The 61,398-nt window shown below is 33.2% G+C and overlaps 6 protein-coding genes across 10 annotated transcripts; 3 read left to right on the top strand and 3 right to left on the bottom strand.

Moving 5' to 3' along the window:
- The first annotated feature begins 5,578 nt into the window (after positions 1–5,578).
- On the top strand, positions 5,579–6,602 carry LOC118064598 (uncharacterized). Of its 2 annotated transcripts, XM_035079298.1 has the most exons (3): positions 5,579–5,721; positions 5,794–5,893; positions 5,960–6,602. In XM_035079298.1, exon 3 carries the CDS (start codon positions 5,974–5,976, stop codon positions 6,532–6,534), a length of 561 nt encoding a protein of 186 aa, XP_034935189.1. In that variant the 5' UTR covers positions 5,579–5,721; positions 5,794–5,893; positions 5,960–5,973; the 3' UTR covers positions 6,535–6,602. The 2 variants fall into 2 exon arrangements, with proteins under 2 accessions (XP_034935189.1, XP_034935188.1); XM_035079297.1 differs by having other exon boundaries at positions 5,794–6,602.
- A 1,248-nt stretch (positions 6,603–7,850) lies between these two features.
- LOC118064527 (uncharacterized) lies at positions 7,851–8,874 on the bottom strand. 2 transcript variants are annotated; one of them, XM_035079199.1, is made up of 3 exons: positions 8,732–8,874; positions 8,560–8,659; positions 7,851–8,493 (listed from the first exon to the last, which is right to left on the bottom strand). In XM_035079199.1, the coding sequence occupies exon 3, from the start codon at positions 8,477–8,479 to the stop codon at positions 7,919–7,921; it is 561 nt and encodes a 186-aa protein (XP_034935090.1). In that variant the 5' UTR covers positions 8,480–8,493; positions 8,560–8,659; positions 8,732–8,874; the 3' UTR covers positions 7,851–7,918. The 2 variants fall into 2 exon arrangements, with proteins under 2 accessions (XP_034935090.1, XP_034935089.1); XM_035079198.1 differs by having other exon boundaries at positions 7,851–8,659.
- Positions 8,875–12,895: 4,021 nt separating this feature from the next.
- Positions 12,896–14,950, top strand: LOC118064526 (leucine-rich repeat protein 1-like). Of its 3 annotated transcripts, none has more exons than XM_035079195.1 (4): positions 12,896–13,347; positions 13,471–14,016; positions 14,082–14,392; positions 14,642–14,950. In XM_035079195.1, exons 2-4 carry the CDS (start codon positions 13,546–13,548, stop codon positions 14,877–14,879), a joined length of 1,020 nt encoding a protein of 339 aa, XP_034935086.1. In that variant the 5' UTR covers positions 12,896–13,347; positions 13,471–13,545; the 3' UTR covers positions 14,880–14,950. The 3 variants fall into 3 exon arrangements, with proteins under 3 accessions (XP_034935086.1, XP_034935085.1, XP_034935087.1); XM_035079194.1 differs by having other exon boundaries at positions 12,896–13,352; XM_035079196.1 differs by lacking the exon at positions 14,642–14,950 and having other exon boundaries at positions 12,896–13,352; positions 14,082–14,211; positions 14,289–14,392.
- A 94-nt stretch (positions 14,951–15,044) lies between these two features.
- LOC118064523 (ribonucleoside-diphosphate reductase large subunit-like) lies at positions 15,045–17,785 on the bottom strand. Its single transcript, XM_035079192.1, has 2 exons — positions 17,737–17,785; positions 15,045–17,601 (listed from the first exon to the last, which is right to left on the bottom strand). Exons 1-2 carry the CDS (start codon positions 17,777–17,779, stop codon positions 15,182–15,184), a joined length of 2,463 nt encoding a protein of 820 aa, XP_034935083.1. The 5' UTR covers positions 17,780–17,785; the 3' UTR covers positions 15,045–15,181.
- Positions 17,786–18,468: 683 nt separating this feature from the next.
- On the bottom strand, positions 18,469–21,589 carry fidipidine (coiled-coil domain-containing protein 93). Its single transcript, XM_035079193.1, has 10 exons — positions 21,340–21,589; positions 21,169–21,282; positions 21,007–21,101; positions 20,815–20,926; positions 20,288–20,749; positions 20,020–20,228; positions 19,614–19,927; positions 19,401–19,521; positions 18,829–18,913; positions 18,469–18,768 (listed from the first exon to the last, which is right to left on the bottom strand). The coding sequence occupies exons 1-10, from the start codon at positions 21,388–21,390 to the stop codon at positions 18,601–18,603; spliced, it is 1,731 nt and encodes a 576-aa protein (XP_034935084.1). The 5' UTR covers positions 21,391–21,589; the 3' UTR covers positions 18,469–18,600.
- An 18,595-nt stretch (positions 21,590–40,184) lies between these two features.
- Positions 40,185–41,190, top strand: LOC118064553 (uncharacterized). The gene is made up of 2 exons (XM_035079239.1): positions 40,185–40,541; positions 40,939–41,190. The coding sequence occupies exons 1-2, from the start codon at positions 40,185–40,187 to the stop codon at positions 41,188–41,190; spliced, it is 609 nt and encodes a 202-aa protein (XP_034935130.1).
- The last annotated feature ends 20,208 nt before the right edge of the window (positions 41,191–61,398 follow it).

Genomic DNA, 61,398 nt, shown 5'->3' with positions numbered 1-61,398 from the left:
AGCTACGAGTGGTGTTCAACGGGTCTAAAAATTGTCTAAAAAAAAACATTGGTCTAAAAATCCAACTATATCTATCAGATGTGTTACTTTGGGTAAGAAGATAACGAGTTGTATTAGTAACAGACATCACAAAGATGTTCCACCAGATAAAGGTTCAGCCTGAGGACCGTGATCTCCAACGAATTATGTGGATAGATAATGAGAATAGAATAGTTTAAGGGATTTAATGAAACCTAACTCATTGATAATTAATATTAAGAAAACTATATTTATGTTAATCTGTGATAGTAGAAAAATAAGTTCTGAAGAAAAATGTCAAATAATGTTTAATAATTGTCAAGTCGAAAAAGTCAGTAAAACCAAATATCTTGGTGTAATTATTGATAATGTTGTGTTATTATTGTTAATAACATCATACATACATACATACATACATACATACATACATACATACATACATACATACATGCATACTGTGACGATACTTTTCCACTGGGGTAGGTGTACTCAGTATTCACCTTCCTCCAGGACACTAATTTATCAGCTAACATCCCTGGTTCGCTTATAAACATTATAAACGACGGGCGCCAAGTTATTTTTATCGCCAGAATAACTAAACTGGCAAAACTTACATCTAAATCCAAAAAAAAACTTAAACCTAGACCAAAGCTTACAACTAATCTTAGATCAAAATCCAACCAAACTCTCACAATTCTCAAAAATCTTAAAACTAATTACGAAATCTTAAACTAAACTTAATTAAGATGCTGCTGGTAAAGAGGTCCTGACAGGGGATCTCCTGGAGCTCAGTTATGTGGGTTGTAGAGAGAGGGTCAGGGCCGGCAATAATTCTCGGTTGAACCCCACAAAAGTATTCAAAATTGTTAAATAAACAAACTGGAGTTGAAGGCTCTTCTTTACTAATTATTTAAATACCAATTATCAATTAATGCTTAATTTATTAAAACAAAATCAATTTTCTTATTCATTATTCAATTAACAAAAATCATAAATCATTCTGTAACGATTCTGCATCATCAATAAAGAAAAATATTTTACAAACAAATAATTCTAACTCGAATTCTGGAACAAGTTTTAAATAATTACCTATCGTTTCTAAAATTTAAACATTAATTAACCTTAATCTAACGGCTCTAATCTCAAATACACTGATTTTTATCTTATAAATGACTCGAAAACCCGAAGCAAAATCATCAATATCTCTTATAATTTAAACTATAACACTCTAAACTGAATTTATTAACTAACTAAATCACGAAAGCAAGCCAAGGGTGGAAGATTCCCTACATTTCATTATTCTACTTCTAAACTGTAACAAAACTACCAAAAATTACCAAATATCAGACTCAATACGACTTACAGGAGCTGCAGAGGATACTTAGGTGTCGTAAACTGGGCTCGACACGTTCCTGGATATTCTGGAACCTCCTCTATGCATCAGGGACCTCCCTGTAGTCTGCCATAACTCTACTTGATTGTTTCTTCCTCCTGGGCCTGTTCTCGTCTTCAACCTCCAATAACCCTCGCCATCTTCAATCTTCGAACTCCAATTTCTAACTGCTTCCTTCGATTACCAGAATCGAACTGCTCTCGTCAATCTCCAAAAACGAACTCCTCTCTTCAAGCTCCAAACTACTTCTCTCTTTATCAAACTCCAAAATTGTACGCTCTGCATTCTTTATCCCCACTCCAATCTCACAATCAATCTTCTTATTTGCAGAACCACTTCTCCATTAGTAGCTTCATCACGCGATCTCTCCTAGATTTCATTGTGGAAGGGCGACTTAACCTAGGTGCTTCCTTGGAGGTGAGGTTGATCAGGCTTCCCCCACAAGGCCTGCAAACTTATATCTAATTCTTCAACTTAAAACTAATTGCTTCACAACATCTCCACAATGCCCATTCCACACCTCCATCTCTTCCATTGGAGTGCCATATTACTGGGCCTGATCAAGTGATGATCACTCACAGGGCTAGAACGTCTTCTAGCATGGATCCTCTAACGGGTGGCACGTTTCATTTGGCCCTCATCTCCACGTTAGCGACCCACTTCTCCTCAAATATTTCTTACTTCTCCTCTACTAGCTCCTCCTTATCCTATTGAGTCTTTTTCTACTACCAAAATTAAATACATAATCTTCCAACCTTGCTACCTCTCTTTACATTAATATTTCAAAATAAGTAATAATAAAAATAACTACAATTCATTAGATTAAAATAGTTTATAAACCAAAACGTGAACCATCACTGTAACCATCGGTTAAATAGCCCCTGAGGACTCAAAATAATGAAATATGACGTGGACAATAGCTAGAGCAACCCACATGGGCTACGATTAGCTTCCAATATTCATTAAATTATTCTTTAAGGTGTCAATGGGACGTTATCCCAAAAATAACGTCACAATACATACATACATACATACATACATACATACATACATACGTACAACAACAACTTAATTTTTAAGACTAACTCGCCTTGAAATTAAGCTCTCCTTACTTGGTTCCAATAGTTACATTCCCAATATGAGGCTAATCTGCTTATTACACTAAGTTGTTCAAATATCTAATTTTTTATGATATCATATTGTTGAAATACTTAATTATTAATTGTACTCAAATTGAATTTCTGCAACAAATCATATACTGAAATTTGTTACTTAAGAGATTCCAACCTACGATCGCTAGCATGTTCGAATCTTGGACCAGTGCCTTTTTTCGCTCGGCTATCTATTCGATTACAAAATTATTACCGATATGAACGTAGATCAATATATACAATTGTTTGAAAGATTAATGTTAATAATAACATAATAACAAGAATGACAGAGATTGTTCTTGTTATAAACAACCCAGAATTAGAAGAAACATTCAAATTTTTTCATGTTTATACGATGAATAATACAAGTGATGCCTTGTAAATATTTATTAAAGAATAGGAAGGAATATTTTAGGTATTTTCAACAGTTAATAAACAATCCGGTTCATAATTTTATATTTTTTATACTATATTTATATGCTTGACGACAAATCGTATTTAAAAGACAAATAAGTTATTGATAAGTGTATTAATAACATTTTTTGATATACGTACGAAGTCATAGATTTTGTATTAATGTTCACCTACACCATCATATTAATTTATAGTAAATAATCGAAACAATGTTACAATTATACTTACAAAATGAGTCACTGAAAGTTTTATAATTATCTCATTGAAATTATTCTTTGCTGTTGCATACATTAAATTGAAACGATTGAAGTTTTCGATTTATTCTTGTCCGTGTTAATATTTATTAATGGCTTGCTCTCATTATTAGTTTCACTATTTTTTAGCATTTTTGATACTGACATTCCTTCATCAATTTCTATTCCAGCATCAACATCTGTAGGTGTTCTATACATACTCTTGTTTCTTCCTAAATGCAACAATGAATTGGTTACAGAAAAATATGTAACAAAAACTATGTCGAGGATATATAACTACAATATAACAGTGTTTACTGGGATAATATCCCATACTTAAATTTTGTTGAAATTTGTAGAAAAAAATAATTCAATGTTCTCTTCGTATACAAATGTATTTTTTTTCATGAACGAACAAAATTTGTAATAATCGAACATGCATTCATTGTTAACGACGAAATTCTTTTTTCAGTGAGAATCTAACGTAACATCTACCACAAAAGACTGTTGGATCATCGCTTTGCTGTCTTCTGTATCGACATTATCGGCTATTTTCCAACGTCGTCCGAGTCTGCTCCGATATTTTTATCTCTTCTGAACAGATCTTCACGTGCACTTCATTATTGTACTTAAAGATTACGTGATTATGTATAATTTTATTACGGAAACTCTCAGCATTAAGTCGGTTTTTAATTTTTTTTTTTCATATTTATATCTTGTCTGTTGGATGCAACAGTCTTATTACTCATGATTGTAGTGTTCCCGTAGTGAATTCAATAAGTCTGTGAAAATAAAATATAAAATATTGCAATATTTCTATTATTAAACTTGAAATAACTATTACGAAGATTGAATTATTACAAACGACAGATTTTAAATAAGTAAAATTTATGCAATGTAAAATAGAAATTAAGCGATCAATTTATTTTTGTGAGATGCATTCTCATGTATCTTTAGTATCATAAAGTCATATGAAATATGTCGAAGATATTTCTTACAGGTGATGCATAATATCACAAGAATATGATAAATTTTTGGTACAAATACAAACTAATAGTACCACTAAAATATATGCAAAGTTGGCAGGTTTCACTAGCGATACAAGTTTATGCGAAGGTTCCAGTTATTCAGATTATTATAGATCTTGGAACTCCGTAGTGGTTTAAGTTCGAATTATATTCTTATTACAAGACTAACCTAGAAACTACAAATACGGATTTGTTTACGTATATAAATTCGAAATCGGTTTACTCAGAGTGATATTTACGCACTCAATTGATGAATTTATATAATGACATTGTCAGAAAAAAATGTGAATTGCAGCCCCAATGTGTAATATAAATAAAGCATGGTATTAATTTTTACCTCAATTAGCTCCTGACAAAAAACTTTTGACAAAGTATCGACAAAAACGAATGCAAGTTAGACGAATAAATTTAAACAATTTTTATGAAAGAACTTATTACAAAATAAGTATTATTAAGTATTATCATTATCTCTTTTCGGTTCGTCAAAGGTGTCTGGCCAGGGATCCCAGGGCTCCGACCCACCTGGGGCCTGACCAAGATTAATGTAATAAGATTAAAAAAAAACTTATAGGAAAATAATATTTCTATTTTCTGGTTGAGTTTAGGAAGATTGTATTGGAGCAAACGCTGTCAGAGTCAAACAAATGTATCTAATTAAATTTTTTATTGCTTGTAATTTAAGGCAATTACGTCGCTCCCAGTGATTAAACAACAAATGAGATTCATTTAGAATCTGATTCAGAAAAATTGAAAAATAACATGATGTTTCCTTTGGAAAAATCAGCTACGCTAAACATCATAGCCAGAGGGGCTTCTGGAATATATTATATAGATCGAGGTATTTCAATAAATAGGTTGAAGAAATGAAAATAAAATAAGATTAACATTAGAAAAAACCTGGGGTAAATGTATAACTTTTTTAACACGATAAGAACTTTCAGTGTAACGTTGTTCGGTATCTGAGTAACCTTTGAAGCTGTAAAATTTATGATCGATGCCACTTTTAATGGTTTACATCACATACAATTTACGGTTGGAGTTTGTGTCTCATAGGTGCAATTTAGGACTCTGTAACCAATTCATTGTTGCATTTAGGAAGAAACAAGAGTATGTATAGAACACCTACAGATGTTGATGCTGGAATAGAAATTGATGAAGGAATGTCAGTATCAAAAATGCTAAAAAATAGTGAAACTAATAATGAGAGCAAGCCATTAATAAATATTAACACGGACAAGAATAAATCGAAAACTTCAATCGTTTCAATTTAATGTATGCAACAGCAAAGAATAATTTCAATTATTCGAGATGTGAATCGGTAATTGACGGGTAAATTTACCGTAAATTACCGGTAAAAAACGCGTCAATGACCAAGCCTGTTTTACCATACCGGTCAGAAAAATGCTGATCTCTGATTGGTTAATACATGTCCAATCACAGTTTAGAATTCCCAACGGCATACAACTGTTTATTTGTTCTATCAGGTATATATTTTCATTTTTATTTGTTTATTAAAAATACTGATAATATTTAATATAAGAAAATTCAATTTGTAGATAAGGATTTTCATTGAGAACTTGGTGCAATGGGGGAGAACAAATCAATATATAAACATTTCTCTGCATTACCTCTGCAACCTAACCTAACCTAAATAAAGTACCTGAATGTTTTTATGATTTATATAATCATTTTAATAATGCATTTAATAATATACTTGTTTAGAAAATCGTAAAACTATGGCTCTACGGCCCATACATTATGCAGCTAACTTACTTGATCCTCAATTAAAAGGAAAAAATTTAAATAGGTCAGAAATGGTTGAAGCTCATCAATTAATTATACATCTTGGTGATAAATTAAATCTAAATAGTGATAAGGTATTAAAAGATTTAACAGATTATGTGTCAGAATCAAGTATGTGGAGTTACGACTACGTTAAGCGAGCAAGTATAATCACTTCAGCATGTCAATGGTGGCAAAGTATTTGCCAAAAATCTTCGTTGAGCAAAATAGCTGTGGCTATATTGACTTTACCTGCAACATCAGCTGCAACCGAGCGTTCCTTTAGTACACAAGGATGGATTCATTCATCTAAAAGAAATAAGTTAAGTATCGATAGAGCTGGAAAAATAACATACATTGCAAGAAATTTAAAATTACTTAATCCTTCACCAAAAAATACAGAAGAAGAATGGGAAGAAGATGAGGAAAGTAATAAAGGAGAGGATGAAATAAGTGAAATTTGTGCTGAGCATGAAGAAGTTGAATTTTTAGAAGAAGAATTTACTCAAGACTAATTAGTGATGTTGATGGAATTGAATCAGTATTAGACTTGTTATTTCCTAATGAAATATGTCAATTATTATGTGATATTACTAGTTGATAGAAACTATAGATTATATGGTTTTATTTTTTCATAAATAATTTACATAAAAGTTAAAAAAGTCAAATTCTTTATAATATGTAATAACGAAGGATTATCTATTTTATAAAAAAAAATGTACCAAAAACTTAACTAAATAAACGTTTATAATAATTTTCAATATATTTATTATTTCTGTCCTAACAGTCAAAAATGTAAAATATTTTTTTTATTACAAATTACAAAATTTTTTTTTCATCTTATAATAATTAATTAGTTTTAAATTAACAAGTGCAAAAAGCAAAATTAACTTAAGCAAATTGGCAAGCAAGTTCGAAAGCAAGCCATTTCCTCGGTAAAAAGCTCATCATATTCATCTATATAGATGCGAATGACCGGTAATTACGCTGACCGACGGCTTGACGGTAAATTTTACATTCAGAATTTTTTGACGTCAGAATACCGTCAGATACCGGTAATTTTACGTGGTAATTACCGAATTTTCTATTACCGGTAAATTCACATCTCTACTCCCTCCCTATACCGACTAGCAATATAGGAGTATTACATATATGTATACACGTAACTAGAGATGTGAATCTCTATTTGTGATTTACATCCGATTGTAAAATCGGCAAAAAATCACAAATAGAGATTCACATCTCTAGTTACGTGTATACATATATGTAATACTCCTATATTGCTAGTCGGTATAGGGAGGGAGTAGAGATGTGAATTTACCGGTAATAGAAAATTCGGTAATTACCACGTAAAATTACCGGTATCTGACGGTATTCTGACGTCAAAAAATTCTGAATGTAAAATTTACCGTCAAGCCGTCGGTCAGCGTAATTACCGGTCATTCGCATCTATATAGATGAATATGATGAGCTTTTTACCGAGGAAATGGCTTGCTTTCGAACTTGCTTGCCAATTTGCTTAAGTTAATTTTGCTTTTTGCACTTGTTAATTTAAAACTAATTAATTATTATAAGATGAAAAAAAAATTTTGTAATTTGTAATAAAAAAAATATTTTACATTTTTGACTGTTAGGACAGAAATAATAAATATATTGAAAATTATTATAAACGTTTATTTAGTTAAGTTTTTGGTACATTTTTTTTTATAAAATAGATAATCCTTCGTTATTACATATTATAAAGAATTTGACTTTTTTAACTTTTATGTAAATTATTTATGAAAAAATAAAACCATATAATCTATAGTTTCTATCAACTAGTAATATCACATAATAATTGACATATTTCATTAGGAAATAACAAGTCTAATACTGATTCAATTCCATCAACATCACTAATTAGTCTTGAGTAAATTCTTCTTCTAAAAATTCAACTTCTTCATGCTCAGCACAAATTTCACTTATTTCATCCTCTCCTTTATTACTTTCCTCATCTTCTTCCCATTCTTCTTCTGTATTTTTTGGTGAAGGATTAAGTAATTTTAAATTTCTTGCAATGTATGTTATTTTTCCAGCTCTATCGATACTTAACTTATTTCTTTTAGATGAATGAATCCATCCTTGTGTACTAAAGGAACGCTCGGTTGCAGCTGATGTTGCAGGTAAAGTCAATATAGCCACAGCTATTTTGCTCAACGAAGATTTTTGGCAAATACTTTGCCACCATTGACATGCTGAAGTGATTATACTTGCTCGCTTAACGTAGTCGTAACTCCACATACTTGATTCTGACACATAATCTGTTAAATCTTTTAATACCTTATCACTATTTAGATTTAATTTATCACCAAGATGTATAATTAATTGATGAGCTTCAACCATTTCTGACCTATTTAAATTTTTTCCTTTTAATTGAGGATCAAGTAAGTTAGCTGCATAATGTATGGGCCGTAGAGCCATAGTTTTACGATTTTCTAAACAAGTATATTATTAAATGCATTATTAAAATGATTATATAAATCATAAAAACATTCAGGTACTTTATTTAGGTTAGGTTAGGTTGCAGAGGTAATGCAGAGAAATGTTTATATATTGATTTGTTCTCCCCCATTGCACCAAGTTCTCAATGAAAATCCTTATCTACAAATTGAATTTTCTTATATTAAATATTATCAGTATTTTTAATAAACAAATAAAAATGAAAATATATACCTGATAGAACAAATAAACAGTTGTATGCCGTTGGGAATTCTAAACTGTGATTGGACATGTATTAACCAATCAGAGATCAGCATTTTTCTGACCGGTATGGTAAAACAGGCTTGGTCATTGACGCGTTTTTTACCGGTAATTTACGGTAAATTTACCCGTCAATTACCGATTCACATCTCTAGGAGGGAGACTTAAGCATTACGGTGCAGACATATATGCGTGTGTCTCACTTATTATACGCTGCGACTTGTGCGCATGATCGTGAATGGAGCGTGCGCATTAGATAGCATTTTAATTTGTACAAGGAATGAGATAGCATCCTTTGCAAATAGAATAGCATCATTTTGCACATACAATAGCGTCTGTTTTACATGCTACATCCAACTTTTTATATATTTTAATTGACTTCATTAATAATTATACTATTTAAATATTGAAATTTTTTATTTATATTTAATTTCAAAGCCATTTCAGAATCAATTCAATGTTAATAATAATTATTATATTTATAAATATTTACGTGTACAAATAAACTCACGTGTAGCCCACGTGTTCGTGAAGTGTGTTCACTAAGAGATTCTTTATATTTTTTTTTTACCACCAAGTGATTTTAATTATTTGTTTATACAAATAATTAATATATTATTTAAATAATAAGTACCTGTGAGTGTAGTTTTGTGCATAACATTTAAAAAAATGGGCCTGACGTGCTATATATGCCGACGCCAAAAAAACTCGTATTATTCAAACACCAATAAGTTTAATAATGTATAATTTGTTATACTGGTATGTGTAAATAATAAATTATTTATTGTTAAATATTATTTTTTCTGAAATGCCTGTTTCAAATATGTTGTTCATTTGAATGAAGCTGCTTATAAGAAGTAGAATATGCAAACTTCATTTTAAAGAAAATGAAATAAAATCTTTTTTCATTAACAAAGAAAAAAAACATTTCTATTTGTAAATTCTTTGAAATTAATTTCAGAGCTCATGAATGCTACATTTTTTATACAGTAAACTTTAAAATTATTGAATAAAGATATTTAAAATCCAATAGCTTGTATACTATTTATAAATATAAAAATTAATTTGTTCTTACAACTTTAGATTATTTTATTTATTATAAATTTATTTACAAAGAAATAATATATAGAAATACCTTTGAAAGTAGATATTAAATTATCATATATAAATGATTTAATTATTATACATGTTTAAACAATTATTAATTGAAGTTATTCTACTAATAATAATAATAATAGAGAAAAGAATAGAATGAAGAAAAAAAAAGAAGATTTGAATACCCGAGATTCACTGCTGGAGTCGGGAGCTTTACCGCTGAGCTACGAAGCATACAAGAACTTATTGACTATAACTCAATTTTAAGGCTGGGCTGAAGTCAGAAAGGCGACTGATTCCCCCTATCCAAATACATGGGATCGGGATATTTCTAATTTCTTCGCCAATTTACTATTATTTCTATAAAATTAGGTACCAAATTACAGAGGAAGCAATGCCGGACTGACGTAAACAACAATTTTTTGTATATAGTGAATATTTTTATTAAAAAAATTAGAAAGAATAATGAAAAAATTATGAATTGACTTGCCGCGCTTAAATTTCAAGATGGCGGCCACATCATTCAGATGAAAAATCACTAATTATTTCATTTTTATACGTTTTTCGCCCAAAATTCGTGTTTGCGTCAGTCCTTGCCACCTGTCTGAATGTTAAAAAAATCAATTCATAGTATAAAATTGAATAATTTAGAAATAATTAGAAATCTTGTATTCCAGATGATATTCTCCGGAAAATTAGTTTGAAAAAATTCTGATAGGTGACAGCATTATGCTCGCAGATGACCTCAGTCATCCATATTGAAAAAATGCTCAATCCGTATCCAGAACTGATGGTGCCCTGCATTTTGGCGAGTAAATTCTGTATGTGTGTACGGGTAATATATGTATGCGATGTAAACATAGTGTATCACTTTACAATGCCCTACACTTTGATGACTATTGCAGTTAGGATAAATAAAAATGATGATACTCATTCAACATTAATTAATATAATACCTGCAAATAACTTCAAATACATATATTCATCCATTATTATCATTTTTATTAGGTATAAATGTTAATAAGGAAGCTCAATTCCAAGTCGGCGTATCCAAGCATGTAGTGTAAAAACAAATATACATTAACTCAATATCGAGATTATGCTGGCCATGTGGTTAGGGCGTCAGAGTTCTATTTTGCCGGGCAGGGTTCGATCCCAGTCATAACCAATTTTTTTTTTCTCTTTATTCATTGAATTTATTGACGCTAAGTCGAAAAATATTTGAACAGAGCCATAAACTTTCTTTTTGTATAAATACATTGATAATAGCCTGTGTTTAACAACTTATACATCTTTACATGTATTAACAATGTTATGTTATTAACAAGTTAATCATATTATTATCAACATTGAAAAGTAGTTTAAACAATCCGTGGCGAGTTCCGGCACTTCGCTGGCAAGCTCTACCCCCACTCTCTATGCCCAAGCCTGCAGCTTATAATTTTTGAGCATATATAAATGTTTTGTAATCATAATAGCTCGGTGGTTAGCGCATCGGTCTTTCATTTTGATGGGCAGGGTTCGATTCCAGTCATGGTAAAGTTTTTTTTTTCTTTTTTATTTGTTAGATTTGCATGTAATTATAATATTAACATGCTAAAATGAATTCGTACTAACGATTTGATTTTTTTTTCTCAATTATTTATGTAATTTATCGACGCCGAGTCAGAAAACATATGAACAGGGTTACAAACACTTTTTTTACTATAGCTATATGAACGTAGCTTTTTTTTAAGCAATTTAGAAATATTCAGAAGTATGTAGTTGGAACAGTCCGCGGGGAGTTCCGGCACTTCGCTGGTAAGCTCTATCCCTACCCTTCATACTCAAGCCTGCATTATACAACTTATAAACATAAACATAATATCAGAGATGATATGTTAGCTCTGTGAGTAGAACACCAAGCTTTCATTTTACCGATTAGGGTTCGATCCCAGTTATAGCCAATTTTTTTTTTCATCAAAATTTTATATAAATACAATAATTGGTTGTTTATATTAGTTCAAAATTAATTCCTATAGTCTTTTGGAGACAACATTTTCTAAAAAAGAGAATTCATAGTAATTCGTTCCTCACCCTCAGCTTATTTTCAGAAAAACAAGTTTTTTTTCGTAATTAATTGGAAGAATAATTTAATCAAATATATGAATTGATTTATAAGTATATAAAGTCACTTGAACAAGAAACAGAAAAAAAAATTGCCTATGACTGGGATCGAACCCTGCCCAGCAAAATAAAAGATTGATGCTCTAACCACTGAGCTATTATGGTTTCAATAATAGGGAAGATGCTTGAAAATTATAAGCTGCAGGCTTGGGCACAGAGAGTGGGGGTAGAGCTTGCCGGTGAAGTGTCGGAACTTGCCGCGGATTGTTTAAACTATTTTTTATTGTTAATAAGTTGTTAAAAAAGGCTATTATCAATGTATTTGTACAAAAAAAGGTTAATGACCCTGTTCAAATATTGTCTCATTTGTCATCGATTGATTGAAAAATAATTTTACATAAAAATTGAAATTTAAAACTCATTTTCGGCATGATAAAATTGCAATTACATGCAATTTGAATTAAAAAACAAAAATTTTCCGCAATTGGAATCGAACACCGTTCGGTAAAATAAATGTCGAATCTTCTGACTACAGAGCCAACATATGTTCATTTGCTTTGTTTACGTTTAGATATCATAAGCTTCAGGCTTGGTAACAGAGGGTGGGGGATGTGCTTGCTCGTCAACTGTTCGAACTCGCAGTCTTCTCTGAAAAATAAGACGGAGATAAATAGATATATTCTGTGCTCTGTCTTGCTCGAAACAGATTATTCTGAAATTTGTAAATTTCTTGGTGCCCTAAGGCTCCCTTTTTGTAGTGCATCCCTGAAAATTATCATTTTTCGAACGATTTCCCTGTTACCTACTCAATTTCAGTTGATGTCAAGCTTCGGCCTTTTGCCGGACAACACGAGGGCGTAAAGTCAACTCCGGGAAACTTTCTGACTTCAGCCCAGCCTTAAATGGAAAACGCCCGATAACTACTATAGTCGGACTGAGAAGAGAGTTCCTCAGATGCTCTTCATATGTTCTTGTACGCTTGCGCAGTAGTAAAAAACACGGTAGAAGGGGTAGAAAATCAGTGGTGGGGAGCCCAAAAGCATTGAAGCAACTGAGGAACTCTTTTCTCAGTTCGAATATATAGTTTCACTCTATGTATACTTACACTTTAGTGGTTGAGAATTCCTTTTCGTCAGTTTTACGATAATTTTCCGTTTGTAAACAATTGTAATTGTAAATTTAAATGTAATAGTTGTAAATACAATTAATTTATTTGAAAATGAAACTAATTTGTATGACAGAAATCAATAAAAATTCATCTAATGGTTTAGAATTCGGATCAAAAAAAAAATTACACAATTCTTGTCTAACAATTGGTAAAAAATCAGAAAAAAATAACGATCTCTATTTATTTCTCTCTACACGCCAAAATAACTGTGAAATGAAATGTAAGGTACTGTAATATTGACATTATTTAATGAAATATTGAACTCTTATTTTAAATTCATATTAAAATAGAGAAATAATTTATTAATGATAGTTAATTTTACAATAATTTTTTTTTTTCATAGATTGATCAAATTCAGAATGTTTTCACGAAATTCATTAATCAAGGTAAAACAACTATACGCTTAAAAGAGCCAGCAATGGATTTGCATCTTAAATGTAGCAATGTTATTGAATTAAAAAGTTTTCTTCACGTATTGAAATTGGGTCTGGACAAAAAACTACCATCACACATAACGCCTTTGCCAAGTGCTGTTGGGTTTAAAGGAAGTACTTCAATACCAAAAAAAAAAATAACCATCAAAAAGAAAACTGACTATCCAACACTAGAAGGTTTTCCTCGAACAACAGAAGAATTAAATATTTCTGGACTCGATCGAAAGTCATTTGACCGACAAATTTTACGACTACAAAGTCTACGAATTTTAAATTTGTCAAATAATTTCATCGAAAGACTGCCAACAGAATTAGGAGTATTATTACCTCATTTAGTAGAGCTAAATTTATCACAAAATAGGCTAGGTCAATGTAATAATCGTACTAAATGGCTGTGGCTTAATGGTGTTAATATAACCAAATCATTACGACTACTAGACTTAAGTTCAAATCAGGTAAAATTTATTTTTACATAATATATTTAATAATTCATTGAATAAAAATTATTCCTTTATTGTAGATACAATTATTACCAAATCAAATTGGAAAATTAAAAAAATTATGTACCCTTAATATATCTAACAATCAACTGAAACAATTACCTTCAAGTATTGGAAATCTTACACAGTTAAAGTTCTTCGATTTTTCTAGTAATAATATCAATATTTTACCTGCCACAATACGAAATCTTCATTTGGATCATTTAAATGTTTATGGAAATTTTAAGGTTGATTACCAAGACGATAATATTGTTAGGGATTTCACCATTATGGAATCAAATTCTATATCAACGCTAAGAGAATTTGCTGCTCGTGTTGTTATTAATAATCGGTAAGTATTTCACAAATATAATACAGAGTATTATAAAAAAATTAAAAGATTTTTGATAATTATTTTTAATATTAATAATTATAAGCCATGCAATTTTCTGTTCATTTTAAGTAATTTCAATTCATTAAAATGACAAGAAATTTAATGGTTTTTGGTAATTACTATTTAAAGTTATTATCAATTATATTAAAGTTTATAGGAATGAATCAATAAATTATGATAATTTATTTAATAAATTAATTTTTTCAGCTTTTTTTACGATGCCAGTATTATTCCATATACTTTAATTGAATATCTTGACAATGCTCAGTTTTGTATATGTGGAAATGCTTGCCTGAATACATGTATTTATAAAATCATACTAGCTGATTTGAGGTGCAATGCATGCAATATCACTTCAACTCCAATAATAACTTCAACAGTTCCTTTCTTTTGTACATGTTGTTCAATAAGTTGTTTCAATAGAGTCAGCAAAACAAGTATTTAATACAATGTCAAATGTGACAAACCTGAGTGAGAAGTGTAATGAAAACAATATATATTTTGATTTAAAAATAACAATTTTTATTAATTCCACTTGTACGTAATTATCAAAATTATTTATTCTTTTATTTAAGTATTTATACAAACTTTTTATTAAGTAAAAAATTCTTTTTTTTTCTTACTTATTTTATTATAACTTGTAAATATAAAACCTGATCCTATCAATTATTCATAATTAGATCATTTTAAATTTCAAACAACAGAATCTGTTCAATTTTAAATATTATGGATTTGATATTGATAATTTTATAACAAAGTAGATTTATTGAGATCATTCGCTAAATTATCAATCAAGATATCAGCATTTTCTCGTTTTGGAGAATCTGATGTAAAACAAGTATTAATATTATCACCATTTACTTTATCAGTATACTGTTTATTATCTGAATATTCTTCTTCTCTCCATGTAGGCAACTTTCTTTTATCAACGGTAAATTGTATAGCATTAGCAGCAGGTTTAGTACGTAAATAATACATGCCTGTTTTCAGACCAAGATCCCAACCATAAAAGTGCATTGATGTCAATATTCCAGTTGTAGGTTGAGCAATATGAACATTTAACGATTGAGATTGATCAATGAAAGGACCTCTCTCTGCAGCCATTTCTAAAATAGTCTTTTGTGATATTTCCCAAACTGTTTTATACAAAGGTTTCAATTCTGCTGGAAAATTAGCTATATTTTGAACTGAACCATTATTAGCAATTATTTCATTTTTCATATCTTCATCCCACAAATCCCGTTCACTTAAATCTTTCAAAAGGTGTGGATTTACAATTTGAAATTCACCAGATAATACTCTTCTTGCATAGACATTAGTGGTGTAAGGCTCTGTAGATTCATTGTTGCCCAAAATTTGTGCTGTTGAAGCAGTTGGCATTGGAGCTATTAAAAGAGAATTCCTTACGCCATATTTAGCTATTTTTTGTTTTAACTTAGTCCAATCCCAAAGATTAGTTGGTGTTACACCCCACATGTCATATTGGAGAATTCCTTTGCTCACTGGAGAACCATCATAGGATTCGTAGATTCCTTTTTCTTGAGCTAATTCACAGCTAGCTTCTAGTGCACTGTAGTAAAGGGTTTCAAAAATTTGAATGTTAAGTTTTCGAGCTTCTGGACTTTCAAATGGATAACGTAATAATAAAAATGCATCAGCAAGACCTTGAACACCAATACCCATTGGTCTATGGCGAAGATTAGATCGTTGTGCTTCAGGAGTTGGATAATAATTGACATCAATGATTTTATCTAAATTTCTAGTAACTATTTTTGTTACAAGTTTTAATTCTTCAAAATTGTAAGTTTTTTTTTCAACATTGACAAACATGTTAACAGCAACTGAAGCTAAATTACATACAGCTACTTCATCAGGACTAGTATACTGTATAATTTCAGTACAAAGATTACTGCTTTTTATTGTCCCTAAATTTTTTTGATTTGATTTACGATTACAGTGATCTTTATAAAGCATATATGGAGTACCTGTCTCCACTTGTGATTTAAGAATTGCAGTCCAAAGTTCACGTGCAGGAACTTGTCGTACATAACGACCTGTTTCTTCGTACTTAGTGTAAAGAGATTCAAATTCTTCTCCCCAACAATCATCCAGTCCTGGTGACAAATGAGGGCACATTAAACTCCATATTCCATCAGCTTTAGCACGTTTCATGAATAAATCTGGAATCCATAATGCATAAAATAAATCACGTGCACGATGTTCATCTTTACCAGTGTTCTTTTTCAAATCTAAGAATTCAAATATATCAGCATGCCACGGTTCTAGATACACAGCAAAAGCTCCAGGACGTTTATTTCCTCCTTGATCAACATATCTTGCTGTATTATTAAACACTCGAAGCATAGGAACTAATCCGCTGGCTACTCCATGAGTACTTTTGATCCGTGTACCACTGGCACGAATGCAATGAACACTCAGACCAATTCCACCAGCAGTTTTACTTATTAATGCACATCTTTTCATTGTATCATAGATACCATTAATACTGTCTTCAGTCATTGTTAATAAAAAACAGCTAGACATTTGCTGACGATTGGTACAAGCAGAAAAAAGTGTTGGTGATGCATGAGTGAAATACTTTTCAGATAAATAATTGTAAGTTTCTATTACCCTATTCAAATCTTCTTCATGAATTCCCACAGCCACTCGCATCAACATATGTTGAGGTCTTTCCACTACTTTACCATTTATTTTCAACAAGTAACTTCTTTCCAAAGTTTTGAATCCAAAATAATTGTAATCATAATCTCGATCGTATACTATTGATGAATCTAGTATTTGAGAATACTTTTTGATGATATTATAATGATATTCGCTGATTAGAGGAGTATGTTTTTTTGTAATTGGATGAGTAACATGATACAAATCGCTCATTACTTCAGTAAAATTTTTCTTTGTTTCCTTATGAAGATTAGAAACAGCTATTCTTGCTGCTAAAATAGCATAATCAGCATGTTGAGTAGTCATAGTTGCTGCTGTTTCAGCTGCTAGATTATCCAACTCTACCGTAGTAACACCAGGATAAACTCCTTGCATTACTTTGTAAGTAATTGCTGGTGGGTCGATGTAATCCATGTCTAAACCGTAACAAAGTTTTTTCACCCGGGCTGAAATCTTATCATAATGAACCTTTTCTTCTCGCCCATCTGAAATTAATTTATATGTAGATCTATCATAATTCATGGCTTAAAATTGTATCAAAAAAAAACACACTAGCATGCTGGTAATCACAAAAGTGAAATAAAAATTGTTTTAGAAAATATTTTCATTTAGCAACGTACCTCGTTTGATGATATATAATTTTCCCGTTCCTTTTAAACTCATTTTGCAAATATTTCTCGAAGTTTTTTATGATAAACAGATTATTTTCTCACAGTCGTTGATTAACCTAGGAGAGTTTGCAAAACATATAGGTTCTGGCGGGAAATCAACTCTTTATTTTATTAGGTATAGTCGGATTTATTAGCTGGTATGACGTAAATGCATATGTACAGTTAGATACTTTGAAAATGAGAATATTTCCAATTTTACAATGGATAAAAAAACACACTGCACTCGAAACTTTGTCGTGTTACGCTAATAATATTTATGAACTAGAACAGAAATAAAATTAGACAGAATTCGGCATCTTCAAGAATGGTAAAAGTTTTTTGGAAACTTAATTTTAAAAAAAATGAATCAAATTAGAATGATAATTTAATACAAAAAAATATAAATTTTTTTAATGATGTTATTATAGTAAGTAGATACCTATTAAATTTTTCCCTGTAGTTTTAAAAATTCTATTTATTGCTTTCTGTGTGAATTCCAAGAAATAACTTTAGTTTAAAGGGGAAAAATTGATACTTACAATTTTGTCAAATCGTTAATAATAAAATATAACGAATTAATTATCTTCGTGTAAAACTTTATTTTAATTTCAGATCTTCTAATTTAAAATTATAGATAGGATTTCATATAAAACTACAATTTGAACGGAATATTTTTAATGTTTTTAAAAAATTTTTTGGTGTGATTTGATGCAAAAAACTCTAAATTACAATAATTTCAAATATTGCTTCAACAATAAAATGTACGATTTGGTTAATGGAATACAATATAATTAAAATCTGAATAAATATTAGATAATATTCTCACAGCGATATTTATTGTTGATTCGTTCGAAGACGAGCAAGCAAAGCTTCATTTCTACGACATTCAATGGTAAGCTGTTTAACAGCAGTTACATATTTCCGTTGTTGTTCTGTTATCATAGCAAGTTGTTTATTAAGAAGATATGTTTTATTTTTTTCTTCAGCATATTTTTCTTCCAACTGTCAAAAGAAATAAACATTAATAAAATATATGAAATTATTAAGTGTATTTTATAATACCTTCTTTTTATTTCGCTTCACTCCTAATGATATTGTTTCAAACTGTTTTAAAAATTCTTCTTTACCACTTACGGAAGTCATCGCTCTGAAAATTTATTTAATTTTTATTTAAGTTGAATATATTTAATTTTCTTGTCTGATGAAAAAAAATATACCAAGTAATCTCTTAATAATAAAAAAGGGGTAATTATTGTGCTAAATTATTAAATTATTTAAAAGATAGTTTCTCAATAAATAAAAGTACGTCAGTAGGAAAAACAAAAATTGTAAAATTATGGGATTTAACATTTGCAATCCACTATTGATAACGTCCCAAACTCTTCTATTAATATGTTTTGATAAAATTACAAATGACATGTGATTTTCTTTCAATTGTAATGGATTCAGATCTGTAAATATATTTTTAGTTTATACTATCCATTGCATATTTTAATGCATTTTGGGTAAATGTCTTTTTAAATTGGATGTAAATTTTTATTAAAATAAATTAACTACTTCTTTCAATTACAAAACAATGATTTTCAAAAAAAAACTCAATTTCTTAGTAAAAATATTTAAAAATGTTTACTTACTCCTTATAATTATCTTGTATAGAATTTAATAGAGAAAATTCTTTACTCAAATAAAGTTTTGTATCATATAAAGTATTGTATAAAGTATAATATTGTTTGGTTTCCTTATGCGTTGCTGAAACTGGAATTGATTTTTATTTGAAAAGAAACTTCTAATAGTAAAAATAAAATATTTTTACAATTGGTTCATAATCAATGAAAATGAAAATATACCTTGATTATAAAGTTCCATAAACCTTCGTTGATATTGAGCTAATTCTGATCTTCCAGGAACATCATCTAATTGTCTAGCGAGTGATGCTAATGTACGATTCTTTTTTGCCAATATAAGTTTAGTTTTATCTATTGATTTTTTTATCGTATCATAATCTGTTAGGCTATTGTGTTCTTCTGGCATTCGGGTATCGACATTTACGATTATTTCATTCAAATATAGAGCATTTTTCAGACATTGTTCACGAAATGCGTGCTCTTGTGCTTTTAAATTCATTCGTAACAAAAAGAGAGATCTTATTTTTTGTAATGTACTGTTCAATAAAAAAAATTCAGTTTTATTAATTTTTTTTTTTTGTTTAAATTTCATATAAAGCATAAAATATTTTTATTACGTTAATTTTACCTATGATTAGAATATGTCAATTTTTTTAATTCAATACAATTATCATGAGCAATTTGTTGATTTCTTTGGTTAGATAGTAAATGTTCTGTCACATTATTCAATTTTTTATTAATAGTTTTCTTATTTTCTTCCAAAGTAGCCACTTGTTGTTGCAAAATATTTTTTTGTTTTTGAATAGTTTCAAATATCTGTGATTTATTATGAGTATCCTAAAAAAATACTTGGATTAATAATCCATTTACCATTGCCACAAAAGAATAATACATACTTGAGTCTTATATGATGTGTAAAGTTTCGAATTTTCAGTAACTTCATTAATGTGAAGACTGAGAATTTTTCCAACAGTACTTGCATTGAAATGATTTTCATGAACATACGGTTGTTTAAAACTTAATTCTACAGACGGAGTTACAACCTCAGTAGGTGTATTTTCCTGATTACGATTACTGGTATTGATATCATTCAACGCTGATTCTTCTGACATACCATACTCAAAAAGTGTGTATTTTAATTTTTTAATTTGCTCGACTGGAAGATTGTCTTTCAATTGAGGCCTAGGTTCATAAATCCTTCTAAAATAATGCAACTGTTGCGCAAGATTGGTTTTTGGTTCATCGGCTTCAACTTGTTTATTATTATTAGCATGAATTTTATCGAATTGATGTTCAATAAAAGATCGTACATATCCCGCAATTTCTTTTCTTGCTTCAATTGTTCTTTTAAGAAGCCACTGATAATGCAGACGTGGTGATTAGAAACAAAGAAAAAAAAAATTGACAACATCAGGTATCATACCTGAATGACAGGAAATATATGAATACAATCAAGTCCCTGTATTTGATGTGGTTCAATACGATGAGGGCAATTCATTTTCGGCAAAATAATTACGATTTTCTCCGTTAATGCACTAAAAAAATACTCAGAGGATTACTTACATGTACATTAGAAACTAAATTATTATTAACCATTAAAATTATTTAAGCTTACATTTTTTGACCGATCGTGAGATTCTCATGAAACAGGAAATTGATATTCACATCATAGTTACAAGACTCAATACACCAAGTAATTCCACCAACTACCTGTAAAAATTAAGCTACTTTATCATATTATAAAAATTGAACGATAGCGATTTATAAATATAAAAACCTTATCGAAATCTGACAATCCTTTGATTCTTGCTCGAAAATACCCAGCTGCAACTAAAAGATCAACAATTTTATTCAACTCGACTATTTGTTCTTCATCTTTACGGATGTCAGCCTGTAATAATATAACATTTGAATATAACCAAATTTTAATTTTAATGAATGAACATACTTTGGCATCATATGACTGCGACATAGAACGTTTGACATCGGTGTTGGACATTTGGAATAATTAATCAAAGTTGTATGGTGTTTAAACATGTATGAATATATTTACTGTTAATACAGATAATAAAGAATTATACAATACGTAACATGAGTTGATAAGTCAAAATGAAATATTATTATTTGTTTTTACAAAATTCCAACAAATGTAACAATGTAACATTCGTTATCAAATTGCAACCGTGTTGAGGGTAATCTCAAAATATTTCACCACTATTGAGTAAATAAGGAGATAGATGGCGCTAGGCTGTATTGCCCATTCCGCCAAAATATTTCACCACTCTGCGGCCCAATAACGAGCGCCGCGTAATAGTCGAATAAACAACTAATAAATAAAATTGGGAGCGTGACATCCGTCCCCAATAAGATGTCAGTCAAAGGCATTTTTACAATCTTTTAAATTTAAATCTTTAAATGTATAATCTTACTGATTGTTAATCAAATTCTATGATGCCCAGATTTTTTATCTAATGATCATTTTAAAAATAAGCTTTATTCTTTTAATCTTTTAAAATTGGTTTTTTTTTATTTTCAATCATTTAATATTCAATCAAATTATAAAAATTTTTCTTTTTTTAATGTTTATCATTTCGTTGAACAGTCAACTTAAGAAATTAGGACTGGTAAGTTATCTTGCGTCGGTATAGTAGAAAAAAAATTCAACTAGTGTCACTGTTTTCTAATAGATGACAGTAATTACACTGTCTTCAATCAAAAATTCAAAATGCTTATACAAAAAAAAGTCTTCTTTCTGGCTCATGTAATGTCATGTAATTCCCACTACATAAATGAGTATATTTAGGCTTATAATCTAATGATAATAACATTGACACAAACACAGTTTTAAGGCTGGGCTGAAGTCAGAAAGGCGACTGATTCCCCCTATCCAAATACATGGGATCGGGAAATTTCTAATTTCTTCGCCAATTTACAATTATTTCTATAAAATTAGGTACCAAATTACAGAGGAATTAATGCCGGACTGACGTAAACAACAATTTTTTGTATATAGTGAATATTTTTATTAAAAAAATTAGAAAGAATAATGAAAAAATTATGAATTGACTTGCCGCGCTTAAATTTCAAGATGGCGGCCACATCATTCAGATGAAAAATCACTAATTATTTCATTTTTATACGTTTTTCGCCCAAAATTCGTGTTTGCGTCAGTCCTTGCCACCTGTCTGAATTTTAAAAAAAATCAATTCATAGTGTAAAATTGAATAATTTAGAAATAATTAGAAATCTTGTATTTCAGATGATATTCTCCGGAAAATTAGTTTGAAAAAATTCTGATAGGTGACAGCATTATGCTCGCAGATGACCTCAGTCATCCATATTGAAAAAATGCTCAATCCGTATCCAGAACTGATGGTGCCCTGCATTTTGGCGAGTAAATTCTGTATGTGTGTGTACGGGTAATATATGTATGTGATGTAAACATAGTGTATCACTTTACAATGCCCTACACTTTGATGACTATTGCAGTTAGAATAAAAAAAAATGATGATACTCATTTAACATTAATTAATATAATACCTGCAAATAACTTCAAATACATATACTCATCCATTATTATCATTTTTATTAGGTATAAATGTTAATCAAAGAAGCTCAATTCCGAGTCGGCGTATCCAAGCATGTAGTATAAAAACAAATACACATAACTCAATATCGAGATTATGCTGGCCATGTGGTTAGAGCGTCAGAGTTCTATTTTGCCGGGCAGGGTTCGATCCTAGTCATAATCACTTTTTTTTCTACTTTATTCGTTAGATTAGCATGTAATTATAATATTGACATGCCATAATTGAACCATTTATAATGATTTGATTTTTTTTTCTCTTTACTCATTGAATTTATTGACGCTAAGTCGAAAAATGTTTGAACAGAGCCATAAACTTTCTTTTTGTATAAATACATTGATAATAGCCTGTGTTAAACAACTTATACATCTTTACATGTATTAACAATGTTATGTTATTAACAAGTTAATCATATTATTATTAACATTGAAAAGTAGTTTAAACAATCTGTGGCGAGTTTCGGCACTTTCCCGGCAAGTTCTACCCCCACTCTCTGTGCCCAAGCCTGCAGCTTATAATTTTTAAGCATATATAAATGTTATGTAATCATATAATAGCTCGGTGTTAGCGCATCGGTCTTTCATTTTGATGGGCAGGGTTCGATTCCAGTCATGGTAAAGTTTTTTTTTTCTTTTTCATTTGTTAGATTTGCGTGTAATTATAATATTAACATGCTAAAATGAATTCTTACCAACGATTTGATTTTTTTTTCTCAATTATTTATGTAATTTATCGACGCCGAGTCGGAAAACATGAACAGGGTTATAAACACTTTTCTTACTATAGCTATATGAACGTAGCTTTTTTTTAAGCAATTTAGAAATATTTAGAAGTAGTTGGAACAGTCCGCGGGGAGTTCCGGCACTTCGCCGGCAAACTCTATCCCTACCCTTCGTACTCAAGCCTGCATTATACAATTTATAAACATAAACATAATGTCAGAGATGATGTGTTAGCTCTGTGAGTAGAACACCAAGCTTTCATTTTACCGATTAGGGTTCGATCCCACTTATAGCCAATTTTTTTTTTCCTTTTTTTTCATTAAAATTTTATATAAATACAATAATTGGTTGTTTATATAAGTTCAAAATCAATTCCTATTGTCTTTTAAAGACAACACTTTCGAAAAAAGAGAACTCATAGTAACTCGTTCCTCACCCTCAGCTTATTTTCAGAAAAACAAGTTTTTTTTCGTAATTAATTGAAAGAATAATGTAATAAAATATATGAATTGATTTATAAGTATATAAAGTCACTTGAACAAGAAACAGAAAAAAAAATTGCCTATGACTGGGATCGAACCCTGCCCAGCAAAATAAAAGGTCGGGGCTCTAACCACTGAGCTATTATAGTTCCAATTATATAAACGATGCTTGAAAATTATAAGCTACAGGCTTGGGCACAGAAAGTGGGGGTCGAGCTTGCCGGCGAAGTATCGGAACTCGCCGCGGATTGTTTAAACAATTTTTTATTATTAATAAGTTGTTAAAAAGGCTATTATCAATGTATTTGTACAAAAAAAGGTTAATGGCCCTGTTAAAATATTTTCTCATTTGTCATTGATTAATTGAAAAAAAAATTTTACATAAAAATTGAAATTTAAAACTCATTTTTGGCATGATAAAAATGCAATTACATGCAATTTAAATAAAAAAAAAATTTTGCCGCAATTAGAATCGAACACCGTTCGGTAAAATAACTGGCGAACCTTCTGACTATAGAGCTAGCATATTTTCATTTGCTTTGTTTACGTTTAGATATCGTAAGCTTCAGGCTTAGTAACAGAGGGTGGGGAATGTGCTTGCTCGTCAACTGTTCGAACTCGCAGTCTTCTCTGAAAAATAAGACGGAGATAGATAGATATATTTTGTGCTCTGTCTTGCTCGGAACAGATTATTCTGAAATTTGTAAATTTCTTGGTACCCTAAGGCTCCCTTTTTGTAGTGCATCCCTGAAAATTATAATTTTTCGAACGATTTCTCTGTTACCTACTCAATTTCAATTGATATCGAGCTTCGGCTTTTCGCCGCACAACGTGAGGGCGTAAAGTCAACTCCGGGAAACTTTCTGACTTCAGCCCAGCCTTAATAAGGAAGCTCAATTCCAAGTCGGGCGTATCCAAGCATGTAGTATAAAAACAAATATACATTAACTCAATATCGAGAATATGCTGGCCATGTGGTTAGGGCGTCAGAGTTCTATTTTGCCGGGCAGGGTTCGATCCCAGTCACAACCAATTTTTTTTTTCTACTTTATTCGTTAGATTAGCATGTAATTATAATATTGACATGCTATAATTAATCTTTTATAACAATTTGATTTTTTTTTCTCTTTATTCATTGAATTTATTGACGCTAAGTCGAAAAATATTTAAACAGAGCCATAAACTTTCTTTTTGTATAAATACATGATAATAGCCTGTGTTTAACAACTCATACTTATCCATCTTTACATGTATTAACAATGTTATGTTATTAACAAGTTAATCATATTATTATCAACATTGAAAAGTAGTTTAAACAATCTGTGGCGAGTTTCGGCACTTTCCCGGCAAGTTCTACCCCCACTCTCTGTGCCCAAGCCTGCAGCTTATAATTTTTAAGCATATATAAATGTTATGTAATCATATAATAGCTCGGTTGTTAGCGCATCGGTCTTTCATTTTGATGGGCAGGGTTCGATTCCAGTCATGGTAAAGTTTTTTTTTTCTTTTTCATTTGTTAGATTTGCATGTAATTATAATATTAACATGCTAAAATGAATTCTTACCAACGATTTGATTTTTTTTTCTCAATTATTTATGTAATTTATCGACGCCGAGTCGGAAAACATGAACAGGGTTATAAACACTTTTTTTACTATAGCTATATGAACGTAGCTTTTTTTTAAGCAATTTAGAAATATTTAGAAGTAGTTGAAATAATCCACGGGGATTTCCGGCACTTTGCCGGCAAACTCTATCCCTACCCTTCGTACTCAAGCCTGCATTATACAACTTATAAACATAAACATAATGTCAGAGATGATGTGTTAGCTCTGTGAGTAGAACACCAAGCTTTCGTTTTACCGATTAGGGTTCGATCCCAGTCATAGCCAATTTTTTTTTCCTTTTTTTTCATTAAAATTTTATATAAATACAATAATTGGTTGTTTATATAAGTTCAAAATCAATTCCTATTGTCTTTTGAAGACAACACTTTCGAAAAAAGAGAATTCATAGTAACTCGTTCCTCACCCTCAGCTTATTTTCAGAAAAACAAGTTTTTTTTCGTAATTAATTGAAAGAATAATGTAATAAAATATATGAATTGATTTATAAGTATATAAAGTCACTTGAACAAGAAACAGAAAAAAAAATTGCCTATGACTGGGATCGAACCCTGCCCAGCAAAATAAAAGATTGGTGCTCTAACCACTGAGCTATTATGATTTCAATAATGTTAAAGATGCTTGAAAATTATAAGCTGCAGGCTTGGGCACAGAGAGTGGGGGTAGAGCTTGCCGGCGAAGTATCGGAACTCGCCGCGGATTGTTTAAACAATTTTTTATTATTAATAAGTTGTTAAAAAAGGCTATTATCAATGTATTTGTACAAAAAAAGGTTAATGACCCTGTTCAAATATTGTCTCATTTGTCATTGATTAATTGAAAAAAAAATTTTACATAAAAATTGAAATTTAAAACTCATTTTTGATGTCGAAATCGAATCTTCTGACTACAGAGCCAGCATATTTTCATTTGCTTTGTTTACGTTTAGATATCATAAGCTTCAGGCTTGGTAACAGAGGGTGGGGGATGTGCTTGCTCGTCAACTGTTCGAACTCGCAGTCTTCTCTGAAAAATAAGACGGAGATAGATAGATATATTCTGTGCTTTGTCTTGCTCGAAACAGATTATTCAAAAATTTGTAAATTTCTTGGTGCCCTAAGGCTCCCTTTTTGTAGTGCATCCCTGACAATTATCATTTTTCGAACGATTTCCCTGTTACCTACTTAATTTCAGTTGATGTCAAGCTTCGGCCTTTTGCCGCACAACGCGAGGGCGTAAAGTCAACTCCGGGAAACTTTCTGACTTCAGCCCAGCCTTAATTCATTTTTCCACTAAGAGAATTCGTGACGTCGTCCGAGGTACTAATTTTTTCTGTTAGATGGCGTGAGGATCTTATTCTAATCAATAATTATGTTATCTGTTTCACAATATGAAAATATTAAAAAGATTAAAAAAAAACTGTCAAAAAAATTGTTTCTGACGCTTATTTATTCATATTTATTGAAAAATACAAAGAATTCATCTATTTCCATCGCTACGAATAGTTAATAATGTAAAATTATTAAGATATCCTGTAAAGTACGTGTTTCAAAATTTGAAACTTTGAACCTCGATATCTCGAAAACGAAGCGAGATATCGAAAAATTTTATTCATTTTTTTCGACTTATCTCTGGTCGACCTATCTTAAGACACCCTCAAATGGCGGCGCCGCGGAAACCGTAGTCGTGCCGGATAACATTCAATTCGCAATATACGAATTCCTGGTCTTACACTCATTCGAAGCAGTTGCACATGCTGGGCGTCTGAAAATAGGAGTGCATAAGTAACTAATTTATGACTGTTCTTTTCTTCCTACAAGCTTTTAAACATTCGAAAGGTGCATTTATATACTTTTACCCAATATTGTTGTTAATGATATTTGGAATACGTTCATGAAGTGACCCTATTTATTGCTTTCTATTTTGTACGGAATAATTGTGTTTTAATGTAACTGAATAATTGTCCATCATAAATTTTTCATATTTGGAACTTATACTGTAGAATTTTCAACCAGAGCCAAACAAGTTAGACTTTGACCTTAATCATTTTGAAATATTTTTCTCGGTATTGGAGATAATATTGCCACAAATTGTGACCTACAATTGAAACATAAAGTAATATCCAAAGATTTATAGTTTTATTGTTAAATTCTATTCGAATACAACTATTCTGTTAGAAAATCAATGTAAAACATGTGTTTACTTCGTGGGCGTAATTGGAATATCATTAACAACAATACTAAGTAAAAGTTTATATGACGCACCTTTAAAAGGCTGCACTTCAATTGCGGACGAGGCCAAAAACTAGTGTAATAAAATGTCTCAGTTGCGGACGGGGTCAATAAGAAAATAATCAGATACCGAAACAGAGGAAGAAATTAGCCCCGCCGACAAAAAAATATGTCCCACCCTACAGATAAATATAACGCAAATTTGCATCCGAAAAATAAGATGTTTCTACGAAATTGTAGAAATTGGCAAGTAATCTTCGAACCAATAAGCATTACTTATTTTACCTATTCCTCCCTATTTTTAGATTTTTGTACTTAGTAGGCGGCGATGACATTTGAGACAATGATTACAACCTGGATGGACTCTGTCCGCAACTAAGGCGACGATGGTCAAGACCCTGTCCGCAACTAAGAAACAGCGCTTTAAAATTTCTGATATTTTTTGAAAAAAAAGGACAGGCATAAATTTTAAATTGTAGTTTATAATTTTAGGAACTAGTTCTAGTAATATCAATAGGAATAGAATACTGGCCTCACTCCACGTAGATTAAATAGTTTCTAATTCCTTTTTAGAGAGTAAGAAATTATGAATTTTAAGAATATTAGTAGATCCTGAGTTTTGAAAAATTTAAAATTCATGTTTTTTAGAAAGTATTTCTTGACAATAATATTGTAATTACACTTACAGAGTGACCCCATATATAATATTAACTGTTATTTAGCATTGTGATGAATTAAAATTAATGTTATTGTCTAACAAATTACCAAAAAATACTAATTGTTTATGTTGTGAGTTTTCGAATGAAAGACTCGAAAAATCACACAAAATTGACTTGAAAATCTGGGGATTGGAAAAACGGTTAATGCATTAATATTATGTCATGATCATTCAACCGACAGCCTTATATTTTTTGAATATGATGGTGGACTGAAAAAGGCAAAATGTACAATAACTGACTGCTCATATTTTTGTGTAAGTATAATTAAATTTGCTAATTAATCACTACATTTTACATTAATGAGATACTTACTCACTAAATAATGTATAGGAATAGATAATTTTGTAATGAGTAAAATTTCACAGAAATGCTATCAAACACACTCTAAAAAACCTCTTTGAACGTAATTTTTTAAAACAATATATTTATAAAAATATTTGTTACATTATACGTAAATATTCTCTTCAGGACATTATGAAAAAATTAAACTGTAAATGAATTGCGGAAAAATAGAAAAGAAGGGATTGCTTGATCGATTGAAAATGTTATGCTCTATCGATACGTGCATATAAAAATGTGTAAATAATTTCAAGTCATTTCTCGTCATATTAAGTGCAAGACGCGAAAGAAAATAAAGCGATCCGAATGCATATTACAAAGAGCCCTTTGCACTCAATATAAATATAAAATATTTTTAGTATTCAATTAATTCCATTAATTTAAAAATGTTACATAAATTTTTTGCTCGTTCTTAGAATCTTTCAACAGATATTAAGAATTAAAATTTTTCGTAAAAGTAAGGAATTGAAAAATAAAAAAAGTTAAATAATTGAAGAATAAACTCAAAAAGTGTCGACAAAAAGGGCACATTACTGATTTTTATCTAACAGGAAGTTTAAACAATTAAATTTGCGAAATTTTTATTACTTTGAAAAATCATAACTTTTTTATTCATGAGAATCAAATAATAAAAGTAGATAATAATATAAAAAATAAGTTATCAAACTATGTAGAACAATTAATAGCGTGGCTAATCCATTAAATGATTCCATTACAATTCTGAAATTTATGTTAGAGAGGGTTTAAATGTTTTATTTTCATCAAAAAACATGCACATATACAATAAAACATATATACAAAAAATTATCAGAATAATATCAGATCAACTTTTTTTGCTAATCTTCAGCTGAGAAAATTTCATTTATTCTACTAAGATTCTTCATAATATTTCTAATATAATGGTGGAAGATTAATCTGATCGATTGATGTGAGAAAAAATATACGAAAGTAAAAAAATACAAGACACATTTTTATGAACTTTAAAAAGGCAATTTTTGAAGAAAAAAATAATATAATAAAAAATATGTTTTTTAAAATGTTTACCGTAATCGCATAAATTTGCAACTAATCTAATGGCAATTTTTTTTGTGTATTAAAGTTAGTCTTCGCTGTCATTGAAAAAAAAAAAAAAAATAAATAAAGTTCCTTATCCAGAAATTATAGCAATTTGGTTATAATAAAGTCGCAAGCGTTCCGATTGAAAAATGAATATTTCGAAAACTGTTGGTCGTGGAGATTTTGGACTGGTCTTATTTTGTTCTTCGACAAAATCCCTAAAAATCGTATGCTGTATGTATTGATCTCTGATGCGTTGTTCTCGATATTCAATTAAGAAGACATGTAAAATTAACTGATTCTTTTCAAACAAAAAAGCTCGCTCTGTCTGGTAGTCATAAATATTAGTCACTTCCTTTTTGCTTCGAAATACTGATTTTGAAACAATAAGTGATAATATTAAGAGATAATTAATTGTTCATTAATCCCTTTGTAGCATTATGATTTATTGCATGGTTTTTTTTAGCACAAACATACTGGGAACTAGACACGGCATATGTCATCAGTTCATCCAGAAATATATCGTTGGTTTTTAACTGAACATCAGAACAAAAGCAGTGAGCAGGCTTCCAACAATAAACAACGTAAAAAAAGTGAACTTCAAGTCTTGAATCGAGTTAATTTATCGAGATCGACATTAAAAAGAGCAATCTTAGAACTGGTTACGGTAAATGGAAGACCATTCTCTATTTTTGAGGATTCAGGAATGCAGATGGTCCTGCATCCTCTTCTGGAATGTTTACCACACAATGAAAAACTGAGTACATCCCCCGAAAATATTAAATTGTACGTATACGACGAAGCAGACCGTATTAAGAAGCTCATTGCACAGAAAGTAAAAGAGAAGACTTTGATAAGTTTAAAGGTTGATGTAGCCTCACGACATGGGCGATCTTTTCTTAGCCTTAATATCCAGTTTATCACCAACGGAAAAATCATAATTAGAACATTAGGCGTTGTAGAAATTACAGAAAAACATACGAGTGAACATTTAAAAAGTGTGATGATAAAGGTGTTCAAGATATTTGACATGACCATAAAGAATATTTTTTCATTTACATCTGACAATGCTGCCAATATGATCAAATTGCATGATTTATTGGAAACAATCGAAGAGGTTGATAGTGATGAATCTGAAACAATAGACGATACTGAGAGTGATATAGTAATGATCGAAGATAATAATGAGATGCCCAATATGGAAAGCATGGAAGAAGCTGTCAATGACCATGCAAACGTTGAAGATAATGTGATAGAATCATTAGACAATTGTTTCGGGGATGAAAATTATTTAAAAATTGCAAACATTCGATGCGCAGCACACATATTGCAATTAGCTGTTGACGATGGAATAAAAGTAAGTAACGTCAATAAGTTAATTGCAAAAGCTCGTATGGCAGTCAAGTATTTGCGAAAAGATTCTGTGATGAACAATTTAAAAAAGCTGAAGCCTAAATGGTCGAAACCGGTGTTAGATGTTGTTACACGGTGGCACTCAACACACAATATGCTGGCTTCATTGTTAACTTTCAAGAATTTCGGCGCACATACAAAATTTCTGAGCGAGAAAGACTGGAAAGTTGTATTAGCGGCTATCTTCCTAGATCCACTATTGAATTGCCTGTTGACAGAAGAGAAAAAAAAATAGCGATGGATCATCTCGTCGAATTGTGGATTAAGCTTTAAAATTCGATCACAATGAATGAAAAAGCGGCACATATCTTATCAACAAGACGAAGAAGATTCAAGTATCTCTGAACAAATGAGCACAATGGCTACAGTCATCAGAGAAGCACTACAAGAATGCTAAAATGTCTATGTCAACGCCATCTATACTCCTAATGTACGAGTGAGTAGAACTCTGGCTGTACGCCCGTTTCTGTACGCACAAATAATCCGGTAGACCTGATTAAAGTTTATGGTTATGAGCTTTTCTTCTCTTAAATGCTCTGAGTTTTAGGTATGATGTGAGAATATTAAAATTCCGTTCTTATCATATTTTTTCATTTTTACTAAATGTTTTACTCATGTTTTAAGCTAAATATTCTTTTCATGGATATAATCGCTCAGTGAGCAAAACATCTCACGGATCTAAACTTTTGCTCCTAACCCCTGTTTTAAACAACTGCCATCGACAGAAATCAGAGTCTCGTGAGTAACTATTTTACATTTTTAATCTAAGAGTGCATTAAGATCGACTAGACTTAACATATTTAATTCTGAAATTTTTAAATGTCTCAGTTTTTGGTCGTTTACGTCCTTGTCCACTTGTTGTTGCTTCATCACTAGAATCCTTTTCTTCTTCTTAAAATATAAAATATAAAGAAGAACAGATTATTCATATATTGAGATATATCTATTGTTAAGTTTTAATAATTATTTTTAAAATTTTTATTAACTACACTTAACAGCTTGAATAATAGGAGAAAGAATGCTATATTATTTATTCAAACTTTATTGAATTTTTATTTTAAAAAGATACATCTAATTATTAGATTACAATAGCTACACAATAGTACATTCTGTATAACACTGAAAACATTAAAAATGTATTCTTTATTATTCAAATAAGTGATGATCGTTCATAGTAACAGAAGAAGTGAGCTGAGAGCAACAATAGAGGTAGGTAAAATATGATAAGAATAAGTTTCAGTTTTAATAATTAATGACCAGGTATTAAACAAACAAATTATATTCATTTTAAAGTTTATACTCGAATTTCATACGAACAAGACATATACTTTAATTATTACATGTCTTACAAAACCATGGTCCTTTTAGGATTATCTTAATTTTTGCCCATTTTTGATCTGACCATTTCAAGCATCCTTCACATAAAATGCTTAATGGCTGTAATTTTTTTTTACATATTGCACATTTATATGTTTTAGTCATTTTTTTTTTATTGACACTGATAGATTTTAAATATTTCACTGCATTCATCTCAAAATATTCTTCAAGTACATTGATGTTGCAACTCGTAATTTCATCTGGTAACTTGTTTATATTTAGGTGTTCAATTTCTTGTTTTGTTACTCTTCTTATCTTACGAATTATTTCATTTTTTATTTTAAATAACTTAAGCCATTTCAAAAAATTTTCAATTTGAAGATGAAATGTAAATTCATTGAATATTACACCATTTTTCTCAGTAATTTGTTTTCGTAAAGAATTGTTGTTGATGAGCCAATTTCTCTGGTATCATTTCCTTTTTCAATCTTCTTTTCTTCAATAGGTTGAAACTCAGATAAAACTGTATTTGTCTGTTGACTATCTCCATCAGCTACTGCTTCTTCTACTCATTTCTTTTCTTTCTCTTTGCCTGTTTCAGTTGTCAACTCCGGTAGAACGTCAATTTGTTCATTGTTTTCATCAATTTTATTCTCATGACCTGCTTTCTTTTGAATAGCCGTTTCTTCGTTAGACTTCTTTCTGACTCACCAACTGTTCCTTGAGCTTCCTCTCCTCCTTCCCTTATTTCTGCAGCAAGCTTTAATTCTGGTAAAATTTTGTCGATTTTATCGTTGTCTTCAACAACTAACTGTAAATCATCACACGAAAACAAGTTTTCCAAAGTTGGTGAGTTTGTAAAAGCTGTCGATTTTTCTGGAGTTACTAATTCTTCAGAAACCACCGATTCTTTCGAAGTTGATGGTGAGCTGAAGATGTCTGAAGTTGGGAATTTTTTCAGTCTTGATTTTTTTGTAGGGCTTGATTCTTCATTATCATCTTCGTGCATGAATTTAGCTACAGCACGTTTTCGTCTAGGTTTAGGTAATGTAAATATAACAATGTAAAATCTGGGTTTTTCTGTTTTTTCATAATTTTGTAATAAATCATCGAGTTCTTTATATGTATTAAAAGTCATCCCAATAATGAATATTTTATTTTTTACAATTTTCACATCTTTGTGTTCAACTGTTCGAACAAAGAAAGTGTCATCAAATACAGTGGTGCCAAACTTGATTAGAACCAAAATTTGCAGCGCGGCGTCTAAGTGTGGTAGTAACAAATAATTATAACGCTCTTCATTTGTCACACTATGCCAATTTACGCCATTTTTATATTCCCTCCATTGTCTCGATTATAATTAATAATCCTCCATTATCGCCCTTTAATTTTATCGGATACTCCCACTCTTTTTTTTTGCTGTATTTGTTGATCGCTCCCTACCACTGCGACATGTTCTTTGCCTTGTTTACTTCCTCCCACTTTCTTTTGATCCTCCTGTTTCTTTCTCGCTTGCATACTAATTTTAGTTTTTTCTTCCCGTTTACCACCTCTCTCTTCTTTTCCCTGTTCTGACCATCTTTAACATAAGCTTTTAAACATCTCTATACCTCCCCTCTCGCCTCCTTGCGAGCTCCGTTGTACCATGGTTGATACACCCAGATGTTTCCGGCACCTCTTGTCACGTTTTCATTTAGCGCCGGCATTCAATGCCGCTTCTCTCATGTGTTCTTTCATCCCTTCCCACCCCTGGTTAGTGATCTCTTCTTCACGTCCCGCTAAATATGCAGCGCTCGCCTTTATAAATTCTCCCGCCTTTTCTTCTTTCCATTCGACCCTCCCCCCCTCTTCAATCGTATGTCGTTCATCTGTGCCGTCGTCGTTTCTGTCCATTTCGCTGTCCACGCATCCTTCAGTCCTTGCCCCTTGTTCACTTATCCGGCTAATGTGTTCGGTTCTACATTTAGTTTTTATTTTGATTGACAGTGGCAGATAATCCGACTCTAATCTGTTTACAATCTTCAACTGCTCTAATTCGTTACCCGTGCTTCTATCTACAACCAGGACCAGATTGAGAAAAGACTCACAGCACTCTTTGCCCCCCCCCCTCTCCCCACTAACGTTATCTTTCCTTCCCGATCTCCGTACGTTCTGCCATTCATAACTTTCAATCTAAGCTCATCACAAAATGCCAGGAGTTTTCTCCCCTCTGAGTTACAAATTTTATCACATGACTTTCTATCACTCTCTCTCTCTCTTTCATACTCACACTCGTGCTCGACTGTGCACACCCTACTCTCTTCGCTAATTCTGGCGTTTAAATCTCCCATTACGAATACTCGCTCATACATTTCTGTTATTCGTTCTCGCAACTGGTATTTACCATTTTTGAACCTTACATTATTATACACGAGTAAATCGACTATGAGAGTTCTATCACTTTTTTTTTTTCAAGGAGGGTTGTGGTAGAACTCTCATAGCTGTAGACGTGAAAAGTGAGATGTGGGAGGTTCTTAGGTTTTGTTGAGGCGGGGGGGTTGAGGGAGGATTCCTGAGGTAAGATTTTGCCTTGGTGATACCTAAGTGTAGGCATGTTGTGTCTCGGTACGTAGACAAATCAAAAGAAATATCATATGAAAAACATAGATGGGAAAATCTTACTAATAATTAATAAAATTGAAAAAATAAGCATCGCCTTAGTGGTGCATAGACATACAGCTGCATGCTCTCAATTCAATATTAAGCAGGTTTCTTTGATAATTTATTAGAACATAGATTTGAAAAAAATTTTTAAATTATTTAAACCATATGTCTTTTTAAATAATTCAAACTATGTGTCATTTATATTTTTGAGTAAGCGAGGAATGATGGGAAAGGAAGAGAAAAATCATTATATAGAAATTGTATAAAACATGAAAACCAAAGTCGAGAATCTATCAGTCACGTTCCGATTGTGAGTGAAATACAATCACTGTAAACTAGTTGTTAAATTCATCTATCATCATTCATCTAACATGGCTTCTTTACCGAAAAATAAGTGTCATATTTGTCGATCAGCGGATTGCTATGTATATATAGCGAAAAAATCAGCGTTTAAACCTGGTATGGACTTAAGGCCATCTGGAGATTCATGAAAATTCCTTAAAGAAGAAAGATTTTATGATGAGCTTATTCGATCCGACTGTGGAAACCACTCTGCAATTGGCATAAGTAAATCAACTAGTGAGTTTGATGTAGAAGAAAGAGTACATGAATCTCTGGCATATGCTTCAAAAAAAATTGTAATACAATTGAACAATTTAAATATCGAGGAAAACTTAAATAATTTACGTCTTCAGGAAAATTTTAAGATACTTAAAGATCAAAAAACAGATTTTCTACTCAAAGAAGGTTACGGTGCGTTGAAAGCCTACATTGATACACATTCTGAAATGCTCCCTGATGGAGATATAACATCTCGATTCAATAAGGATGAAATAGTTGTCCTACTATTGTGCTAGGTCTACCAATGCCGGCTACAACGTGTTTGCAGCCATTAATGCTCACACGACGCTCTAGTACACGTGCTCTTCCTACCGCTCTTTCTATTTCCTCATCGAATAATTGCTCTAAGCTGTATCCAACCTCTGTTTAGCTTTACTAGTGTTAATTATTCATTGTTACCGTGATAAATAATTTTGTTTTGTTAATGAGATTATAATAAAGCTCAATAAAGGTGTCTTTTGTTTGTGTATACCTCTCCTGACCACATCCTACGGCGTAGCTCATCTGTTATCGATCTTTTGGCTCTAAATCATCAATAAAAAAAAACTAAATCGACAATTTTCGGTTCTCACAATACAATTAGGTCCTTCGAGCCGGATGTGGTCAGCAATGAAGTGAAAAGTGATCAAAAAAGACATTTTTTCTGTGTTCGTGCGTTCTCGCGCTCGAGCGAAGTAGCACTCTCTCGCTCGCGTTTATTAACTTTATAAGCTCTCTTGTTCGCACTCATTAGTTGTGACTTTAGTTTAGTGTGATTCTTGGACGTGACTAACTTTTGGCTTCTAACGAATAAGGTGAACTTATTTACATTTTTTGTGTGGGTCTATCAGTGCTAGTGTAGAAACAGTGAATTTTGTGCTAGTTCAAGAAGTTTTTAAGCTCGTCATTCACAATGACCAATGTATCAATGCTTGAGGCTGACGTCGACTTTCACTTCACAGCTTAACTAGCTTTTCAAGATAAAAGAAAGGAATTTCTTTTCAGAGCTCTTGACGTTTGTCGCTCAGAAGATGTAAACAAGCTCTCTCCCTCTCAGCTCGAATCCAATCTCTCTGTTCTTGAGGAGACGTGGCAGTTGTTTTGTCAATTGAACATTGATCTCGCCACGAAATTCTCTCAGCTCTATCTTAGCTCCTCGTACAAGAAGAAAAAGGTTTACCTTGTAACGCTAGAGGTTTATGACGAAGCTTGGTCAATCCTGACCAACCTCATCAGCTCTCTTCGCTCAGCTCAATCATCAAGCTCGCCTGAAGCTCGTACAACTAGCTCACCTGGTGCTCATCTCTTCGAGAAGATCAAGATCAAACCCTTCAGTGGGAAATACCGGATTGGAAAGAGTTTGAAGACTTGTTCCAGGCCATGGTTGGCAGCAACCTAGAGCTCACCGACGTCCACAAGATAACGCTGCTCAAAGGGGCTGTTCAAGGTGACGCAGCTCGGCTTCTTCCAAATTTAAGGACCGCCAATAACTACTACGCCATCGCGTGGAACCTGCTCACGTCTCGCTACGAGAACAAAAGGCTCTTGATATCAACACAGCTCGACAAGCTCTTCGGCGACAGCTCATTGGTAGATCCAACATCTAAGGGTCTTCACGACTTGCTCAATGGTGTTAGAAAAGCTCTGGACTCACTAAAAGCTCTAGACGCCGAAATCGACAAGTGGGACATACCACTAGTCTACCACTTAGTTCGTCGGCTAGATCCTTCCATCAGAAGAGAATAGGAGAGAACGCTCGGCTCCAACACTGCCTATCCATCACTCAGCTCGCTTCAGGAGTTTCTGACTTCTGAAGCCATGTCTCTTGAAAGCATTGAGCTCACTTCAGAGAAACGATCAAAGCTCAAGTCGCGATCGAAGGCCAGCTCTACTTAACTAAAGAAATCAATGGCCTGGTCATATGCTGCCACTGCTCAAGCTCAATCTCCAGCTCCTGCCGCTCCAGCTTAACCAGATCAACCTCCAGCTCAACGACGTAGGTTCAGTGCAAAGCTACCAGCTCAACAGAGCTCTTCCACCAGGCTCAGACCCTGAATGGCGGGTTATAGAGGCCCGAATGATCCTGGTCTTATCTGTGACTACTGTGACAGCAAAGATCACTATATCGCCAGCTGTCCAGTGTTCAACAAGCTCATTCCAGCACATCGGTTGAGTGTGGCGATGCAGTATCGCCTTTGCAGCAACTACCTGGGTAGGCACGATGTGAAGGCCTGCCAGAGCGAGAAGTGGTGCAACATCTGCGGGTTAAAGCAACACACCAAGATCCACCAAGGCAAGGAAGCTCACCCTAGATCAGCTCATCTGATCAAGCTCCAGCTCCACAACCTCCAACCACATAAGGTTGATATTCTCCGTTTATTCTTGATCGTCATGCTCAAGAATTAATTCTCTTCATTTTTTTTTCTTGTTAGCTCAATGTGGCTCTCCTTTGCTCGCTCAACAACCACCGCTAAGCTCCATAACAGCTCTGATAACAAGCTCCAGCTTAGCTCAACAGCTCAGCTCAACACGCAGCTCTCCACCAGCTTCTGATTTGAGCTCTAGTCCAGCTCCAGCTCGTGAATCATCTCTAAGCTCGACCTCTTCCAATAAGCTCTGCAGCAGCTCTATCTTGCTCTACTAGTTCCTGTGATTCTCCAGCTCTTAAACAAGTGCAAGAATTGTCTGTTTATTTAACAGCTCTACTTGCAACTACTCAAGCTCATCAACCAGTAAGAATGTTGTTGGATTCAGGAAACGCTCAGTGCTCTCTGAAGTAGCTCAGCTCTTTGATCCGCTAGGATTCTTAGCTCCAGTAATAGTTCGAGCAAAAATGTTCATTCAAGAGCTCTGGTTAAACAAATCAGGATGGGATGATGAACTTTCTGCTCAGCTCTCTCAACGGTGGACGCACCTACGAGACGAGTTACCCTATCTCGCTCATGTTTACATCCCTAGATGGCTCAACATGATCTCCAGTTCATACATAGAAATACATGGCTTCCTAGATGCATCGCAGATAGCCATGGCTGCATGCATGTATCCCAAAATTCAAAACTCAGACGAATCAGCTCAGATTCAGCTCTTGTGTGCTAAAACTAAGGTGGCACCATTAAAACCAGTTACTATTCCTTGGCTCGAATAAACTTCTGCTTGGATGCTCTCAAAACTCGTTAAACACGTTCAAGAAGTGCTCGAATTAGCTCGTGCTCCTATCTATCTATGGACTGATTCATCTGTAGCACTAACATGGATTCTCAGCTATCTATCCAAGTGGAAAGAATTTGTGTGCAATAGAGTTCCATCCATCTAAGAGCTTAATCTAACCGCAAAATGGCTCTACGTCCCTGGAAAACAAAATTCAGTGGATTGTGCCTCTCATGGCCTTACTCCAATCCAACTAACTGACTTCAAGGTCTGGTGGACAGGACCTGAGTGGCTTAAAGGCTCATTTTCTTCTTGGCCAGCTCAATAGTTCAAACCTTCAGCTATTGCTCATAAAGTGGAAAGATCAGGCGTCTTATTGCACGTAGCTACAGCTCCATCTGAAGAAGATCATCCATTGCGGTACCTTCTATCAAGATATTCATCGCTCTACAAGCTCTTACGCATCACTGCTCTTTGTCTACGCTTCATCGCCTCGCTCGGAGAAAAAACTACCAGCTTGTTAGCTCACAATCCTATAGCTCCACAAGAACAGCTCGATGTTCAGCTCATCTGGGTGAAGATCATCCAAAGACTTCATTTGAATTAAAAGCTCTGCGAAATGGTCTTCAAATACCATCATCGCATTTTGTCTCTAAGCTCGCAGCTTTTGCTGACCAAGAAGGTATACTTCGTGTTGGTGGTCACCTAACAAACTCTAAGCTCGAAGAAGATGAAATTTATCCGAGAATACTCCCAGGAAAATCCTAGTTTTCACAGGTCGTTATTGATCAAGCTCATCGACAAACGCTCCATGGAGGAACTCAAGTTACTCTCATTCATGTCCGAGAAAGGTTTTGGATCCTAGGACGAAGAGTTCCTATTCGCTCATTTATCCTGAGATGCGTGATATGTGCTTGACGTGCTCAACAGCTTATGGGCCAGCTCCCGGCTGATCGTGTGGTACCAGTTCAACCATTTCACACTACTGAGGTAGATTATGCTAGTTCCTCCACGCTCAAGATGTTCCAGGGAAGAGGCGCAGAAACATATAAAGGCTGGATAGCTGTTTTTGTCTGCTTCGTGACCTCAGCTGTTCACTTGGAGCTGGTGTCGGACTACTCTACAGAAGCCTTCATAAAAGCCTACCGACGCTTTGTCAGTCGTCGAGGAACAAGCTCAGTGCTCTACAGCGACTGTAAAGCCAACTTCAAGGTAGCTGATTTCCTCCTCAAAGATCTCTTTCGTCAAAGCTCATCAGAAAACGCTCAGCTCGTTAGCTCATTAGCTCAGGTGGGGACAAGATGGATCTACTCATCTACCTCCCAGCGCTCCTCACTTTGGTGGAAAGTGGGAAGCCGCTGTTAAGTCGGTGAAGACTCACCTAATAAGGATTCTAAAGACAACCTTACTGACCTATGAAGACTTCACCACTCTACTAGCTCAAATAGAGGCGGTTTTAAATTCTCGACCGCTTCGCCGCTCACTGATAATCGCGACGATCTACGAGCTCTGACCCCAGCTCACTTTCTTCATGAAACATCTCAAGGAGTTCTTCCTGAAGTCGCTCTCACTCATTTCCCTGAGTCACGACTTGCTCTATGGGAGTTAATCCAACAAAAGCTCTAGCACTTTTGGAAGCGGTGGTCCAAAGAGTGCTTACAAAGATATTTCCCTCTTAATCTCTAAGTGGAGAAAGGCAGCTTACGACATTGCAGTCGGCTTTCTAGTTCTGCTTATTGAAGATAACTTTCCTCCAGCTCAATGGCCTTTGGCTCAAGTCGTCGATGTTCATCCTGGACAAGATGGACTCGTTCGAGTGGTCTCTATCAAGACTTCAAAGACCATCTTCACCAGACCAATCACCGAGCTCATTGTTCTACCAGTAGACGAGTACCGCAAGGACGTTGAAGTAGACGGAGAGTATGTTGCGAGAGATTAATCGCAACCTGTCAGCTGGACTCGCTCTCGTCCCAGCTTGTGCTCAGTCAAGTTCACCCGATCCTCTCGCCTTATCGTAGCTCTTTTTTTAGCGCTCAACTGATTACAGCTCGTCTTCTCCAACCTAGCCAATGATAGTTGTTCTAATATTGTGCTAGGTTTACCGACGCCGGCTCAAGTACACGTGTGCTATTACCGTTCTTTCTATTTTCGCATAAAATAATTGTTACAAGCTCTTGATAAATTCTATTTAGGCTCAATAACGTTCAGTTAAACTCTAACCTTGTTAATAAGCTATTGTTAACGTAAAAAATAATCTATTTTTATAATAAAACAATTATAAAGCTCAAGAAAAGAGTCTTTTGTGTGTGCACCTCTCCTGACCACATCCTACGGCGTAGCTCATCTTTTGGCTTTAAATAATTAAATAAAATTAACTAAATCAACAATTTTCGGTTCTCACAAAACAGAATGAGAAAATTTATATTATTCCGTATTAGATGTTTTGGGATTCTCGCATAAGTTCGACAAAGATAAAAATTATCAACATCTTTGTGACAACCCATACAAAAATATGCTCGAACATTATCTTGCTTTTCACAAGCTATATCATCAAATATAATGAAATTAGGTTGAGCATCATCTGTCTTTACAACTTGTTCATTATCATTGAAAGGAAAAAAACCAACGCCATCAATCAGCTCGAGTAGTTTTCCCAAGTATTTATATTTAAGTTGATTTACTGATTCGGAATACAGATAAATATTTTCAAATCTTAGTCCATTTAGTTAAATTTATAGAGCTGACAATGCATTTGTTTTTCCACAATTAGATGGTCCACGAATAACTGAGCGTATAGTATTTGGTAATAATTCACTACGACGTTTAGTCTTTGTATTTTTTTCCATAGATATAATTTTATCAAAATTTTCTACAGATAATTTAAAATCTTGTGGTTAAAACTTCATCTCGATAATGACTAAGCCTAAAAATTCAAATACCGACACCTTTATAGTTTTTATTTAGTTGAATAATGACTGAGAAAAACATCTAAAAAAAGGAGCGGGGATACTAAATAAAATCATTAATAATGAAAAATGAAAATGTTATTGTGTGACTTAAAAGTATTTTCAATAGCTAATCTTTTCATTTTTTTATGAGTTATTTTGTTCTAAAAAAAAACGGCTCGACCGAATTTGTTCTAATTTCACTCAGATCTTCTTTTTGATAATATCTTCCGAATCAATTTTGATTGAAGTCGATGTCTCAATCCGTTCTTGAGATATCGAAAACGATAAAAATGCTGACGTCTATACATACGTACGTACACATACACATTATTTTAAAAATTGGTCAGTATGCTTGCAAATACCATGAAACGTGGAGATATGATGAAAATTGAAATTCCACCAATCGACCCAATTTCAATAACTTCCTAATGGGAAGTTAAAAATTAAAATTTTTTTTTTATAATTACCTATCATTCTGCGAAATATGGAAAGTAAAAACAAAATTTCTGAATCATAGCTTCAATCTTTTATTTACATACTGTGAATATTATGTTAATACATATTCTAATCGATTTCTTTAAGTTATGTGGACAAACATAAAAAAAATTTGATCTGTTAACAAATTTTTAGACAATTATATAAACTACTTTCTGTAATTGTCCTTTTGTATTTTCAATATATTTAAAATTCAACTAAAATTCTTAAATGTCAGTATAAACTATTCCATGCATAAATATAAAAAGTAAAAAGTTATTAGATTCATATAAGATGAATAAATAAAACAGTTTTGCATACATCATAAATTAAAATATTACACACACTCATTTAGTCTCAATGCTTTTTTACAATATGCTATACATAATTACTAATATAAAACATGCCTTCAAATAATTGAACTTTTAAATAAATAGATTACAAATATTTATTTATTGATTATTTTTTCCCCTTCAATTTAAATCATAACAAAACAATATCTTAGATTCAAATCTGATCTACTCATCGATATTATCCTAAGACGCAATCTACCTTACCGATAGCGATAAGTTACTGAAAGTGAAAGCCAAAATAGAGATAAATAAAAATAGATTTTTTTTAAAGAATAGAGATTATTAACAATAAAAATATTTAAGATACATATTATTCAAGATGCGAGCTTTTCAGAAATAAAAAAAAAAGAATACAGATATTTAAAAATAGAAATTCAAAAGAATCGAGATATTTAAGGAACAGAATATTCAAAAATACTTATATCGGAAAATAAAGATATTTGAGGATAGAAATATTTGAGAAGATAGATATTCGAGAATAGAAATATATTAACAATAAACATGTAATTAAAATAAAGATATTTAAACGTATATATATATATATAGAAGAAGAAAGATGTTATGTAATTTTGCTCTTTAAAAGTGTCAATATGTAAACCATATGCTTAACCTTAGAGACTTTAAGTTCCTTTTTTTTTAGTCCTAGCCTTTCGACCAATAGACAGGGATGAGGGGATCTTCGATAGAGAAAGTAAAAATGTGTGATTTATATAAAAACAATAACAAAATTTTATTGAATGAAAATTATTGAAAATTATAACAACAATTTAACCGTTACCAACAGATGATTTCTTTTACTCTGGTCGAGATGAATTACAATTAATTGGTCCTTAGTCGATGTTCCAGTCAGCGCAATTATTCACTTTTCTCGCGAATTAATTTAAATATCAATTTAAAAATAATTTGACGATCAAATAAACTTCATACAAGAATTTACAAACTTTGAAGTATTATCAATACGATACTCAAGACTTATGATTTCAAGAGATGTTCCACGACGATCTGATCTCGATCTTACTTTTTCGACAACTGACTGATGCATCAAACCTTACGTATTTATTTAGTCGAATGTGACATAATTAGAAGTCCCTTGCTTCAGGCGCGCACAAGTCCCTTCGCATGGTCTTTTCCCTTTTTGGAAAAGCTTAACGCTCTTCTTACGTCACGTACTCTTTTTTTAGAGTTTTATTGCTTTTCGCCACGTGGGTTTTCCAAAAGCAATAAAATATCTAAAAAATGACTTCCTCAACTATTCTTCGAAATCCTTTCTATTTTAACGAAATCTTAAAAAAACTCAAAAAAATAACTTGAGTAATAATCGTTAACCTCAATCCTTAAGTTTATCGCTATTCATTTTTAGCTTTTCTTAAAATGTATTTTAAATAATTATATGAAATAATTAAAATACATTTAGACATTACAAAGACTTTTAAGAATAGAGATATTTCGGGTAAGAGTTTATATAAATAGAGATTCTTTAGTATAGACATTTTAATACGCCTTCATATTGAGCTTTTAACATCTCTGCCCTTGTACCATTTTCCCCAGGCGCTTTTTCGTTTCTCAGGTCTCCCAATGCTAGCCTAATGTCGAACATATCTATTCTTGCGTTTAACTCTTTTGGTTCATCTTCACTTCTCCCCTTGTTCATTCACAATCCGTTATTTATCTATATCACTCAGATTTGCTCCTTTATCCTGTAACAGTTTCCTAAAGTGTGCCTCCCACTGTCCTCCCTCAATTTTTTCCGGAACCCTCTTCCTTTGTACTCTCCTATATTTATTTATAGCCTCCTACTATTGCTGCATATCTTTCGTTGGGTTAATCTCTTTTCATTTTTTATGCTTCTGTTTGCCGTTTGCTGTTTTCTGTTTTCCTCAGTGACATAGGTTTCTGACGCTGTCCCCTTGGTAGGAATGATTTGTTTCTTTAGTCTGTGTCGAAGAATCTCCAAATAATTAATCTAGATAGTCTATGTTTTAACTTTGAGTCTGATAGTTCGATTATCTCACTAGATAACTCGCCCAGCTCCAGTGATGTGTCGAGTGAGCATATTGCCTGATCTAGATAGTAGAATCATACTTGGTGTGGACTTTTGGTTATTATATGGTGTCAGTGTAAATGCAGATTCAATTTGTGGCCGTTTATGTTCATCACCGGAAACTTTTACGTTCGCACTATCAATCTTAATTCGAATGGTCTAACAGATATTGTTAGTCACAAAATTATGTTGTAGGATTCAAGGCCAGTTCGAAGAACACAATATCGAAAAAGTCCTCTAATAACATCCATATTAGATGCGATGATCAATGACATTGTTGACAAACAATATATCGTACCCTCAAACGGTGCCTGGTCAAGTCCAGTAGTCATGGTTTCAAAAAAGGATATAACGTGGAGAATGTGTATCGATTATCGCAAATTGAATGCGACAACCGTAAGACCAGCTTACCCCTTGCCGTCTATGAAGAGAGTTCTATATTCATAATCCCGTGTTAAAATAATTCCTACTTTAAACCTAACTGATGCCTTTTATCAGATATCAATGGCGGCTAACAGTCAAGAATATACTGGGTTTGCAGTAGAAAACCGTGATTTGTTTCATTGGCTACGAATGCCATTCGGTTTAACCGGTGCTCCTACTACTTTTCAGAACCAATACGTATCTCTATACAACACGTTTCTTGATACTACAATACATATCACAGGGACTACCGCCCTAAGGTATTAAGCAAACATGGAATCAAGCGTAATTAAGACAATATCCGCAAGTAAAACCGGCCCCACTCGGAGTTTGCGGCGGGGCCATTACCTACGCGTGAGGCCAGAAAGGCTGCAAGAGTCAACTGGAATCCACACCAACAACTAGGATGGATCAAGAAGACGACCCTGGAACATGGACACCTCAGTACCCGCAGAGGTCCGAAACGTTCGACAGGGTGTCCGGTTAGCCTCGCGCGCGCTGCCTTCTGGCGCTCTCGCTCACAGCCGGTCTCCGAGGCAACCCGACGGTTCAATGTCAAAGCAGCCGATTGGGAAGCCTTCGGTAAGCTGATACCCGAGCTAGAGAGCACACTTTCTGCTGGACCATTGCTGAACTCTCCGATGAACATTGACAGATTCGCTGACACTCTCGCAGATGAGTTAACGGACATTTGTGAAAAGTCCATGCCGCGACGTAAAGCGCCAAGGAAAGCGAATCCTTGGTGGAATAACCATCTGCCCCGCTTGGAGCGCAGCGTTTACAGACTGCGCCATAGATTCCAACGTACCAAGAAGCTTGGTACAAATACCCACCGAACCACGACGGCAAGACTCCGATACCGCCAGCAAGTAAGGAAGTACTCCAAAGAAATCAAAAGAGCGAAGACAGAGAGCTGAAAGAACTTTGTTACAACCCACGGAAACGAGGAAAAGTGGGGCGTGGTATACAAACTTGCGACCGATAAGATTCAAGCCGAAAAGGTAATGAATGCGCTCCGCACTAAAGAAGGTGGCAAGACCTTGGACTTCAAGGAAACAGCCGAGCGATTGCTGGCAGTACATGTAGTCGACGACCACCCGGAAAAGGACACAGATGAACAGAGCAGGATAAAGATAAACGCTCTCAACCTACCCAACACAGACAATGCAGAACCGTTTAACAAAGAAGACCTGAAGCAAGTCGTCCGAACGCTTAAGAATGGAAAAGCTCCAGGATTAGACTTGCTGGAAGTGGAGGTCGTTAAACGTGCAATCACGTACCTCCCAAAAAGATTTCTGGCACTATTCAACGAATGCTTGAATTAAGGTGTCTTTCCTCGGGCTTGGAAGGAGGGTACAATTCGTATGCTCCTAAAGGGTCCCGACAAAGATGTAGCGGACCCTAAATCATACCGCCCTATATGCCTTTTATCAGTACTAGGCAAAATCTTCGAAAGACTTATAAAAATTCGTCTTTCAGCTAGCGTCCTTAAACAAAGAAACATTTCAGATTACCAATACGGATTTATGGAAGGGCGATCAACGGTGGATGCGATACTGAGAGTGCGAAGAGCGGTGCAAGAGTCCACGGAACGTAACTTGGTTGCATTGCTCTTCGATATCTCAGGCGCGTTTGATAATGTATGGTGGCCCTTAGTCCTCGAAGGACTAAAGTCACGAAACTGCCCCAAAAATATCTACAAAGTAATGCAAAATTACTTTACAGATCGTACAGTTAGCCTATCATGGGGAACCAGCTCAGTCACAAAAGTGGCTACGCGTGGATGCCCCCAGGGATCTCTGCTTGGCCCACTGTGCTGGAACATCATGTTCGATGATCTCCTGAAAACACTTGATCAGTCCGAACATGGAAAACGATACGCAGCGTACGCCGATGATCTAATCGTCATCATGGATGGCAATTCAAGGGAGACACTTGTAGCCAAAGGAAAGGCAGTTGTTGACACAATACTCAATTTGTGCAAGAATGCCAAGCTCGAACTGTAAAAAACGAAGACGGAAGCAATCTTTATGAAGAGAGAAGTAAAACTCCGAGGCAAGAGGAATTACAGGGACAAAAACAATCCCAACTACAGAGAATATAAGCCACATCTAAGAAGAAATAAAGATAGGCATAAATGTAAACCGCCTAAGATTACAATAGAGGGCAACAGGATAAAATACCCAGAAGCGGTTAGGTACTTGGGGGTCTAGTTCGGCAGAGATCTTAACATCTCCATGCATATTCATAAACGACGGGCGCAAGCGGAAAAGTGATTCCACAAAATAAGACGCCTTTCGGGAATGCGTTAGGGACTTACTTACCATACCTGTCTAACTCTATATAGGGGGTGCTTCCTGCCGGTGATTGCTTACGCGTCCCCGGCATGGAGCGATTTGTGCAATGCTAGAGACTGGCTGACGCTTGCGGCCGCACAGAGGAGCGTCTTGGGAGTTGTTGCGAACGCTCGCGCATCCACCCCGAGAGACGGCTTCTGCGTGGCGGTGGGCGTCCCGCCTATACGCATAACGATTAATGCGCGATATACACTTCGTACCGACGAAGTAGTAACGTAAAACGGCACTAGAATCTCCCTAAACGACAATACGTCAGGGGAGACGACGACGCCGATAATGAACCTCAGATAGCAAACGATTAGAATATGGCAGGCAGAATAGGATGCATCTAAGACGGGCCGCAAAACATATCACTTCTTCCCGAACATAGCAGACAGGCTCGATAATCAGTGGATACGCCTGAACAACATAATGACGCCAATATTTACAGGACATGGTATATTCCGAGCACACCGTGCACAATACGTCACCGAAGCAGACCTAACCTGCCCTAATTGCGATAGGGGAGATGAAGACACAGTGGAGCACTTCCTTCTGCACTGTCCCGCATATAGAGACAGACGCACGAGTCTCATGGCGGTCATACATTCGGAAACGAATTTTGACCTCAGATCGACATGGCCTGAAATAGCGCCCAGCACACAGAGTACACAGAACCCTCCACCCCGCAGAAGTAGCAGGTCATTACCATTACCAGCGCCGTAAGAAAACATAGCTCGTGAACTTCATTGATCCACACCTGGGTGTTGTCGGAGCACCTAGGCACAGGTTGCAGGCCTGCAATCTTCGCAGAACACCTGAAACCTGTGGATCAAACGGATAGGGATTCTCACTTGATAATCCTCAACAAACACTCAAACACTTAAAACACTTAAACAAAAACAATAATAATAAACTTTAAACTTTAATATATGTCAGGAAACATCAAAACTAACCATTTTCTTCTTTCAGCTACTGACAATATAACGGTGCTTCCCTCACACCATAAACAACTGGGGCTGCCGACCAAAGCGGATAAAACTGGTACTACGGGAGACTGAAATCGAAGCCCGCAACCGGAGCTGCAAAGTCGAAAAACGATATGCAGAGAGCTGGGTGTTTTCGGTCAATTGAGGTTAGACTCGTAGTGGTATGTCGTAAGGCTTTGGGCTAGATGCGTGTATCCTCGTGCCTTTATAAAGGCGCAAGAATATCACGTCCTAAGTAACGCCGTCACTAGAAGTAGAGTTATCCCCAGAGTTATGCCCTATAAGGCGAGGTACTCAAACAAAATGTCCTTCTCAGGACAGGGAAACATGGTGTGCTCCCACTACTTATCAGTGACTTATAACATATCCTAATCCGTGGCTTTAAGTTAAGATAAAGATATTTTTGATAGAGGGTAAATTTGTAATAAGGGTAATTTTTGCACAGGTATTTTGGGGAGGGGATTTTGATTTACGGAGATTTTGTCGAGGGTATTCTGTCACGGGGGTTTTGTCTGTAGGTGAAAAAGCATACAGCCTTCGTTACCTCCAGGAGCCCGACGAGGCAAATGGAGACCTGTCAAACCGGCAATACGGGTTCAAGAGGGCTCGAACAACGCTAGACGCTATCATCCACCTCCTAGACATGATAGCAGCCAGAGATAACAACAGACGGAAGATCCGTGGGCCTCACGCGTAAATAATAGCCCCGCTGCAAACTCCAAATGGAGCCGGTTTTCCTTGCGGATATTCTGTTAAGTACACTTGATCCCATAGTTGCTTTTGTTGCCTTGAGGTATATCGCTCGAAATCCCGTTTTCTCAAGATTTTTTTAAAACTTAGTCAAAATAATTAACAATAAAAAAGAAAATTTTTTTTACTCGTGAACAAAATTGCGATTACTGGATAGTTATCATGATGTTTAAATTCAAAATTTCGATTTTTTCTATTTACATCAATGGTAATAGCTGACACTGCACATCCTTTTATAGTAATTCAAAACCTATTCTTAGTATTTACTGAAAACAAATACATTTAATAGTTCAATATGTAAAGAGGTTTAGCCACTACTTTAAGCCTTTTTCTTTGTACAATTTTTGTGAAATTAAGTAAAGAAAATTAATTTTTTAACTCAACGGCGGCGGCGATGATATACTAATCGAACGTGAAGATGCTGAAAATTAATTGTCACATCAAGTGCGGCAAATTCACAAGGAAGTATTTAAATATAATAATTTATGAGGATTTTTCTTAACCATCGTTCCCGAGTTGCTATGATGCACGTCTTTCAACCTTAGGCACCATGTTAGGATCTCGTTTAATTCTTTAAATACCTGAATTTTATGACTTTCAAAAAAGTTTATTTTGACAGGATTAGGCCGATCTCTGCTACACATATGGAATCTTCAAATCGTATTGCAGTTTGACAAAGAGAATTTTTATATTTTTTGCCTATCCTCTATTGCATTTTCAACTAGAAAATTGTTGTTTTGGCAGGTCTAGACCGGCCAGTTATCTGAATGTCTCCGAAAGAGTTACTTCGTCGGAATTCTTGAAAAAGCGATTTATTGTGAGTGTTGGTATTTACATTTATTTTTTATATCTTGTGATTCTTTCTCCAGTTAACATGGTAAGTTCAGTAAAAAAAATCTTCTGAAATTTATCATTTTTTAGGAATTTGAAAACACTTGATATTTCATAAATTCTATTTATAAATAAAGTTAATTTAAATATTTGTTTTATTCTTGTAAGACTTGAATAATCATTTCGAAAGACAGGAAATAATTTCTAATGTAAGTTTATCAATATTTTACGTTGGCTTTATTATTATTTCATTTTGAATACAATAATTATTCAAAACTATTTGCAATAATTTATTTTTTTAGCCAGTATATCAAATTTTACCTAAATCATCAGATGAAAAATCAGTTCTAAAATTGTACCGTGACTACAAAACATTAGCAAAGAAGGTAAGATGCGAATTAAGCCGTTGTCACAACTGTCAAAATAGATGATTGTCTGTCCCTCAAAAGGAAATCTGTCTTACCATCAGTAAGAATAGAATTTAACTATAGGGCCCAGCAGGGATTATAATTGTTCTTATGAAATAATAGATGAAGGACAAGATTATTCTATGTTGGCTTATCTGACGATCCAGGAAGTAATAGATGTGGAAATCTAATCACGTAAAAAACGCCACGACTAAATTTCCACCTCTACATACTAACACAATCAAGACTCTCAAACCTATATCTCATGGTTACATGTGTAGGTGGGCCTCATCTGAAATAAAAAGAGCCGCTTTTTAGGGAATCATCAGTCTAATTTCTGGCATTGACTCTGACTCGTACATTAGCTGTCAGTCATCTCCGAGAATTCAGATTTACTGATAACCCTATCTTTCTCTATATTTTCCAACACTCTACGGGAGCTGTTAAACTCTGTCTCGAAGTAAGCTTGGAAATAAAAAGAGATATTACCTTATCCAAGAAGAAATCCAGTGAACTCTGAATAGGCTCAACCTCATTATTAGAGCCATACTTCGGTCTTGGACTGATAGTTGGGATATAAAATTTGAGTCAATTATACCTAGAGTCTTGATTACCTTCAATATAATATTACAATTCAAAAATTGTTAAGAAACTTACGAAATAAAAACAATCGAATTCAACCCTTGGAATTTTTGTTCTCAACAGACTGACAGTGACAAGATTAAGAGAATTAGCTAATCAAATTGTCAATATTTTTCCTTGTGAAATTGTATTAACATATTATAGTTCGTATACTAAAGTAAACAAAAGAACTAAGAAGAAATCCATTAGGAACTATGTGGGATCATTATAATTATTCAAAGAAGATGCTTCGTGCAGGAAAAATTCTCGATGCTAGAAATGTTTTGGAAAAAGAACCTTGTTAAGAATTAATTAATTCTCAGTTTGAATTTGCCAGCTGACAGGAACTTCGGTGGTCATCTTGGGACTGGGTCGATAACCAATCGACCAAATAATCAATATTTCTTAATTTAGTCAATCATTTGACTAATTTTCAGTGTCCCTTTTAACTAATGAAGTTCCTGTTGCCATTCTTTTACTGATCTCGTTCACGTGTACACGCCATTCTTATTCATTCTCAACAAATCTTACAAGTTTGAGTCAATCATCAGTACTAGTGCTATTGTGAATCATCAGATATATTTGAGTTTCAGTCGACAATAGAAATCAACTAATAATTCAAGACAATTCATAGTAGATTCAAGAAAGTACAATAAATTTTGCAATCGCATTGCATTGATAGGCTAACGCCACGTGCACAATCACATTCTTGCTCAACTTGAGAAGCGTGCTGAGCTCGCGTGGAAGGTCAATAATACCGAACACAGCAAGTTGAGTATTTTTTGGACATTCAGTTCAGATTCAATAATTAAAAATAGACATTCAGTGATTTTGAGCGACATTCAGTCTTCCTAGTTAACCACACAAAGTTATCAGTGTATTTAGTGTACCTGTTAGTGCTTAAAATAAAGATACTTTATTTTTTATAAAACCTGCCTTCCGTCTGCTCTGTTCCGGCACAATCATCCCTATCCTCAAACAGTTAGGTTAATTCACAAGTTGAGATTTTCTTAACAAACCTGATTATACAGATAATGGTAGTTATAATTTTCTTTCAAGTGAATAATATTACTCCACTGTTGACAATCAATGTAAATTGGATTCTGTATTTTGTAGAAACAGGAGTAAATAAATTAGAGAGGGTGAAAGATCATTTAGATCCTAGAGACGTAATCCTTCAATACTGAAATGACACATATGATTTAAGACGCGCAAAGTTGAAGGCTGAACTTTCTGTTTCTGAATAGTTTACCTACATTCCAGCATTGGGAGTAGCTCAAAAAATTCAACTAGTGAATATTATTCAATAAAATTCTTCAAATGGTATCAACTTAAATCCTCTCCTTTTATTTATGTTTAAAATCTTACTTTATTAGATTCGAGCCGGCCTTTAAACAAGTACTCTGAAAATTTATTTAACGAGAATCAATGGAGTTACATCAAAAATTATTTGATTGATTGGTTGATGAGTGGGTCTTTTATAAAGACACTGCAGAATGAGGCCTTGCTTTTATTATTACTAATATTGCTTGCTCGTAAGAATTATTAGTGTATGTTCATAATCGGTTCATTAAATAAGTTGAACATTTTGAGTCTCTCGTCTGTCGATAATCAAGATGCAGTGATATTTACAAAAAAGAAACGAATGATCAAAACCGAGTAAAGGTGAAAAATTAACGACTGTAGAACAATGTTTTTCTTTTTTTAATCACATTGAGGTAATTTACTTTCCTTTAAGTTAAGTTAAAAGAAAAGTTTATTAAATAAATAAAGTTTCCAAACTAATGATATAGTTGGTGACAATTTTCAGACACCACAAGCATTACAAGCAACAATAGACAAGAGGATTGGTAAGTTATTCAATGCTGAATTAACTTTACAACCAATTCCATTTTTTGCAGGGCCTTTAAATACTGAAATTATTGAAGCAAGCGTCATAACCAACAAAATAATATATAAAACTTCGTCAGTCATGGAAGTAATCAAACTTATGACTTTTTGTACAAAGAGTCTTATACAGCATAAAACTGCAAATCGATCAGACAAATCGATTGTTAAATGTATTATAAGGTAAAATCGATTTACTTTTTAGACAAAATAACGTATAGCAGCAGTAGATCGACTATGAGAGTTCTACCACACTTTTTTTTTTTTTAAGTGCTGTGGTAGAATTCTCATAGTTGTGGACGCGAAAAGTGTGGGGGGGGGAGTGTCTCTAAGGTTTTTTTGTTGAGGCGGGGGGTTGAGGAAGGATTCCTGAGGTAAGGTGTCAAACATAAATGGGGAAATCTTACTGAATAATTAATGGGGTGTAATCTAAGTGTAGGTGTGTTGTGTCTCGGTATGTGGACAACAGCAAAATCTTGCTAGATCACCTTGATCCTTTAAACTTGACAATTGCAGCCACTGTGATGCACTTATTAGAAAAAGGCATGCAGTTGCATGCCGCCAATTCAACATTAAGCAGCTTTCTTTGATGATCCATTAGAAAATAGATTTGAAAAGGAAATTTTATCATATGAAAAACATGCATAGACATGCATAGACATGCAGCTACATATCCTCAATTCAACAGTAAGCAGGTTTCTTTGATAATTTATTAGAAAAAAGCATGCGGCTGCATGCCTCCAATTTAAAGTCGAGAATCTATTAGTCACGTTTCGATCGTGAGTGAAATACAATCGTTGTAAACTAGTTGTTTAATTTATCTATCATCATTTATCTGACATGGCTTCTTTACCGAAAAATAAGTCTCATATTTGTCGATCAGCAGATTGCTATGTATATATAGCGAAAAAGTTAGCGTTTGAACATGATGTGGACTTGAGACCATCTGAATATTCATGGAAATTCCTTAAAGAAGAAGGATTGTATGTTGGGCTTATTCGGTCCAACTGTAGAAACCATACTGCAATTGGTATAAGTAAATCAACTAGTGAGTTTGATGTAGAAGAAAAAGTACATGAATCTCTGGCATATGCTTCAAAAAAAATTGTAATACAATTGTGTTGAGAAAATCTCAACTTGTGAATTAACCTAACTGTTTGAGGATAGGGATGATTGTGCCGGAACAGAGCAGACGGAAGGCAGGTTTTATAAAAAATAAAGTATCTTTATTTTAAGCACTAACAGGTACACTAAATACACTGATAACTTTGTGTGGTTAACTAGGAAGACTGAATGTCGCTTAAAATCACTGAATGTCTATTTTTAATTATTGAATCTGAACTGAATGTCCAAAAAATACTCAACTTGCTGTGTTCGGTATTATTGACCTTCCACGCGAGCTCAGCACGCTTCTCAAGTTGAGCAAGAATGTGATTGTGCACGTGGCGTTAGCCTATCAATACAATGCGATTGCAAAATTTATTGTACTTTCTTGAATCTACTATGAATTGTCTTGAATTATTAGTTGATTTCTATTGTCGACTGAAACTCAAATATATCTGATGATTCACAATAGCACTAGTACTGATGATTGACTCAAACTTGTAAGATTTGTTGAGAATGAATAAGAATGGCGTGTACACGTGAACGAGATCAGTAAAAGAATGGCAACAGGAACTTCATTAGTTAAAAGGGACACTGAAAATTAGTCAAATGATTGACTAAATTAAGAAATATTGATTATTTGGTCGATTGGTTATCGACCCAGTCCCAAGATGACCACCGAAGTTCCTGTCAGCTGGCAAATTCAAACTGAGAATGAATTAATTCTCAACAAATTGAACAATTTAAATATTAAAGGAAACTTTAAGAATTTAAGTCTTCAGGAAAATTTTCAGATACTTGAAGATTAAAAAATAGATTCTCTACTCAAAGAAGGCTACCGTGCGTTGAGAGTCTACATTGATACACATCCTGAAATGCTCCCTGATGAAGATATAACATCTCGATTCAATAAGGATGAAATGAAATCATGGATTGTCGACTTGTGCCATGAATGTGAGCTGAAAGAATGCTTCATAACACAATTATGGGCATTATGTACCAAACATCGCTACAGATACAATTTTACATGGGATTCAACAATAGAATTATCAGGCAAAGTGTGCACAATAAAAATGGAAAATGAATAATGGATTTCAATAATATGAAAATCGATATTGGAGCTCCAGGAATAAGTATATACAGGAGAGATAACAACAATCGAATGTCTATCGTAATAATCCTTAATTTATCTTAAGAATGATGTATCAGTATTTCTGAAACTCTCAGTCGAGTAAGATCATTCTTTCATTCACAAAAATAAATGCTGTTGTGGTGAACGTAAAAGGTTATACCTTCATAGATAGTGAGTTTATTGTTAGAGAATTTTCCATCATCTCTTTGAATAATTTCCAAGATAAATCGTGAGAACGTATTGTGTTGTTTCAACCTCCAAAAAGTTTTGCATCTTTAGAGTGCGATTATCAGAATCAAATTTCATGGGATATTTATGCTATCCACGGAATTGATTGGTGATGTGGTTAAGTTCCATGTGATCATCTAAAAAAAGTCATAACGAATGCATTACAAAATGCAACATATATTTATTTTGCTGATGGTTTACGAAGGGATTTTTTCCTGAAATTTTCAACATCAAATCAAGTAATAATTGATACTTCAATTTTTGGATATAGAACATCGAGTATAACATCAGCGCGCAAACTTGAATGTTGTACATATGATACAAAACATCGAGAAAATATATCCAATGGACAAAATATGTATCGTTTGTTCCAAGTCAACTATAAATATAGTCAAAAACATCTACACTTTGAAGAATACACGTTTCCATATGATTGTGCCAGACTCGCTGTACTGATGCAATGGTTCTATATAGATAAATTCATAAACTTAACATCAAAACAAAATTTTCTATCCCTACTGTATTTAAACTTGGAGAGTATAGTTCAGATGGAAACCGAGGACATTTTTGAACTTGGCTTCCAAACAGTGGTGACCAATGCCTAAAATGAAATCGATTATGTTTGGGAAAAGCTACCGTTTGCATGGAAATACCATCCGCTGATAATCGGATACAAGCGATGCTTCGAACATTTCCCTAAAGATTCAACAGAAGTTTTTGAATTTAAAAAGATTGTTTTATATGTAATAATGCTAAAAATCAATTTGTATAAGAAAAAACAATTGAATAAATATTATATAAAAATAAAAATTATCTTCTTCTCATCTCCTAATTCTTATTATACATAGATATATAAAAGGAAATAAATAAGGTTCTTTTTTTATTAAAATGATAAAACATAAATATGGTTACACAGACTTTTTTATTTAATCTTTTACAAATGTTAAAATGAATTATAAAATATACAATACTTATTCTCATACGAAATTATACTTGTATAAAATTATTTGATACTGATTGATAAATTAAATAGTGGGAGGTGGCTTTCTCTGAGGTTAACTGCGACAGAAAATAAAACAAAAAAAAAACATAAGTTATTTAAAAAAAAAAAATTTTTAAATAGCAGATAAAATAAATTCCAAATACTTACAAATGATTATAAGACAGGAACATATTCATGAAAGAATTCAAATGAGTTACATCCAGTCCCATAATATTCCATAGATAAATGATTATCCGAGCATTCCTTTTGAAAATCGAGTAGTTTTTTTTTATCGTCCGCCGCCAATACTTTGACAATTTTCTTTGGTAGGAAAACTCTAAACTCGTCATCCAGAGTTGCCACAGCAGCATCACCGTACTTGGTTGCAATTAAATTCAATTCCGTCACTTTATATCTTTTGGATAATTCTAGATCCTTCATTTTCTTTGTTTCGAAGATTTTTTTGGCTGAGTTGTTGATTTCTGATAGATCCATTGCAATTCACAAAGAAAAAAGATATTCTTCAGTTTACAAAGATTATAAAATATCAAACAACTCTTCGTTTGAGAGTGATTTTCTAACCAAAAAGTCTCAGCATTTATAGCACTTTTCGCCCCAATTTTATCCCTACTATTTTCAAAATTTACCCTCTCTTTACTAACTAAAGTTTTCGACTTTTCCTGCCCTTATGCATTTAGGGAGGTGTTGATGCACTTTCAATGATTTTCCATCTGAAGTTATTAACTGTTATCCCTACTTCTTTTAAAATTTACAGCTCTTTGATGCCCCATCCAATGCATCGGCTTTTCCCTTTTCCTGCGCGCTCGAGGAAGGAGGGGGGGTGTTCACATCTTAGAGATCATTGGTGTTCTGCTCTTATGGGAAATGTTTGTGGGATGCACCTTTTAAACATTTTATATATTTTCCAATAAATATTTAATGTTTAATTTGTCGAATAAATTTTTTTATATCAAAACGGGTGGGTGAACAAAGATCAAAATACGTATATAACCATCATGCTACACAATTTTTACTCAGTCGAAATGAGTGAGTATACGATGAACTTCAAGCGAATTATTACTCTCTACGATCGCTTACTCTTACAATTAGAGTCAGTTTGTCGTTATTTTGAGCAACAAGAGCAGTGCGATGGAGATGAAGTTAGACGTTGGCTAGATTTAGCAACTGAATATTTGGGGAATAATTTAAAATATCCATCATTACTATTATCTCAAAAGTTTAAACTTTCAAACATTATTGTGAGAGTTAAACTTGCATCTGAAGATCTTGGAGATTTAATACCGAAAATCCATGAAGATTATAATTCTTCTAAAAGTGTTTACGAGGAACTTGAAAAACTAGTGAGTGGCGGTGTGATAAATAATATATCATCTACAACAACGACAACATCCTCATGATCAACTCCATCTGCTACAACAACGACAACATCTTCAAGAGCAGCATCATCGACTTCAGCAGCATCATCATCATCACCTTTAATATCGGCGGAAGTACCATCAACATCATAATCATTAGCAGCAACATCATCATCGTCATCAGCATCATCCTCGTCAGCAGCGGCAGTATCTACCGATCTCAAATGGATTGATCTGATCAGCGCTTTCAAAAATCGCCTAAGTACTCATGTAATAAGAAATCCTAAATTTAAATATTTAAATTTAAGAGATTTTCTCGAAGAATGCGAAAAATTAATAACTGATAGAATTGAATATTATCAATCATTAAAAACCAATTTGCTCATAAATTTTGAATTAGCTTGCACATTTGAAAATATAAAACAAGAATCGATAGTGTATAAAAAAAAGCATTTTCATACAAAAAACATACAAGTACTTATTTCAACGGAGTTTTCAGATCATTTTTCGAATTATACTATACCGCGTTTATTGAAAGATACAGAAGAGTTCTAAGAACGTGACTCTGGGTGGTTAATGGTTAGAATCGATAGCTTACAGATAAATATTAATAGGTATACACCTTTGAAAGAATCGGGATATATAAAGAAAAGTAAAATAAAAAAAAAAATAAGTACTTATTGTGATCTTCTTAGTTCAATAAAAAAAAAAGCTGTTTTAAACATAAAAAATGAGACTGATAAATACTGTTTTCTCTGGTCAGTTCTCGCTTCATTACATCCAGCATCAGATGTGCGAACAAGTAATCGTATATCAAATTATAACGAACATTTTGACACTTTAAAAATAACAGGAATCCCATTTCCAACACCATTAAGTGATATTTGTAAATTCGAGAAATTAAATGGTTTAATTATTAATGTTTACGGTTTAGATGATGATAATGACATTGTACCGGTTTATTTAAGTAAATATTATGATATCAATAAAAATCGTATTTATCTTTTGATTTCTGAGATAGCAGTAGATGAAAATAAAAAACCAGTTCACCATTATTCGCTTATTGAATCCCTTTCTCGTTTTGTATCAAGTCAACTATTTAATCATAATGCGAGTATAGATCTTTGAGACCGTTGTTTAAATCACTTTCACACGAAAGAATCCTATAATAAACATATTCAAGATTGTATTAATTTCGTGTATTAATGATCGTAAAATTTCATTTCCCGAAGAAGAAAAAGTACCTTTTGTAATTTATGCTGATTTAGAGTGAATTATTGAACCTCCTATTGAAGAAAGATTTAAACATATACCATGTAGTATAGCTTTTTATACACATTGCTCTTATGACCATTCACAATCGAGATTTGCTCTTAAACGTGGGAAAGATTGTATAAAAAGGTTTATGGCAGAGTTATATGAATTTTCCAAAAAATATAGAGAAATAATTGATAATCCCAAGTCAATAGATCCATTGAGTGATGAGCAGCAGTCTTATTTTTATACAGAAAAAAATTGTCATATATGTGAGAAACACATTGAACTCAATCAACCGAGAGTTTGCGATCATTGTCATTTAATAGGAAGATTTCGTGGTCTTGCTTATGATGAGTGTAATTTAAATTATCAAATAGAACCTATAATGCCAATTGTTTCCCATAATTTATCAGGATACGATTCACATTTTCTTATTGAATCATTATCATCATCAGATTTTCCCGGTACTATAAATATTATTCCTATTAATAAAGAAAAATATTGTAAAATATTTGTATGTCGCCATCTAATGACTATTAGACTAACGACAGTTTGTTAGTTAACAACGATTGCTTGACGATTAGATTGTTTATAGCAACGAGGGGAGAGTTTGTTTATCTCCAGTTTTTGACTGTGACTTGAGTTGACCGCACGGATTCTTTCTTTTTATTAATTGCTGTCAATCATTAATAAACATTTTTATTTATTTTCTAATTTTCCGAAGTTGTTATTGAGTCTTATTTTACATTGGTGTCAGAAAGTGGTTCGTTTCACGTGCCGTGAATATTTTTGTTGGTGATTTTTGGAAAAATATTTAAAAAATCATGCCAAAGAGTCCAAGTCGGAGACAAACTCGAGCTGGAAGGAAAACTCAATATGCCGATTGTGTCGAAGACGGTACTAATGGAGGACTTCTAGCTTTAGAGATGAGATTAAATCGTTTGGAAGAAAGACTAAATCGAGATCAGATTCGTTTGGAGGAACGTTTCGACGAAGGTCGAAGAGAGACTCAGAATTTATTTCTAGAGATAAGAAATTTAATGAATAATAATAATAATAATAATAATAATAATAATAATAATAATAATAATAATAATAATAATAATAATTTGGAAATTCATAATTTAGAAAATAATTCTAATAATTTGGTTGAATCGGTGTCAACTTCTTCGGTTAATGATAGTTCTTTAGCTTTTGCAAAACCGGGAAAATTTGATGGTTCTCAGACGTGGGAATCTTATTTCCGTCAATTTGAGACTATCGCTCGTCTGCATAAGTGGACAAATGAAGTAAAAGCATCAATTTTAGTGTCCTGTTTGAAGGACAAAGCTCAAGTCATTTTAGAAAATTTGAGTTTAGAAGATTTAGGGAATTTTGATAAATTAAAGAAAATTTTGGAAGATCGTTTTGGTGAAGCTCAATTTTCTCGAGCTTATTTTAGTCGTTTTCAGGCTAGAAAACAGTCTGAAAATGAAAATTTAACTGATTTTTCAAATGATTTGGATAGACTTGTCAAATTTGCGTATCCTTCGGTCTCTTCCGAAGAGAGAGATAGAATTGCTGGTTTGCAATTTATTTCTGGATTAAAAAAATTAAAGTTACAATTTTCTCTTCGTTCAGAGAGAATTGAGTCTCTTCAATTAGCAACTCAGAGAGCTTTAGAGCTTGAATCGATTGAAGATTTGACCTTTGGAGGTCAGAATAAAAATAAATTTAATAATAAGAATAATAACAATTTGAGTAAAAATAATTATAATTTCAATAAAAATAATAATTTTAGAAATAATTTTAAAAAGGATGATAAAAATAATTCGTTTAAAGGAAATTTTAGGTCAAATTCCCAAAATCAAAATTCTTCGCAAATTTTCCAATGTTGGATTTGTGGTGAAAAAGGACATTCTAAGAAGAATTGTCAAGTTCTTCAAGCTGTTCAAAGTAGTTTATCAAGTATTCATAATTGTAATGAGTCTACTGGTGAAAGTTCATCCAAAACAAAATTTCGTCAAAA

The sequence above is a fragment of the Chelonus insularis genome, unplaced genomic scaffold (assembly GCF_013357705.1).
Source record: "Chelonus insularis isolate UGA/USDA-ARS -01 unplaced genomic scaffold, ASM1335770v1 contig_23_pilon, whole genome shotgun sequence".
In the NCBI taxonomy this organism is placed as follows: Eukaryota; Metazoa; Arthropoda; class Insecta; order Hymenoptera; family Braconidae; genus Chelonus; species Chelonus insularis.
Note: the sequence above shows the minus strand (reverse complement) of the source record. Positions and strands in the feature narration are given on the sequence as shown.

Coding starts and splice junctions, on each gene's coding strand:
- fidipidine (XM_035079193.1), bottom strand. CDS start 21,390: ATGTCCAACACCGATGTCAAACGTTCTATGTCGCAGTCATATGATGCC. Junction 20,229..20,287: donor ACACATCATATAAGACTCAA/GTATGTATTATT, acceptor GTATTTTTTTAG/GATACTCATAATAAATCACA. Junction 18,914..19,400: donor ATACAAGATAATTATAAGGA/GTAAGTAAACAT, acceptor ATAAATTTTCAG/AGCGATGACTTCCGTAAGTG.
- LOC118064527 (XM_035079198.1), bottom strand. CDS start 8,479: ATGGCTCTACGGCCCATACATTATGCAGCTAACTTACTTGATCCTCAA.
- LOC118064523 (XM_035079192.1), bottom strand. CDS start 17,779: ATGAGTTTAAAAGGAACGGGAAAATTATATATCATCAAACGAG. Junction 17,602..17,736: donor ATTATATATCATCAAACGAG/GTACGTTGCTAA, acceptor AATTAATTTCAG/ATGGGCGAGAAGAAAAGGTT.
- LOC118064553 (XM_035079239.1), top strand. CDS start 40,185: ATGGGCCAGCTCCCGGCTGATCGTGTGGTACCAGTTCAACCATTTCAC. Junction 40,542..40,938: donor TCGTTAGCTCATTAGCTCAG/GTGGGGACAAGA, acceptor TTAATCTCTAAG/TGGAGAAAGGCAGCTTACGA.
- LOC118064598 (XM_035079298.1), top strand. CDS start 5,974: ATGGCTCTACGGCCCATACATTATGCAGCTAACTTACTTGATCCTCAA.
- LOC118064526 (XM_035079194.1), top strand. CDS start 13,179: ATGAAACTAATTTGTATGACAGAAATCAATAAAAATTCATCTAATGGT. Junction 13,353..13,470: donor ACTGTGAAATGAAATGTAAG/GTACTGTAATAT, acceptor TTTTTTTCATAG/ATTGATCAAATTCAGAATGT. Junction 14,393..14,641: donor CGTGTTGTTATTAATAATCG/GTAAGTATTTCA, acceptor TAATTTTTTCAG/CTTTTTTTACGATGCCAGTA.